Source organism: Culex quinquefasciatus, chromosome 2, assembly GCF_015732765.1.
Source record: "Culex quinquefasciatus strain JHB chromosome 2, VPISU_Cqui_1.0_pri_paternal, whole genome shotgun sequence".
NCBI classification, from domain to species: Eukaryota; Metazoa; Arthropoda; class Insecta; order Diptera; family Culicidae; genus Culex; species Culex quinquefasciatus.
In genome coordinates, this window is record NC_051862.1 from 16,143,876 (window position 1) to 16,215,964 (window position 72,089).

Sequence of the window (72,089 nt, forward strand, 5' to 3'; positions counted from 1 at the left end):
ACGTCGATATATCAATTTACCAAATTGGTATGTAAATTGATAGAAACAAACTGATGATGCAAAATAGTTTCTTTGGGCATACGGAACCCAAAAACTTCAAACCAGACTTTAAAAAATAGACAAAAAATCAAAGAATTGCTCAATAACAGAGTTGCACTCGATCTAAAGAACCACTGCATCCAAAACAAACGCATCTTCCTTGCCCACCACCACAAGCACAAGCACACTCACATTCGGCCCCGCGAACTGGACAGGATGGAATTGAAAACCTGGACGCGGACTTGCCTTATAATTAAGTAACAGAGAGAACTCGTTTTTACGGCCGCAAGGAATGGTCAGAATATTTCGAGTGGATGCGTGTGTGTGTGTGAGCGTTAACAAGGTTTCGCCTATCTTCTCGAGTCGTTGTTGAGTTCAGCAGCCATCAACTTCTTCTTCGTCTCCGTTTTCTGTGTGTGCTGGAGATGATCCTCACACGAGAGATGGATGCATTGTTGAAGGGGTGAATTTGGACACGGCTTTCAGCGGGTCGTCTGCTGTGGTGATATCTTTGGGTTTGACTGTTGGATGGGGTGATGAAAACCGAAGATCTGACAGACGAAGGTCGAGCATTGGAGATTATTTGATTCGTTTACCAATTTCTACTCTATATTCACTCTACAGATATGTGTAAGTAATAAATCAGCGGGATCCACAATCTTGTACGATCACGATCGGCAATTATCGAGCCGATCCCAATAAAGATCTTTGCGGTTCCGAAAGCATCAACTCATCCCGCTCGCCGATCAATCACTCTCCCGGTGAGCTCGCATCATAGTTCGCTCATAAATCTCAATTTCCCACCGCAATGTGACACCTTTATTGCGAATTAACCGCGATCGGCTCGCGATCCTCTCCTTAAGGCTGCTCAGTGTGCTCGATCAATATCCATCCAATAAATTACACTCGGAACTTGGGTCCGAGATCGCTCTAGCTCATCATTATCAGCGTAGGCTCGCGAGCGCTCACTCTTCAAAACTTGCGTTGATCGCGATGCTTTTGATTGATTTTTACAACGCGGTGAGTGGACAAACATGCCCATAAAGATCGCGATATATGTTAATAAAAATGATGACATTTTCATCCGTCATGGCGGAGGGACAATCAATTAAAACGTGCGTCTGGCTTGAGTTGATCACTTGGGATCACTGCTGATCAACGAGGAGCTGCTCCTGGTAGTTGGACTGGCAGTCAAAGAGGCTTGTACAGAGTTGATGATGATCGGCTTTGACGACTACCGTCCGACAGCTGAGTTGATCGGAATACAATGGAAGGACAAGTGAAATCAGGAATCGATTTTAATCACCTGGTGTGTTTTCAGTTTGTCACAGATCAGCAGTTCTTGACGTTTTCCAGAAACAAAGAAAATTTTAACACTTATTTCATGCTTCTCATGAATCATCCAGTTCAGACTGCACCGTCCGACGATCGCCATTCATTAAAAATTCCTTCCTGTCTGTCCCGCGCAAGTCTATTAAAATAATTCAAAAAATGTGCCGAAAATTTGATGACCATTAACAATCCCCTCGACCAGTCGGCGACCAGGGACGCAAAATGACCATCATTATTACCGGCGCGCGATCCCTTCTTCCTGGCGATCGGAAGCTCTCGAAACTAAGAACTTGCCGCCACCTCGAGATGATGGTGGCGATGACTTGGACTCCAGACTCCTTGATGACCGCCAGAATGATGAACTCATTAACATAAAATGAAAATATCGAATATCATCGCTCGCGCTCGCCAACCGAGGAAAAAAATCGAACCAGACAAGACCCCAAACGACGAGCTAACAACTTGATTTCAATAATGAAATTATAGCTGGCGGTTAATAAATTCTAAGCTCCCAGAGAGAAACCCCGAACAAGGCTTGTTCTATCTTGGAAAAGAAGAAGAAGGATGGTGATTATTTTTTGGAGCGCACGTTAGACGCTGGCCTGAAAGAGGTGAAAAAATGAAAGTCATTGACAGTCTTGTTATCGTCGGATGTACATTAAGAAGCGTGGAGTATTGTGATTATTTTAGTGTTGCGTGCGCCCCCGCCAAGAATCGGGGTGATAGCCGTGACTGGGTCTGCAGCTCGGTTGTTCGGGTTCTTTGTGGGCTTGTTATTTGCTTTTGGACTAGGGATGTGATTAGAGCAGAGGTGTAGTAAGGATTGTTGGAAGTTTTGTTGTTAAAACAATCATGTTAAACTAAGCTCAAGTTTAGTTTTTTAATTCAATTAAATGAAAGCCACTGAAGGAATTTAAATGTACTTTAAAATTTATATAATTTTGTCATTGAAGTATTCTAAACAACCTGCAGAAGGATTAAAAAAAATATATTGTCAGGGAAGCGAAATTTATATCATCGAACGAAAACTCATGGCAATAATGGAAGTCTTCACGTTAAAGGAAACGCCATAACCACAACATTCCATAAACAAAACCCTTTTTCTTAAGAGCTTCCTGTTACAATTTTACAGATGCATGCAATTCAAGGATCAGAGAATTTGTAAAAAAAATTAAATGACCCTTTAATTCAATTAATTTTAAATCAACTATGTTTTAATTTAAATTGACTTTTTTTCAAATCATCACGTTTTGCATTATGGTCATCACTTCTGAAAGTTTCTTCAAGTAATTGTATGATTTGAGCTAGCAAAATAGGCAATTCAAGTTTCATTTACTAGTATTTCTTTGTACATGAAAAACTGTAAAACTATTTCAATATATTTTTTTTATAAAAAACACACTGGACCCACTTTACAAGTATTCATTCCAAATATAGGCAATTTTTCAATCTGTTTTCATCAAATCGTCATCAAAAATATTTGAAAAATATAAACTACACAAAAAAATTGAATGTTTGAAAATTTGGTAGGTTGATTATAACTCTATTTTTGAATAGCTTTACTAAAAAAAAATGTAAATATGTGAAATTCAACAGAAATTGATGAAAAATTCATCAGTTTGAGATGTAAATTACACATTTTTTACACAAAATCTGTCACCCTTCCCAGTTCTTACGAAGTTTAAAAATTTGAGTGATTTACATGTATGTACTCCTAAAGAAACGTTAATCTTAATCTTTTGCAGCAAAATGATTTCAATTTCATTCATGTCCCATTTTGTGAACCAACTTTCTTAAAACCAGCTTTCCAAAATATTTTTAGTCATAAAATAGAACTACATTTTATTATCGTGAACATATTCATGAAGATTTTTTTTCACAACAAATTATAATTAATATGCAATAAATAATAAGCTTTGGACTTCTCAGAAAAAATAGTTTTTAAGTTTAAAAAATTACTCATTTTTTATTCGACTGTTCACACAAAATATGAAATAGCGTGGAATAACAATTTTTGAAAAATCTCATGTTTGAGAATGTGATAGATCACAAAAATAGCTTCTATGAGTTGGTCAAAATTTATTTGGCAGTACTGGCATACTTAAAAATAAAGTCAAACATAATTTTCAAGTTTTTTTTTCACCTTTTCAAAAATTATGATTTTTTTTTTGAAAAAAAAGCTCGAAAATTATGTTTGACTTTATTTTTTAGCATGAAATTAAATTTGTTATCAAAAAGCTCTTTAGATAAAATTTGATATCGTGCGCCGAGCTATAGCTATCTAAATTAATATTTTAGTTGAAAACAGGACCAAGCTTGACCACCTCAGAAAATATTTTTTTTTTTGTGAAAATATCTTAAAACTTCCTACAATTTGCTAAAAACACATTGAAGATAGGACTAATGGGTGCCTTTCAAAGAAAAGCAAACAGAAAAAATACATTTTAATGCATAACCGAAATAGCTTTTTATGATAATAACTTCAATATGCGTTGGATTTTCAGTGCCAAAAATTGAAACTATCATAAAATTTTCGAAAACCTGATTTAAAAAAAATCAAAGCAACCGTAAATTTGAAATGGTTCTAAAACACTTTTTTTTAACCTATCAAATGTTTGATCGAATGATTTTTAAATTTTAAAAATGTCAAATGGGTAATTCTCTACCAACTCACACGAAATCGGGAAAAGTTGCCCCGACCCCTCTTCGATTTGCGTGAAACTTTGTCCTAAGGGGTAACTTTTGTCCCTGATCACGAATCCGAGGTCCGTTTTTTGATATCTCGTGACGGAGGGCGGTACGACCCCTTCCATTTTTGAACATGCGAAAAAGAGGGTTTTTCAATAATTTGCAGCCTGAAACGGTGATGAGATAGAAATTTGGTGTCAAAGGGACTTTTATGTAAAATTAGACGCCCGATTTGATGGCGTACTCAAAATTCCGAAAAAACGTATTTTTCATCGAAAAAAACACTAAAAAAGTTTTAAAAATTCTCCCATTTTCCGTTACTCGACTTTAAAAATTTTTGGAACATGCCATTTTATGGGAAATTTAATGTACTTTTCGAATCTACATTGTCCCAGAAGGGTCATTTTTTCATTTAGAACAAAAATTTCAATTTTAAAATTTCGTGTTTTTTCTAACTTTGCAGGGTTATTTTTAAGAGTATAACAATGTTCTACAAAGTTGTAGAGCAGACAATTACAAAAATTTTGATATATAGACATAAGGGGTTTGCTTATAAACATCACGAGTTATCGTGATTTTACGAAAAAAAGTTTTGAAAAAGTTGGTCGTCATCGATCATGGCCATTCATGGTCACTCGCGACAGACACGGACGACGAAACAAAGAGAAACGCAAAAAAGTAACTTTTTCAAAATTTTTTTTCGTAAAATAGCGATAACTCGTGATGTTTATAAGCAAACCCCTTATGTCTATATATCAAAATTTTTGTAATTGTCTGCTCTACAACTTTGTAGAACATTGTTACACTCTTAAAAATAACCCTGCAAAGTTAGAAAAAACACGAAATTTTAAAATGAAAAATGTTGTTCTAAATGAAAAAATGACCCTTCTGGGACAATGTAGATTCGAAAAGTACATTAAATTTCCCATAAAATGACATGTTCCAAAAATTTTTACAGTCAAGTAACGGAAAATGGGAGAATTTTTAAAAATTTAGTGTTTTTCGATGAAAATACGTTTTTCGAAATTCTGAGTACGCCATCAAATCGGGCGTCTAATTTTACATAAAAGTCCCTTTGACACCAAATTTCTATCTCATCACCGTTTCAGGCTGCAAATTATTGAAAAACACCTCTTTTTCGCATGTTCAAAATGGAAACCGCCCTCCGTCACGAGATATCAAAAAACGGACCTCGGATTCGTGATCAGGGACAAAAGTTACCCCTTAGGACAAAGTTTCACGCAAATCGAAGAGGGGTCGGGGCAACTTTTCCCGATTTCGTGTGAGTTGGTAGAGAATTACCCTTATACATAACCAAAACAGCTTTCAAATGATGATAACTCCAATATGCGTTCGATTTTCAGTGTCAAAAATTTAAACTATTATAAAACTTTCAGTTTTTTAGAAAACATGTTGTAAAAATCAAATGATCAAATGATTTTATAATTTTGAAAATATCTTTTTCGAAGCAATGGAAAATTTCCAAAGATAAGTATAGAGAGTTTTATTCAAATTGAAAAAATATATTAAAAAAAATCTTCACTTTATATTAATTTTGAACATTTTGCACATATCCAAAACTGAGATTTTTCAAAAATGATTATTTTGCGCTATTTTTTTTTGTCTACAATGTAGAATTAGAAAAATGGGATACTATCTTAAGATTAAGAAAAAAAAATGAATACAAAGTTGCTGAATTTTTTTTATTAGTTTTTTTTCTGAAGTGGTTGCGTGTCAAATATTTTTTATTAGGTACATTTTTATATTAACAATGATTTATCTGCTGCAAGTAGTAATGATGCATTTTTCTAATACTGAAATATCAACAGTATATTTTTTAAGAGAATAAAAAAATACTTTTATTAGAAACGACATTCGAAAGACTTATCAAATTGAATGTTAACTATTTGAAAACAAATTATATATTTCAACGTTTATTAGTAAACAATTTTCTGAGATTTCGGTCATTCGATTTTTTTTTGTATTTTTTTATCCTTTTGAAACTTTTTTGGTGCCTTCGGTATGCCCAAAAAAGCCATTTTGCATCATTAGTTTGTCCATATAATTTTTCATATAAATTTGGCAGTCCATACAAAAATGATTTATGAAAATTAAAAAATCTGTATCTTTTGAAGGTTTTTTTTGGATCGATTTGGTGTCTTCGGCAAAGTTGAAGGTATGGATAAGGATTACACTGAAACAAATGATACACGGTAATTTTTCTTCTGTTTATTTTAAATTTCACTTTTTGTCACTAAAACTTGGCTTTTCAAAAATATTTTTTTCAGTTATGGGCAAACATAGGCAATAATTTTTAAAAAATGAATAACTGCGACTATTTTCAAAAAGTTACCTTAAAATGGCTATAACTTGAAAACGGTGCCTTTTATCATAATTTCACTTACAAACTTTTCGATTGAAAATTTGATTTTACATTGAAACATGGAGTTGAAAAAAATTGCGACCAATATTTCGATTTTTTATAAATCAGTATTGATTCGAAAATACATAACTCGGTCAAAGATTTTTTGCACACTCTGGAAATTTTTGAAGAGTTTGCATTTGATGTCCCTTAAAACATACAAAAATTTGCAAATTGCAAATCAAGTTTTAGTGGCAAAAAGTGAAATTAAAAATCACCAATTTTTTTACCGTGTATCATTTTTTCAGTGTGGTCCTTATCCATACCTACAACATTGTCGAAGACACCAAATTGATCAAACAATTCCTTCAAAAGATACAGATTTTTGAATTTTCTTGAATCATTTTTGTATGGACAGCTGCCAAATTTGTATGGAAAATAATGTATGTATGTATGTATGTATTTGAACCCCCGTCTTGGCAGGACTTGGCCATGACCACAGCATATTTCAACTGAGACGGTTCGGTTAGTAACCACCATATGTCTCAAGAACCTTTTTGATGCGAATACCATTCTCTGGCTAACGATTTCTTCTGAAATTGTACAGACATAGATCGGTAATGCAGATGACTCGGGCCAGGCAATCCACGACTCCCTCGTCCAGTTCAAGAGTATATGAGATGGCCCTGGGCTGTTTTGAGACGGTGTTAGTAGTTATATAATGGTTTGATATGTTATACCTTGTGCCATTATTTCACCACTACGGATCAATTCAATTATAGAGCATTAACTCCATGATGGTTGACTGGTTAGCGTCCTAGACCATCAATCCAAAGGTGTGAGTTCGAATCCCACCAGATTTTGACAGATTTTTTGTTCATATTCAAAGTTCAATTCCTGATTCCAAATTTCAAAGGGAACCGACCGGGATTTGATCCCTGAACCTTCTGCTTTCGAGGCAGAAGCCGTAACCATTAAGCCACGGAGCCGGTTCCCAAATTTGTATGGAAAATTATATGGACAAACTAATGATGCAAAATGGCTGCAAAATGGCATACCGAAGGCATCAAAAAAGTTTCAGCCGGATTAAAAGATACAAAAAATAAAATTAAAGAAAAAATACCTATTTCGTAGAGTATTGCTCAAGTATAAAATTCAAATTTTGACTTTTTGCTAAGGTCCTATGAACAAATGTAAACATTGAATGTATCCTTTTAACACTGTGGTCAATGCCGATCGGAGTAAGCAAGATACACTCAATGTTTACATTTCGTCACTTGTGTGCTATATTGTGACATATCCCATCTTTTTACAGCAGACGTCACAAGATAGCACACAAGCGACGATTTGTTTTTTGACCTTATCAAAAGTCAAGATAAAATACGTTATTATTTGCCATCTCAAATTGCTGCATATGAATAAAAAATAACTTGCTTCAATCTTGAAAAATTAAAAAGGTTATAAATTATCTCTAGGGACAAATAACAAAAAAAAAATTGCACAAAAAAGTTTTTTTTTATTTGCAGTTATTTGTGCATGCCTTTTTTTAATACGTCCCTGTCTTTTTTATAACAAACATCAGCATCACAAGGCCATCTCTACTCGATCGATTGCCTGACCATCGTGATTATCTATTTTTCTGGACCGCGTTTCGGCGTCTCTGAATAACACGCTCTCCTCTCCCCCTTCTCAGCCATCAGCTTAGCCTCTTTCAATATCTTCAACTTCGGGGCTTCCTCTGCTTACCGGATCGCTCTCACACATCATACTTACAAGGCTCGTTGTTCGATTATTTTGATATTGATGATGGGAGAGCATTAGAGCGTTGGATTAATGAATACAGAGGCCGAGGCGACGCTTTGGCCTAGAGGCTTTCGGTTCGTTAGTTCACCCGTCGGAACGGCGAGTGGCCCCCGCGGAACCTGTGCCAGAGATTGATTGTTTTTGTTTCTTTTGCTCTTTGATAGTTTTTGGCTCACTGTGAAGATCCGATTAACTTTCGTACAGAGGCTTTCTTTTTCCCTCTTCCATCGTGTTCTTTTTCTCCAGTTTAGTTAATTTGAAAGAAAGAAAAAAAAAGCATGAAGAGAAAAAAGAGGTCGCGGGCCTGTTTTCGGGAATTGGGGGAATCTGTTTGAAAAGATAATTAATTGAATGATTCGGGGCTTGCAAACGATTGATTTTCCTTTTCTCTTCTGGTGGAAAAGAATTAGGTTTGTTTGGCTAACGGTTTGGACTAGTTTTTGGCCGAATAGTTCGCATCTAGCGCGGCCAACACGGTGGCTCGGTTGGCTGCGCCATGGGAAGTTTGGGCTGGGTCGTGGTTGCCGCGAGGATTGTCTCAAATTTGAGGTCGGAATGAATTCAGTTTGATTCAGTTTCCAGAGTTGAGACTCTTCGATGGTCATGGCCTACGGAATAATTTGGGTGATAATCTTGAAAACAAACTTGTATTGAAATTGCGATGCAAATTGATGAAATTTCTGTTCCATTATATTATTGAATAGATTTTTTTGTTTAAATGATTGTCAGTTTTAATTTTTTTTATATATTTTTTAGTGGTATATTTAACAATATTTTATTCTGTTAAATAAAATTCTATTAAAACTACCAGTAACTAAACTAAATTTACGACGCAAATGTATCTTTAGTGGTGAGAGCTGATTTTCTGATAAATTTGCTGTCTGGGTCGAAGCTGTGTAACGCATCATATTTTTTTTTTAAATTTGTATGAACATTTTGTTACAGCATCACAATTTCGCCTTACAATATAATTCTAAAGTTCAAAATATATAAATAATTTTATTTAAATAAAAATGTCGATCAAATGGTCGTATCCCTAGTAACATTTTTAAACTTACAGGTTTTATCATGGTTCTGAAAACCCTCATACGGCCTAAATAAGCTTTTATGGCCTACTTAAAACCTAAAATGTTACTTGGGATAAATCGTATTTAGAAAGAAAGCCAAATTTGCAATAGAAAATGCCATTAAAGTCTAGACTCGATTATCCGAAGGCCTTGGCAAAATTTCACATCGGATAATCGAATTACAAAAAGAAGTAGTTTTTCCGTTGTCTTATCTTTTTTTTACTTTTGAGCTTATGTATAACCCTTAAACTACTCTAAAGTGATTTAGAATTTTAAAATACAAGATGGCGGCCAAAATGGCTGAAACGTTGAAAAAATTGCATTTTTTGAATTTGTAAGCAATCAACCATTCAAATTTGACTAAAATGGGATCGCAGAACTCGAATTTGATGTTAAAAATAAGAAAATAAAAAAACAACGATTTTTTTTATCATGATTCGACTAACCGAAGCATCATACAAACCTTCGGATAATCGAAATTCGGATAATCAAGGCTTCGGATAATCGAGTCTAGACTGTATTACTTTTTTGTGTGTTAAGTGCATTGTTTTTTAGTTAAATATATTTAAAATTATTTGTTTTCATAATGAAAAACGTCTGCAAAAAAACTCGAAAATCTTTTAAAGACAAATCAAACCAAATTTTCATTTTTATTTTGTTGATTTCTTAAATACAGCCCCTCAAAGCATTTTTTTATGTGAAAAAAATGTTTTTTTTTTCAGTGTCATCTAAAAAGCCTCATATACCCTCTATTTTCGAAAACTGTTAATTAATCAGATTTTTGCCAATTTGAAATACAAGGCTTGACATATAAATATTTTTTATTCAAAAGAGCAAGTTTGTTAATCGATAGAATTATCGCCGATAATATTATCGTCTAACGATAAATATGATGGTTATCATTATCGTCGGCATATTGAATTATCGTTATTACAATAATTCAATATGGGTATCAAACGAAGTGAAATTCCGTATGCTTTTTTCACTTTTGTAAGAATTCTCTCTGTTAAATTCTACAATTTTCACAAAATACCGTATTTGTTCGAAAGTACTTAAATTTTCTTAATTTGCAATAAGGGTATCAAACGATATGAAATTTTGCATGTATTTTAACTGTTTGAGAGTTTTTGGAATAAAATAATCAAACTTGCACAAAATACTGTACTTTTTTGAATGAACTCAAATTCTCATAATTTGCAATATGGGTATTACACGATTTGCAATTTTGCATACAGTAGCGAAAACTATTTTAGAGTTTTTTTCTCAGTTCTAGTATCTTGGAATTAAACGCTCTTGTATTCACAAAATTCCTTATTTTTTCGAAAATACTTTAATTTTCACAAAGTACCCTATTTAAAAAAAAAAACTCAAATTTTCATAATTTGCAACAAGGGTATCGAACGAAGCGAAATCATGTATAGTTTTCCACTTTTATTTGAGTTTTTTTTTTCAATAATTACTCATTTTTTACAATTTTACATTTTTTTCCGAAAATACTCAAATTTAAAAAATTTTCAGCATTAGTACCAAACATAGCGAAATTCTAAGATTTTTTTTTTATTTTTTTAGAACGCATGTTTTACTATAAAACCTCTTAAACTATGAAAATGCATACACAATTTCGCTTCGTTTTAAACCAATATTGCAAATAATAAAAATTTAAGTACTTTAAAAAAATACTGTATTTTTTGAAAATTTTAGTATTATATTCCAACACTCTCAAACACTGAAAATGCATGCAAATTTTCAAATCTTTTGATACCCATGATGCAAAATACAAAAATTTGAATACTTTAAAAAATACTGTTTTTTGTGAAAATTTTAGTATTTAACAAAAAAAACTCTAATAAAAATGGAAAGCAAACCAAATTTCACTTTGTTTGATACCCATTATGCCCATTATGCAGAATTTAAAAATTTGAGTATTTTCATAACGATAGATAATTTTTATTGTCCCGACGATAACAATTTCACAAAAGTTTCAATCCCTTCTCCTGATAACAATAACAAACAATAAAATTTTAAGCTATGTGAACTAAATTTAAAATATCTTGGGTAAGTTTCCAAAAGGACGCATTTGCCACCGTGAAATATTTAAGTTATAGAAAATTTAAGGTTTGGAAATTTGACTTCTTTATAGAACTTTGCCAATGATTTAAAAATATAATATATTTAGAGGTCAACTTTATTGACATTTTGTAAAATTTCAAGTAAAAAAAAGTACACTTGATTTGTTTTGTAATGCCCCAGACTATGGCTTTTCGCTTTCTTTTTAAAACTGTTTTAATAATAATAGTATTATTCTATAGCAGCAGTAATCGGAGAACCAAGCAAACATTTAAGAATAACAGAAAAAAATATGAAAAATAACTGAAAAGACATAAAATAATGATAGGAGGTTATTTATATCATAAAAAATACAAATTGAACAAAATAAATTCAAATTTATCTACTAAAAATAAAACAATTAAAAAAACAACATAAAACAAGAGAAGTAAAGTTTTTCGTTGAACATAAGTTGACCTCTTATACACGGGGAAAAAGGTCAATGAAAAAAGTGGCATTAGAGGGTTAAGTGCGTCCAAAATAATGTTCAACTTACTTTTCACAAAAGTTCAATAGTCATGCAAATCTGAAAAGATTTATTAGATCTTAAGATCCCATGAATTATTCAGTGTTGATAATTAACATGTCACATTCCCAGCAGGACTAAGCAAATATTATCTATTTCTCCAAAACTTTTTAATCTCCAAATTCTCCATTTCCGAAAATCCGACCAAAAACTAGTTTTCCCCTGCTAGCAGTCCCCCCTAAATATGACAAATTCGACTCCAAATTCGCCCGTGACCGATGACCGGTAGCCGTCCACACTAAATCAAAATTAGTGTTACAATGGTCCGAAGCAGAATCGATCCGCTGCGAGGTTGTGGCCAGCGTGGGATCCTCGCTGGCTAATGACGCGTTATGGCTTTCTCGTTAGGGTGTCGTAACCGACGGCGGAGCCGGAAGAAATTGCCTAATTTAAATTTCAAAACTTTCATCACCACAGCCCGTAACTTCATTAACCATCAATCACACAAATTTAAACGACAGTAAAAAATACGATCCCAAACTTAGACGACAACGTTCTCACTCTTGCTTTTCTTTTTTGGGGCGATAAAAATGGTCGCGGGGGCCGTCCATAAATGCCGAAGTCTCCCGTTCAATAGCCGCGTTAATGATGTAGTAAGGCAGATAGAGCCCGCGCGACCAACACGGATTGTTCTCACCGATTTGACGGAGGGGGGCTTAGAAAGATAGGTTTGATATCCGCTCGTGGTTCGGCTCGTAAAACGAATCAGGCGACCACCACGGGCCACGACGTGGTTCTCTATGGGTCCCAGACTTTTGGGGGACGACCGTCTATGCTATGGCTCTATGACGAACTATAATAAAAAAACAAACACGCATACTCAATGAACTATAATTTATCACCCCAAGTGGGCATAAATAATACAGTTTTATTAATTTTTTATTTATTTCCACTCCCCTGCGGGTTGCAAGGTCCCGTGGTCCCAAAACATCATCCGAAGAGAACCTAGAAACGTGGCTTGAGGGAAAGGATCAATTTCCAAAAACTAAGCCGAAAATCCAGTTGTAATCAATACGGATCGATGGCTTAGCCGGAGTTCAAGCCGGCGCAGAGCAGGGAAGAAGCTAGAAGTTGAAATTCCAAGTCTGCTGACTTGGCATGCGTGGTAGAACAAGGGGTCTTGAGATCACCTACCTTCTATCGGGGGGATTATTGACGGGTGGTTTGTTTTAGCGTTGGAATTCTTCACGGGAGGAGGTACTAGGAGAAGCGAAGTGTCTCGGAAGGTTAGATAATATTTCATGCGCGTTATTTATGGCGCTGGAGAGTGATTGGTTTATGGGAAATGATTTTTGAGATTTTATTAGAAGAGTCGATGGATTCTGAACATTTTGAAGAAACGGATTAGAAGTCGACGCCCCTTTGCCTTTCCAGAACAGAGACAATTATCGCCGCAACCAACAAAAACCGCACCATTCGAGACCACCGTTGCAGAACGCACCAGCTAGAACCTTAACAAGCAAAAAATGGTCACCTCAACCTTAACACGAGCTAGCGTTGAATTCTACAATTTTTTCCCCACTCCCCAACCTTTTACTATCGCCCCGGAGATAACATTGTTCTCCTTCAAGGCATCACTGAGCACGGCTTTTTTTTGCTAGACCTCAACCTGGCCAAGTGACATCTCTCGAGAACCTGTCCTGCCCCTTCCCTCTGTAGTAAAAACGGCAACACCACTTCTCACAGCGAATGACAACGACATGATTGGGTAAACAGTTTACAGCTTGTAACCGGTGGCAGCCGCGACCTTTGGAGGTATTTTTTTACGCACGCAGCGTTGTGCTCACTTTTCTTAATAACAATACTGCATTCTTGCGATTTCTGCGTCCTGCAACACCCCACCGGGAAAGGAGGTTGTTTTTTCGACGAACTCACGGCAAGGTGGACGCAGTCTGACTAGTAGTAGGTCAATAACCGGAGGATCTTTGTGTGCTGCAGAAGCTGGTGACCGTCAACGGGCAGGTTTCGGTGATCATGTTGGTGTAACGAGCAGCTGTGCTTATGGAGCAATTCGAGCATATTAATTTTCATAAGGTTTTGCTAAACATCTCGATGTCTTTTTTGTCTTTTTTTTCTTTTTTGTCGTTTTTGTCTTTTTTGTCTTTTTTGTCTTTTTTGTCTTTTTTGTCTTTTTTGTCTTTTTTGTCTTTTTTGTCTTTTTTGTCTTTTTTGTCTTTTTTGTCTTTTTTGTCTTTTTGTCTTTTTGTCTTTTTGTCTTTTTGTCTTTTTGTCTTTTTGTCTTTTTGTCTTTTTGTCTTTTTGTCTTTTTGTCTTTTTGTCTTTTTGTCTTTTTGTCTTTTCTGTCTTTTTGTCTTTTTGTCTTTTTGTCTTTTTGTCTTTTTGTCTTTTTGACTTTTTGTCTTTTTGTCTTTTTGTCTTTTTGTCTTTTTGTCTTTTTGTCTTTTTGTCTTTTTGTCTTTTTGTCTTTTTGTCTTTTTGTCTTTTTGTCTTTTTGTCTTTTTGTCTTTTTGTCTTTTTGTCTTTTTGTCTTTTTGTCTTTTTGTCTTTTTGTCTTTTTGTCTTTTTGTCTTTTTTGTCTTTTTTGTCTTTTTTGTCTTTTTTGTCTTTTTTGTCTTTTTTGTCTTTTTTGTCTTTTTTGTCTTTTTTGTCTTTTTTGTCTTTTTTGTCTTTTTTGTCGTTTTTGTCTTTTTTGTCTTTTTTGTCTTTTTTGTCTTTTAGGTTTTAACATTTTATCATTTCCAGAGTTTTTTTTTTTTTTTGAAAAGGACCAATAAACTATTGCCTTTCATATGTTTATAGGACCTTATCAAAAAAAACTCTTGATTTTAACATTTTAACATTTTAACATTTTAACATTTTAACATTTTAACATTTTAACATTTTAACATTTTAACATTTTAACATTTTAACATTTTAACATTTTAACATTTTAACATTTTAACATTTTAACATTTTAACATTTTAACATTTTAACATTTTAACATTTTAACATTTTAACATTTTAACATTTTAACATTTTAACATTTTAACATTTTAACATTTTAACATTTTAACATTTTAACATTTTAACATTTTAACATTTTAACATTTTAACATTTTAACATTTTAACATTTTAACATTTTAACATTTTAACATTTTAACATTTTAACATTTTAACATTTTAACATTTTAACATTTTAACATTTTAACATTTTAACATTTTAACATTTTAACATTTTAACATTTTAACATTTTAAAATGTTAAAATGTTAAAATGTTAAAATTTTAAATTTTAAATTTTAACATTTTAACATTTTAACATTTTAACATTTTAACATTTTAACATTTTAACATTTTAACATTTTAACATTTTAACATTTTAACATTTTAACATTTTAACATTTTAAAATGTTAAAATGTTAAAATGTTAAAATGTTAAAATGTTAAAATGTTAAAATGTTAAAATGTTAAAATGTTAAAATGTTAAAATGTTAAAATGTTAAAATGTTAAAATGTTAAAATGTTAAAAAAAATGTTAAAATGTTAAAATGTTAAAATGTTAAAATGTTAAAATGTTAAAATGTTAAAATGTTAAAATGTTAAAATGTTAAAATGTTAAAATGTTAAAATGTTAAAATGTTAAAATGTTAAAATGTTAAAATGTTAAAATGTTAAAATGTTAAAATGTTAAAATGTTAAAATGTTAAAATGTTAAAATGTTAAAATGTTAAAATGTTAAAATGTTAAAATGTTAAAATGTTAAAATGTTAAAATGTTAAAATGTTAAAATGTTAAAATGTTAAAATGTTAAAATGTTAAAATGTTAAAATGTTAAAATGTTAAAATGTTAAAATGTTAAAATGTTAAAATGTTAAAATGTTAAAATGTTAAAATGTTAAAATGTTAAAATGTTAAAATGTTAAAATGTTAAAATGTTAAAATGTTAAAATGTTAAAATGTTAAAATGTTAAAATGTTAAAATGTTAAAATGTTAAAATGTTAAAATGTTAAAATGTTAAAATGTTAAAATGTTAAAATGTTAAAATGTTAAAATGTTAAAATGTTAAAATGTTTGTTAAAATGTTAAAATGCAAAATTTTGTTTTTTGCTTTTGCTTTTGCTTTTGCTTTTGCTTTTGCTTTTGCTTTTTGCTTTTTTTTGCTTTTGCTTTTGCTTTTTGCTTTTGCTTTTGCTTTTTGCTTTTGCTTTTTGCTTTTGCTTTTGCTTTTTGCTTTTGCTTTTGCTTTTGCTTTTGCTTTTGCTTTTGCTTTTTGCTTTTTGCTTTTGCTTTTTGCTTTTGCTTTTTGCTTTTTGCTTTTGCTTTTTGCTTTTGCTTTTTGCTTTTGCTTTTTGCTTTTGCTTTTGCTTTTGCTTTTTGCTTTTTGCTTTTTGCTTTTTGCTTTTTGCTTTTTGCTTTTTGCTTTTTGCTTTTTGCTTTTTGCTTTTTGCTTTTTGCTTTTTGCTCTTTGCTTTTTGCTTTTTGCTTTTTGCTTTTTGCTTTTTGCTTTTTGCTGTTAACCTTCAAAAAGTGTCTTCACCCAAAGTGTCTGCATAGACGGAATTCCTGCACTGCAAGAGTCCGCGCCGTTTCCAGCGCCTTCACCAACAGTTAGCCCGTAATTCGAAGAACATCGCTCGGCAACCAGCACCGTTGCGTGCTTCCTAGAATTCTGGCTCCGGTGAGAATTGGCCTCCAACCCGAACAAAACAAGAACCCAGAGGGACATAAAAACAGTGACAGTCATTCGATAAAAAAACATTTCGATTTTTACCCAATTCCAGGACACTTCTTTTTGTAACTCTTATTCTGGTAGTCCCACGAAAAAGTCCGTCCCAAATCGGTTCTATTCTTCCTTTAATTTAGCCTTTTATGTGCCTGTTAGTGAGCTCATTTCTACCCGGTCCTCCTCCCATGACGAAGATGAGCAGCAGCGCCCTGTGGTACCTGTTTCACCCGAAAAATTTATGTTCCAATCTAAACGAGATCTGCCATAACTCTTCACTCTTCGAGAGGTTCGTCGCCTGAAGTCACCTCACCCTGGTTGAAGTCTCCTCTCTCTCTGCTTTCTGTCTTCCCTTCGTTCTGTTTTGATTCCTGTGGGCTCATTTTCGACTGCTCGTTATTGTTCTGGACTTTTTTTCTCTGACTTTTTCTCGTGGTCCCAAATTCGTGAACGTGATGGCATTAGAAGATCATAAAAATAAATAACTCTTATCGGCGCTATATCATTGTGTGTGATGTTTTTACCTTCGGAAATGTTACTCCTTTTTTTTTCAAACTTTCGACAAGGTCCCAAATCTCAGTGGTGGACAAGTGTATGGAGTTTTTTTTATTGGTTTCCTTGGAAGATAAGGGACCGAGTTTGGGATGGAAGCAGGAGTGGACATGACATGGTGAGGGAAATTTATGGGAATTTGACTCCGCTGGGGTCCTGCGTGAAACGGTAAGTGTGTAGTTTTGGAGTTTGTGGGTAAGACTCTCACCTAAATCTAACTTGAATTTGATTTAAAAGTCCTAATGAGCACAGTGCAAGTGTCCAAACCCAACCATGTAAAAAGTGACTTTACTTTTATGGCACAAATAATTGTGTTTCCCGAAACACATAAACAAGGCAAAATTGCTTAGCTCCATGTTCCACAGTTGGCGGAAGAAAAAAAAATCATGTGCTAAATAGTTCCAGTATCACTGCTCCGGCAATGTTGCCATAAAATAACATAAAACAGCAAAATTATACCTCAACAAACAGATTGCATTACATAAACGTTTCTTATACACTCGCTCGACCCGCTCCAGAACCCTAAACCAGAACAACCAGAACACGATGCAGTCACTGCTGACTGTCAGAGGTGTATCAATAGTCTGGACGAGTGGGGGGGCATGAACCGCGCATGGGGACGGAACGGCTAACAAATGTAACCGTTTTTGCCCCGCTATGAGAAATATCTCCTGGTAGAACAAGAACCAACCAACTTGGCGAGAACTCGCGCGGACTATTAGACGGAGTTGTAGTTTGTTGGCTGGAGAGCTGGAGAAAAAAAATCGAAAGCAAAAATCCCATAACAAGAAGGCAGAAATTTTATACTCGCACATTCAATAGCTATAGAATTTGTAGCTGGCACCGCCTCCCCCCATGGCTGAGCGTCCCATAGGCCATGTTTGAGTTTGTACGAAATCGGGAAAAATAATAATATTGGAATTTAATTCTAAAATTGATCGTTGCAATTATTTTTCAAAGATACTGCGCCACCCCTTCTAAATAAGCCCGAAAAGCCAGGCGATAAAAAATTTGTTTTAAAAATCTACAAAATTTACATGACAATAGAAATCCAAGAACTTCACAAACAATTTGTTATGCATTTTCCTGCGTTCATAACCATATTCAGCTTTTTTGGGCTTGTTTCAATATATTTAGATATTTTCTTGAAACTCGAATGTTGCAACCGTGACCTATAGTTTGAGTTTTAGTATTCTTTTATTGTTGTGTTTTCCCTTGACTTTGGTCGGAGTCGAGGGATATAAACTTCAAAAAATATTTGTTATGGCTTTATTTTGTGTTGTATTTAAATTGGTAATGCACCTTGGCCAATGCTAATTTCGTTTGAAGTTTTTGTTCTTAAACCTCTAATGCCCAAATTTTTCTACCATTATTTTTTCTGTGTTGAGGAAGTAATTTTGAGAAACTTTTGCTCTAATGCCCAAATTTTTCAACCATTATTTTTTCTGTGTTGAGGAAGTAATTTTGAGAAACTTTTGCTCTAAAAAAACTTCACTTCTCTTATTTTATGTTTTTTTTTAACCATTTTTAGTATTTTTGTATGCATTTAACTTGTTTGGTGTATATTTGTTTTTGATAGTATTTGGCTTATCCTACCACCTATTGCCTTTTTAGTTTTTTCATGCTACTTTTTAATTTTTTTGCACGTTGTTCCTATGTTTTCCTCTATGAATGATACCATTGTCATTTACATTGCAAAAACTACTGCACATTTATTTTCACATAAAACATATGAAATTTTAGTGAAAAGCACAGTCAAAGTTGACTCCAGATAAACTGACACTTTCAAAAAGATTGGCAAAGTAAAATAAAATAAGTTGAACTACCAAGCCTGATATTTTCTAAAATTATTAGATTTCTCAACCAATCGGTTAAAAAATGATTTTTGGCGAATTTTCAGGTCGAAGCCCACTTAGAGTAGGAGTTGGGTTGTAGAGGGTTAAAATTTAAAAATCTCAAAAAAAAAATAGTTACGGCCAAAACAACATTTTCATTTGAAAAAAAAATTGCTTTTAATTTTTTTGCAACACATTGTAAAAATATATAATTTACATTATTATTGAAATAAGGTTTCTTGTCCATTACAAACAAAAACCCAAAATTTTATATATTTTATATAATATTCGACTAAAAATCATTTATTATGCAAGTTTACCACTTTTTCATAACACTTTTTACTAATATAAAAAAATTATTGTTATTTGATCCATAATTAGTAGGGTCATGGTCAGGATGAAAACCCGTGAAATTTATCTATTTTCTCAAATCATTGTTTAAAAATAACAACGTAATAAATATTTCATCCATAAAAACTTTTTAAGCAAATTTTATTTGTTTTCAAATGAGAAACGTGATATGAATTCATCTGAAGAATTGTTAGCAAAACATACCTTAACATAAAATTGCTACAAAACTTTTTTCTAATACTTAAATGATGTTATTCTCGGAATTATCAAGTTATCACAAGAATGATACCATCAACCATTCGATTTCAGATTTTTATCACACCGAAAAGTTTTATTTTTTGCTAAATTTGGATAATTTTGCCGAAACAAGTCAAAATTTACTAAAGAAGTTTTTATTATATTTATTAAATTGATTAATTTTTAGAAATCAATTTTAAAAGCAAACATTCATGCAATGAGAACAATCAGTTGAAACCTTAATCATTCCTTAAGACAATGTTTTAATTGACCGGAGGAGTAAGCAATAATAATTGAATGAAATAATAAATTCTATGAAAAAAGAGAAAAATGTCAGAAAATAGATTGCTATTAAGAATATTAACAATAATTTATCAATTTTTCTTAGGAAACTATCTATATTTAGTAATATTTTCATTCGTGGTAATAACAATTTGAAAGTTTCAAAGGTAAAATTTTAAATGAAAAAAAAAAGAATATTTATGCTTGATTTATTCAAGACTAAATTGATTGTTTTTTTTGGAATATGTATGCTTGATTTATTCAAGACAAAATTGATTGGTTCTTAGATCTTTAAAATCACCTTTAAAACACATTTCAGATTAATGCTGAGTTCCGATAAATTTTCACGATGTTTTATTATTTTGATGAATGATTCATAATTTGTAGATTTCACTGCAGAATTAATTATTTTTTTTTTCAAACAAAATTTTAACTGGTCAAAATATCGCAGAAAATTCATGTGGAATCATTTTGGCTGGCCAAAATTGTTAAATCTTGCTTTGATATAAAATTTAATTAATTGTAAAAAGATAAAAAGATTCAAATCATCGAAAACGTTTTAGCAATATTAGTCGAATATTTAAAAAAAAACAGTTCAGTAAATGAAAATCCGCATGTCAAACATATTTTTTTTGAAAAAATTAATTAGAGCCCATCCATAAAACATTTTGGAAATTGAGAAAAAAAATGTGCCACATTTGAATAGAGTGATTTTTTTCAGCTTATTGAAAAATAATATAAAATCAAGCATAAAAATTAGTTCTCAGTTTTAATATGATACACCAAATTTGACGGAAATTTAGCGAAACGTGAAAAATATTGGAATAATCCTGAACTTTAAATTTTTTCACGTTCCACACAGCAAAAAATCCGATGGTAAAATCGCATGCAAAAGCATGCACATCACCTTCGTCAAAATAAACACTTAATATTACACACTACATGTACATTTTTTGCAAACACAAAAAAAAAAGTTGCAACCGACGGGATTCAAACCCAGCACCAATAGTAAGGACTGGCGCCTTAGCCCACTCGGCCATCAGACCGATGAAAAGCTGTAAGGATAAACGCATATATGAGCTTGACATTTCGGTCAAGTAGGTTTCCCATACTGATGGGCTACATATTTCAGGGTGTAAAATCACATAAAATTGCATAAAATAATGCAATATTTATTTTACACCCAGGTCTTTTACACGCAGCTGGATTACTACTTTTTTAGCTGTGCACTAAATTTCCGTGAAATTTTATGTTTCGTGTTGTCCCTAACCAGACTGCTGCCCCGATTCACCCCAGTTAAAGAAACTGAATTATTAACAATTTATGATAATAAAACGCAAATCAAGATGTGGACTTGCAAAGACCGAAAATTAAGAACATTTTAAATTATTAACCTTTTAAGTTTTTTTTTTTATTTACTAGATCTTGTAAACAATTGATTCGCTTATCAATTTTCAAATAATAGGCCTCCGGAAAAAAATGTTTGAAGCACAAACTAAAACATTAATTAAAACATTTATTTACACAGAATTTTTATACGAGATTTGTGTATTTTATTGCAGTTGCAATTCATAAAAAGCACTGCCTGAGTGAATTCCATTTAGAACATTCATATTAAATCTGTTTAAAGCGGAGTTTATTTTCAATACAATTTAGAAATATTTGTCAAAGTTAAATTCTCACGTTCAAAACAGCCCCGAAAAAAATCTCATTTGAATAGAGTAATGAACTGAAAAAGTGCGTTTTCCTGTGTCGAAAATTATGCAATATATTTGATTTCAGTTTTTGTAAATTTTCGATGTACTGTACCTAAAAAACATTTATTTTTTCGCAAAAAAAAATTACTTATCGCAAAACATCATTTTTTTGTAAAAAGCATATAAAAAAACACCTCCCCCCTCGACTTAAGTCAGAATCAACAGACAAAAACTTTAATAAAAAAAATGTATTGGTCTTAACAATCACTACATATTCAAATCAATCATTCCATTTTATTTTATAATTATTTTTTTGTTGGTAACCGGACAGCTCCTGCAAAAACAATTTAAAAAATATCAGGCTTTAATAAAAAAAAACATTAAAATTCAATAAAACATGAAAGGGATTATGTTTTGACCATTTTATTTGCAAAATTCAGAAAAAAAAATCTTGTGTAATTTTGTCAATTTCTTCAACTTATATATAGTCAAATAAAGTATGCAGTTATTTAGCACCCAAGGTGCTCAAAAAAAAGCAGGTCAAAAAAAAAAATCGAAAAAATGTCTTGGAAAGTAAAAATTCAATAGCAAATAGGCAAAAAAAGGATTCACAATGTTTAAATAAGCATTATTCCACAAATAATACCAAAGCAAATAAAAAATACCGAAAATATAAAAAAGGAAAAGTTTTTTTGCAAAAACTAAAATTGCACAAAATGTCGCTATAAATATGGGCATAATAAAAAAAACATTTTTTTTTGCGCCCTAAAATTCAAATCTTATAAAATGAATAAATAATCATGTTTTCTTGAAAAAATATGGATCGGCTTTAAAACGACAAAATATCCATAAAATTATGACTCAACCATAACTTCACTGATTTCGTCGAGAACTGCCTCCCCTGGTCTTGGACGAAAAATTTCGCAATAAAAACCAGCCCCGGCACAAATATGACTCGCCGGGTTGCTGCTGCCGAAGCTTGGTTGCTGCAATGTGCATATATGAAAATGCACGCGAAAAAGTCAATACCATAAATTTTGCATCGGCATGAAGTCCAGGGGGTTGAAAGGGGGTGCGGGCTCTGGAATTGGCCGACGGACAAAGGCCGTCCGTCCGTCAGCAGATTCTGAGAGATGCAGCAGTCCTTTGGGCCGGTCGTCGTGGCTGGAAGGTGAAAACTAGCGAAAAACCTGTTGCTACCTTTTCGACTTGGAATTCCTCGACCTGGACCGTCGTCGTCGTCGTCTTCGGCTTTGGCCATGAAAACAAGCCCCAAAGAAATTACGGCGATAAAAGAGCAATTGTTCCGAAATGGTTTCAAGTTGAAGCAGAGAAACGAATTGGGGAGAGAAGGAAGGCGCAGTGAATAAAAATTATGATTTTATTGAACTGGCGCGGCTGGCAATAATAATTAGGTGTAACAAACGAGCGCGCGAATGCCGGACTCTAACGAGGGAGCCAGGGTTGCGGGGTGGGGTTGTGGCCAGATTGGGAATTATTATGCATTCAGCAGAGCACGGCAGTGTTGGGGTTTTGGATAACGTGCAAGAGAAGGAAGAGGGGAAGTGGCTTGGGAAACGACGAAAGGGGGAGGAATTTTCAGCAAATTGTAGCCCCGGACAACAAAAGCCTCTCGAAATATGAAAGTAAACAATGAAATGTTAATGCATTACAATTTGTTTGAGGAGGTTTGAGATGGATTATTTGGCACAGTTTAGGATTTATTTATTCAGTAGCGCGAGGTGATGAACAACATGATCCATGATTAATGCAACCCACTTTTTAAGGTATTTGTTTAACACTGGAACGATCAAGATAAATCTTAAAAAAATACTCAAAAAATCCAATGTTCTACCAATTCAGTTCGTCAATAAGTGTAGTCAGAATAAATTATCTAGTTTTCAAAACATGGTTGTATGATTGTTTCATATCACGTTTGAAAATGATACTTGCAAGGAAAACTATGCAGCGTATTGACATCCCTTATGCTTTAAGTAAGTCGATTTTCGTGTAATGCCCTTTACTATTTCCCTACAATTTTACTAAACTTGACTGAAACAACCATTTTATTCCACTTACTAAACTGATTGTACCTGTAGTGAATCTGTTGATTAGGATGTTCTTCGTTTTGGAGATATGTTATCAAATTGATTTTCTAAAATCTAACTATGAGCGATTCTTTACGAAATCGGTCTTTTTTCTTCAATTTTAATTTTGTATTTTTTATTCCGGCTGAAACTTTTTTGGTGCCTTCGATATGCCCAAAGAAGCCATTTTGCATCATTAGTTTGTCCATATAATTTTCCATACAAATTTGACAGCTGTCCATACAAAAATGATATATGAAAATTCAAAAATCTGTATCTTTTGATGGATTTTTTGATCGATTTGGTGTCTTCGGCAAAGTTGTAGTATGGACACGGAATACACTGGAAAAAAATGATACACGTTAAAAACAATTTTGGTAATTTTTTATTTAACTTTTTGTCACTAAAACTTGATTTGCAAAAAAAAATTGCATTGTAAATCGAACCATTAGTTGCTGAGATATCGACGTTAGAGATGGTGGGTTGTTTGGGTGAGACTTAGAAAACATCAATTTTCATGTTTTTAAACCTTTGCATGGCAATATCCCAGCAACTAAGGGTCGTATCAACAAAGTTCAAAAAGCAAAATATTGAGAATTTTCACAGCTCTTCAAAAATATTTTTTTCAAAAGTGGGCAACCATGTGAACTAATAATAAAAAATGAAAAACTGCGACTATTTTCAAAAAAGTTACTTAAAAATGACTATAACTTGAAAGTGGAGCACTTTATCAAAATTTTAATAGAGTACTTTTTGATTGCAAATTTGATTTTGCATCGAAAAATGAAGCTGAAAAAATTTTGCGACCAATATTTCGATTTTTTGAAGAAAAAAAACAGTATTGATTCAAAAAATTAAAACTCAGTCAATGATTTTTTGCCCATTCTAAAAATTTATGAAAAGTTGGCATTTGATGTCTCCTAGAACATTTCAGAAAATAAAAAAATAAAAATAGTGTTTTTTTGCAAATCAAGTTTTAGTGACAAAAAATTAAATAAAAAAATCACCAAAACTTTTTTAACGTGTATCATTTTTTTACAGTGTAGTCCGTATCCATACTACAACTTTGCTGAAGACACCAAATCGATCAAAAAAATCCTTCTAAAGATACAGTTTTTTGAATTTTCATACATCATTTTTGTATGGACAGCTGCCAAATTTGTATGGAAAATTATATGGACAAACTAATGATGCAAAATGGCTTCTTTGGGAATACCGAAGGCACCAAAAAAGTTTCAGCCGGTTTAAAAAATACAAAAAAAAATCGAATGACCGAAATCTGAGAGATCTGCTCTATAATAACAATACCTGGATCGTTCTTTCAGCTGATGAAAATTCTACAATTTTTTTCCAATTAAATTTGGCCAAATTGAATTTGTAATTTGTTTGCTTTGAATATTTTGTATCAAAGGGTTAAACTATGTACTTTGTATTCCTGCTGACTTTTTCAGTAACTTTTTTGACCACAAATATGCTAAAATAACAATTTTTGGCGTTCGTTTTAAAATACCGAGAAATTGTCGTGAAATTTCAATGTATTGTAATTTGTAGGGTTAATGAATTTTCACGATTTCGCGGACAGCGTGAAATTCCACAATTTCCGCGAAATCCCGTGAAATTCCTGGATTTTCGGAAATCAATGCACTCTTATAGTTGATAGGAACCCATTTATTGAAATAGAGTTGTTAAAACATTTAATAAGAAATGAAAGCATTGAATACCTAATCGAAGTAAAAATTATTTTAATTGTAGTATAAAAACATACTTTACATTCGGAATCGTCAAAGAAAGTAAGATTGCAGTTAGCCTAATGCATTTTTTTAATGTTTTTGTCTCCTACCAGCCTGCAAAAATGTCCTCAAAAATTAGTGGGGGATCAAAGAAAAGCATACTAAAGGTATACATTTTCTTTGAAATAAAAATGAGTACAACGATTGCAAACATTTTATTTTTTACCGTTTTCAATTTAATTTGTAAAACTACAGATTGGATATTCTAATAGCACATCGCGACTTTCTATGGCTTTGTTGATAATTTGTATTTTTTGTACAATTTTCATGGACAAAATAATGTTTTCTAAATTTTTCGAAATGTCTAGTTAAAATAAAAGTGCAATTGACTGGAAAATTTTTTTTCCTGCATTCATTGTCACTTTCAACACGATTGGGTTCGATGAAAATCATTTTGAATATCAGTAAAATTTCAATGTACAGTTCAGCTAAGAGTTTTTCGAGTAATTTTTTTTTGTGAATACTATTTTTTCGAAATCTAATAATAGTGCCTAATATGCTTAGTAAATTCCGTGTAATATAATGTGTTTGCCATTTCATTTTAACGGTTGAATTCCAAAAGAAAAAGGAAGATTCGAATTCGGATTAAACAAGAATGGATGACTTGGGCTTAATAATATTATGTTAATCTTAAAAATCAGCCCTTTTCTGGTATTTTTTAGTTATCTTTTTTCTTTTTTTTCTTTATGGTTCCCGTGAAAACTGAAAGTTTTATATATAATTAAAATTTTAAAATCTTTTCAGTAATTTAACATAAGATTTTATAAGTAATTTAAGCATTTTTCACGCTCCGTGAAATTCCGTGAAATTGTGGTCCCCGTGAAAATGGCATATTTTTAGCGTGAAAAATCACTATGCCTAGTAATTAGCATGCCATGAAATTTCATACTTTTTGCCGTGGATAATCACTAGCCTTAATCATAATTATACTTTTGAAAGGTAACATAAAAAATGACAATTTTTTGTTAAACATTTTTCTGAGAAGCGAAATCTTCAACTTTTCTCACCCCACCAAATCGATCAGAAAATTCGTGCTCAAGATACAGATTTTAGAATATTTTCAAAGCTTTACGTATGGACAGCTGCCAAATTGTATGGAGACACGTAAGCAGTGTTGCCAGGTTGCCAGAATGTCAGCCAGAAAAACACATTTATCGTAATTTGTGCCTGATTTTTATCAATTTCAACAGATTTTACAATTTCTGACAATTTCTGAAATTGGAAGTCAGAAATAAGTAAATATTTATTTCATAGAAATGTTAATTTAATCTTTTTGAGGCTGAAATTCAATAAAAGCATCAGAATTTTACAAGTTTTTTTTTTATTAATTCATATCCTCCAGATTATTTTAATGTTTCCTGGCATGTATGGACAAAAAGTTTTTTCTATGGTCGTAGTAAAAATATTCAAGAATCCAGCTGAATCTAAGATACAAATAAAATAGTTGTTCAAATGATTGCAAAATAATAATAAAAAAAAATGTTTTTAGTTTATTGTTTTGATAAATTTTGTCATGTGTTCAAAATTATATTTTATATTTTTTGTTAGGAGAAGAGTAACTTCAACAGAAGTCCCTAAATATTTCCATTTCCCTAATTGTGTCCCAAGGTTGCCCCCTCTGCTACCGTATCCCATCATCAGCAGTACCCTACCATCATAAATTCCATCACGCCAAAAGTGGAGGGAACAACCTTTACCCAAAAAAACGAGGTCTCCACAACTTCAACCTGGCAATAAACCCGATTATACCACCACAGAACTGTCTTTAAATTTATTTTGAAGAAGCACCCTCATCAGCATTCCAATTCATCCAAAAGAAAGAAAAAATGTGAACTTCCAACCAAAAGACCCTAAACGGCTGCGACGACCACCACGAGTAGCCGGCGAGTGTCAAAAATTCTATTAAAGATGGTTCATAATTTTAAATTTGAAAACAATCGACAATGTTTCATTCCGGTTTCCTCTCATCGGACTACTTTTTTTGTTGTTGTTCGTGTTCCGAAGAAGACCTCTCTCAGTGCTTTCCTAATAAATTATTCGCCAAATTCGTCGTCGTCGTCGTTTGTTGGCCTCCAGGGTCGGGTTTGACTCTAACCAGCCAGCGAACGAGGCCAAAATTTATTTATTTACATTTTTGGAAGTTCTAAGCGGCGATGGGGCGGTTCAGTCTTGGAAGTCTTGGCCTGGAGGGGGATCTTGCTGCCGCGATCGTGCGCAAGTTTAGAAATAAAATTTATTTCTTCTTTTGCGGGTTCGTCGCTTGTTGCGAAAATATAAAAAAAGAGCAGAAACAGGTTGGTTGGCGGCAGTGGCCACAAGTAAGATGATGGCCGCCTCTGGTTTGATTGGGCTTGCAAAAGTTGAGAAAATTTAAATTAATTTGAAATTTTAATGTTATGCGAAATAAAAATTGTTTCTTATGCCTTCGGGCGGCTAGGCGCATTCCCTCGGAATGATGCGCGAACTGCTTGGTTTGTGTTGGGTAGATCTGTTTGGAGAGTTCATTCAGCTTTGTAGAGAGTTAGTTTGTGTTCTTTGATGAAATAAACTATAATGATTGTCATCACAATACGAAATTTTCAATTTAATAAATTGTATTTTTATAGATTATCTTTTGTAATATATGAATATATGGAATAAATTATATAAAAAATACCATAACCTACAAGTTTGCCGAATACATTCAATCGTTCAGAAAATGTAATCTACTAAAAAAAACTGCGTGCCATCATCTGGACAAAGTAGTAAAACTTTATTTAAATTTCAAATTTCTCAATCACAATCACAGAAATTCACCCACTTTCAATCATATCATCCCGGCCCGGAATTCCATCAGTCACTCAAAAACGACCGCGGACTCGAACGCTAACAAGATTAAACGACAATCAACTCGGACTCGGGGGCCTGAGCTTCACCTTAATCCGCGCGCGATCCACGTCCCGGCAGTGTCGCCTGTCAACCTGTTCTGCCAGCATCAGTATCACATCGCAGACCGTATCAAACGTGGCTGATGCTTACGCACAGGACTGGTGACTTGGAAAAACTGGTTCCCCGCAGCAGAGATGCAGCGCTTCGTCTATTGTGGAGTGGTGTCTCGACTGTCCGTCAAGGGCAGCTGCTGTGGTCTCAATTTCAACTTTTTTTTATGACACACACCGATCATCGTGGACAGATGAAGCGGCGGCGGCAGCGGCGGGATAACTTTTCTGACAAATTCACGGAAGATTTATGTATGACAATTTTATTAATGAGATTAAAAATATGTGAACCGAAATCGTCGAGGCTGACGATTGAACGAGAAATGAGATTTAACGGACGGGCGAGCTGATGCGCTTATCGAGAGTTACATCTTAATTTGAGCTTGTTGATGATATGAGCAAGTTTCTAAGAAAAAATATCATATCAGTATTTTACGAAAAAGTCACCCATTTGAGTCTGGCACTATTATGTGTTAAACAATCACTTTGCATCTATTTTATACTTCAATTGGGAACAAAAGGAAAAGCAGTCCAAGCCATTTGAATGATTTGTTATCTTACAAATATTTTTAATTTGTTTTATTATTGCTGGAAAAATACGCAAGGTTCAAACATAACAACAGGAGATTGTTTTATTATCTGATATATTTATAATTCAATTTTTCATATTTTTTTAATTTGTATTGTTTCTTCGATTCGAGTTCTGCGACCCAATTTTTTGACTATTAAACTACAAAATGCTTTTTTGAATATTTCATCACCGCCGTTTTGGTCACCATCTTGGATTTTAAAATTCTAGATCACGGGTAGACCGTCCAATTTCCCGGGAAACGGGAAATCCCGGGAATTCCCGGGAAATTTGAAATTTAACGAAAATTATTCTGATCCTGTATCTAATTAATATTTTGCAACAGAATTGTATAGAACAGCAACTTCAATGTTCAAAATGAATGTAAGGATCATTTAATGGCTTGTATGCTTGTAAGAAATCATGCATCTTTGAGAAAATATTATAAATTTTCTAATTTTTTATGCTGTATTTCAAATCGTACCAAATAAAAAAAAATCGTATTTTTTGTTGAGAAGTATTTTTTAAATCAAAGTTTTTTCTGCCGATATCCTGTGGAGAAGGTGGTGGTCGCGGAAAAGGCGTCCTGACGGTGGTTTCCAGCGTGACTTCAGGAGCACATCTTTCTGGATTTTCCGAGCCTTTTGCAAAAAATTGAGCTGCTTTCCGGATTTCAACGTCAACGTTTCCTGGTAGCAACTCATCGGCGGATGGTGATCTTCATCCGGTGCGTTTCCTCGGACAACCATTGGGTCCGTCGGCGACGTTTTCAAGCTCGGCGAAAATTCATATCATCAACCATCTGGCTGTTTCAAGTTTGTCGACGGATCTCAAGTTAAACAAATCGGACCACTCCAGATTCTGAAGATGAAGCTGGTATTGAAGTTGCATAACTTGGTGAGCCCGTTCTTGTTATAATACAAAAAAAAACTTTCACTTATACGCTAACATTCACTCATTCCACTCAAGACTAACTACGCCAATTTCCACTAAATACGCGGTAGGGTGTTTCCTTGGTCGTTCGCTGTGAGTTGTGGATTGCCTGCTTCTCTAATGAAGGTTCGACTGGGGGGGCATGCTTATTAATTTCTCGTCGCTCCATACCCTCAGTGACGTGATGGGAGCAAGGGCGTCTATGCAAAGTGTCCCTACACCCGCTACAAATTTCCGGCGCTTGGGGAGGGAAGAGGGAAACCATTTTGTTCTAAAACGAAAACGAAACTATTGGCACTACGCCCCCCGGGGCATGGCCTTCCTCTAACGTGGGATTTCTGCTCCAGCGCCTCTGACGAGACAGGAGAAACCGGGACCGACGTTTTACTTCACCATCCGATAGAAGCTCAGTGGATAAGGCGGGAATCGAACCCGCGTCTCATAGCATCATCGGGATCGGCAGCCGAAGCCGCTACCCCTGCGCCACGAGACCCACCATTTTGTTCTATGCGCCGGTATTTGTAGCATTAAAATTCGTGCAAAAAAAACTTATGCACGTGGGTGTACAGATTACGGAGTAAAAGATGATCGAATTGTTCACCTAGCGCTCACATGTGTTCCAGGACCAAGTTGCCTGCGGGTATGGGGATCATACATACATACATACATAGAAGTATTTTTTAAATCAAAGTGTTTGGACAGTGAAAATCTATGCTCCACAACAATATAGTCGCTAGTGTTTTTAACTTGTAACACTAATTCACAAATCACAACTCAAAGTTGTTCAATATTTGAAGCGAGTTTTTGAAATATGGTTGCATTCTTTAGGTAAATTTAATATGATACGAAGTTGTTTTTTAAATGATTTTCCATGGTTCCAATTATGGTACGATCGAAGGTTATTTTTGCAATTTTTTTCCTTCTCTGTCCAATTCGTTCTCCTTAGTACCAGTGAACCCTCTTCCCATTTCGAACAAATCAGCTGTTGAAAGGCAGTCCATATCTCAGCTCAGGATAACAACTGCACCAATGTAATTGTTATAGCAACCTGTCAAAAAGATGAACCTCGTTGGATAAATGTACGACTCGTGCTGAAAAAATCCTCTTTTTGCAACTTGTTGCATAAACTACTATTATGATGAAGTATTTTGAAAAAATGTTCTTCCAGGGTTTAGCACCAATAGGACAACAAGACAAGATGATTTGAATTATACTGCTCATACTGAAAAATAAACCGGTAGCTCTCTTCTTGTCCACAATCAATTGTTTTTATTTTTAATTTAGAATATTGCTGATTTTTTTTTTTCAATTTACAGCCAAATCCACATAATTTTAATTTACTTTCTTCCAAAGTTGACCAGCAATCGTCCGATATAATTATGCCCCGAGCTCATTAGAAAAATAAAAAATCAGTCAAAAAAACTCAGAAGTTCCGATCTTGAGAATCGAGCCAGGAACCTTTAACAGACCATCTCAATGACTTAACTGTCTCGGCCACCACAGCTTGGTGACTAGATTGTGGTCAGAAGTCGATGCATTACACTTGTTTTGTTTTGATGGTGTGATGGAAAATCAGTTTGCCAACTGTGATGAAAATTATTCCGCAGCACTCTACTGCGGTGCAAAGTGCGCACAGTTGACAGTTCTCAATCCTGCAAAGCAGTGTGATGATAAAATCTAGGCCTAGCACGATTGACACAAAACTCTAGAAATTGCTGCAAGGCGCAATAATTTTCATAGTATAAAAGTTGTTGGAATTAAACGATATATTTTTTCATATTTAAAATTTATAACATCAAACAGTTATTTCTCGAATAATTTGAAACAATTTTTTCTCGAACAACCCTTTTTGAAAAATTGAATTATATCAATTCAATAATCATCCCATTTGGTCAAGGTAAACAAAAATGGTGAATATCTTATTTTCAAATGAAATAAAAATAAAAACTTTAAAATAGGTTGTCGAAAATAAAATAGATAATATTCATTCCATAATAGCGTAATTTATGTTGTCCAATATATAAACAAGCAACATTCATAGTTATGAATGCTTCAGAAACAAATATTATCTGAATTAAACCAAGACATGAAATTTACAGACAAGCTGATTAGTTCAATATGAACAGTAGATTGAAATGAATAAAATCAAATAAGGTTCTCTAATTATTATTTTTTGTATGATCTCAAAACATTATTGCCAAAAACGTAGGAAAATTTATACTTCCGCTTGTATTTCGGGAATTCCTGGGAAATTTACAAATTTCTTGGGAAACGGGAAATATTTTTTTTCCGGGAAATCCCGGAAATTCCCGGGAAATTATTTCCCGGAACGGGAAATTGGACGCTCTATCCAGGGGCCATACATAAGCTCGGCAATCAAAAATAAGACAACGAAAAAACTTTTTTTTTCGTGATTCGTCTGGACTATATTAAAATTTTCGAAATGCACAGGGCCAAATATTAAATATTTTTATTGATTTTGTCACCTTCTTCAAATACTTTCACTTTCTTTAATACTTCTTTAAATATTTTGTTTTGAGAGATCACAAAATTTCACAAATGCTTGTATTGTATCTTCAAATGCAATGATTAAAACTGATTTTTTAGATTAAAAGCAAACTTTATGTGGTTATTGTTTTGTTTTGCAAATTTGATTTTACAATTTAACCTTATGTATAAAAATTAGCATTTTTTTTCAAAAATGAAACATTGAAAACAATCATAACTAGGGGGCAAAATTTGTAACCCGTGTTCTCCATGGCTTAAAAGTTGCAAAAAATACGGATTTTGTTTTTTTTTGTAAAAATAATTAACTTAAAATTCGGAAAAAAAAATCCGTGTATCTATTTTTTTCTGACACTCCTCACCAATTCCTACCACTTCACCAAAAAAGCCAATTCTTTGAATAAAAATCCTCAAAAAAATACAGATTTTAAATTATTTACGTAACAGTTTTGTATGGAAAGCTGCTAAATTTGTATGGAAAACCCAATTACACAAAATGGTTTATTGCTCCCACAAGGTTTTAACCAAATAATTTTGTTGGTACTTTCAGAGGTATTCGCTAAAAAACTGAAATACAACAAATATTCATCAATTTGGTTTTTAAACCAAGCAAATCTTTAACGATTTAACTTTTTTTTATTATTGAAAAAACATTTTCAAAAGATTCATCAATAATAAAATAAACTCAATTCTGAAATTTTTCATTTCTAAGAATAGCATTCATTGTGAAAAGTCGTTTCGATGCAAAATTTATGACCTTGTCGATTTTGGTCAAAAATTTTCCATAGTTCTAGTTAAATTGGATATTTTTATTAAATTTACAATAATATCAACAATACTTGTTCGATAGTTTTAATTAAAATTTGTTTTGATTTTTTCGGAAAATGTTGAGTTTTAACTAATTATCAAAATTTAAATCAAAATAACAGAATAAAATGTGAAGAGCACAGTTTCCAACTAAAATACATATTGTGACTAAACTTAAAAAAATGAATAACATTTCACTAAGGAAAAGCACACTTGGAAACAGCCTCTCAAAGAGTAAATGTGGTAATAAAAAAAGATTTTAAAATTAACTCTTTCTTTTTAAACAGGCTTTATATTATTTATGTCAAATGATTTGAAATTTTTTTTTTTTTGAAATTAAATATATCTTTATTGAACTTTCTTATAATAATTACATTTCTTTTACATGCTAAGTGGTATGGCCTAATGCTCTTCATCTTTGTTGTATTTTTCGTTTTATTATTAACTGATAACATTTATTTTATTTACTTCAAATTGTTTTACATTATTGCATTTAATCGAATACATTTGGGTAAAAAAGAAAAAAAATCACTTTAACAACTAATCCTAACTTAAAACTAAAAAAATAAATTCATTGAAATATTCAAAATCATTAGAACGAGTAAACTACGAACTGTATTTTAAGATAAATGCTCCAAGCGTTCTCACTTGTTCCTGGCGAGTTTTGCAACCACGCAGTGTTGTTGTCATCTCGATGAAAATGTTCAGAAGTTCTTGTGGTGAAAACAGGTCACTACTGCCTTCACTCGTTGATGCTGGTTGGTTTTCCCTCGGTTGCTGACTGAAGCCTGGAGGTGTTGTGTTCTCTGCAACTTTTTGCCGCTGATTCAACGGCAATGGCTGCAGATTTGGAACCACTCGAACAGATCCCGCTCCCGCAGGTGACGCCAAAGCAGGAAAATCCACGTCCGTGAAAGTTGGTGGTGTTTTGCGACGATTTGGTTGGTGCCTCGTCGTCGCTTGCTGCCGAATTTTTACAAACTCAGCTCGTTTTGGGCAGCTTCGATTCTTGGTCGAATGGTCGCCGCCGCAATTGAAGCATTTCGCTTCGATGTTCTCGTTGATTGTTTCGCAAGCTTGAGTTTTGTGCTCACCTCCGCAGGTTGCACAACGACTCTTGATGAAACAGTTCCTCGCACCATGTCCAAACTGCAAGCAGTTCGAACACTGTGTCACGTCACGGTGCACTGGACGATAACGTTCCCAAGTCACGATGATGTTGAAAATTGCCCGAACTGCTTTCAGCTCAGAAGGCGTTGTCGATCCTTTCTCGAGATGAACCAGGTACAGTTGATCACGATACTTGATGTCCTTGTTGTGTCTCGTCATCTTGAAAACTTCGATCACGTTCAACTTAAGAGTTTTGAGCTCTTCTTTCAGTACACTCACATCCATGTCGTACAGGCCTCGGAGGACCTGTTTCATGGGGCGTTTACCTGGATCGTCATGGCTGTAGTATTCAATCTTGGTGTTGTTCAGGAAATCCCGAACGTAGTTGTAATCCTTTCTGGTAGGTAGCAGAATTTTGAGTCCATCAGCACACAAGCGAATGGAAGCTCGTAAAGCACCAGATTTGATAAACCCGGTCAGCCACTTTCGCACCGAATCCGATGACGATGTTTTCACAAAAATGGGTGGCAACTTTTCCCGTCGTTCAAATTCTTCCTTCTCGCTCACGTCCACAGGGAGGGTAGCGAACTGATTTCCAGACAATTTTTGAGCGTCCTTGCTCAAACTGCCTGGCTTTGCAGGTAGCGCTTCGGCATTTTTTAGCTTCTTCAAATCTGCCGATCCTGCTGGTGAGGACCGCCTCTTTTTCTTGCCGTGGGGCATTTTTTGCACTTTTAAAGCACTTTTCAGGAGCTAATATCCAGGAGTACCTCACTGATCGGTGGTCCACAAGGGAGTCGTCAAATGATTTGAATGTTATGTTGGACATAAAGAAACTCGTTTATTAAAAAGTTCCAAATAGCAATCTTTAAGCAACTTTTTTTTCGCAGAAAAAATATTTCCCGACATTCTAAAGGTTTTATTTTTTTAATTTGTTGATATGTTTTAGGGAACAAAAAACCGCAAATTTTGAACCATGCAAAAGTATAGACAAAAAAAATCCGCAGAGTTCTGATTTGTTTTCAATATAAAATCAAATTTGCAATCGAAAAGTACGCTACAGATTTTTCGATAAAGTGATATAGTTTGAAGTATATTTTTTACTGAAAAATTTCAGTTCTTCGACACAACTATGATTGTACATTTTGATTTTTTTTTCGAAAAGTAGAGAATTTTTTCCAATAGAATGGCTTGAGCGACATTGAAGACCTCTGGTTGCTGATAAAAGCAAATAAAAGAAAAGAAACAGGAAAATTTAAGTTTTTTTTAAATATTGCTGAAACTAACGGTCCTATTTTCAATGTTCAAAAAATAATAATTTGTATGATTTTCTGATCTTATAGAAACAAATACTTCTAAAATTTTGGAATCAACCTAACATTTCAAATGGTTGCAATATGGAATATTTTAATTTAAAAAAATATTTAAAATCTAGAAAAGAATGCTTAATTTCAGATTTACTCGTATTTTAAAAAAAATTAAAGAATCTAATGAGAATCTTGACATTTTAGAAATTTGTATTTAGTATTGTAAATTTTTTTTCGAAAAAGGATTTTTTTTGCGCAATAATCTGTAATTTATATCAGAGTTGTGATGTGGGGTAGCTGATTTGTAGATTTTGGCTTTGTTTCTTACTGACCCAAAATTCAGTTCTCAAAATTGACGCGACTTCACCGACTGTGATGAAATCATCCGAATGAAATAATCGAAATTTTCACGTAATCCTTTATTTATTTATTTTTTCGTTTTCAAATGGGTTTGGTATTTTCGAAAATATTGAACAAAATAAAATAAAAACTCATGGTTTGTTGTGTTTGTCAATTAGGAACTTTGAAAATCTTTAACAAATTTATTAATCAGTCTGTAACGCTGGCAGGCCTCTCAACGGACCTCCCCTCAATCTCAACAACAGGACAGAAATAGTGGCTTCGAGAACATGGAAAGTGTTTGCTTGCTGCTGCGGACTTTGGCCGGAAGGGCCTTGGTGCTGGTTTCCGACGACTCCACCGGCGGCGGTGCCTTAGTGGTGCTGGTCGATGTTGGCGTAGCTTTCACCGTGGGGATGATGAGCATGTCCGACACGCTTAACATGGGCCTGAAACCCATTGTGGTGGTCCGACTTGTACTCGACCTCGCGGTGCGTACCGTCGGCCTCGTCCAGCGTGTATCCGCCCTTGACGACGTCACCGTCGCGGGCCTCCCACTGGCTCTTGTGGTCACCGGTGTGGCCGTCCTTGACGCCGTACTCGTACTTGTACTTGGGGTGATCGTGGTGGTAGTCCTCGTGGTGCTCTTTGTGTTCCACCACGGTGTGCAGGTGCTCATGGCCGTACCATTCGGCGGAGGCCACGGCGATGGTCACACAGGCAACCAGGGCGATGATCTGGAAGGGATCAGGTTAGGATCTTCAAGTATACACCTCCCCATTCAATCAAACTCACCTTGAACATCTTGGATCTCCTGAGGCTTTTGAGGGGGGACTGTACGGAAAAGCTGCTGCTAGTAGACTGATGACTTTTCCACCCCAAACCATCGCTTTTATACCGACTGAAGTTCTGCCCAGCTCAAAACTCCAATTTCCTTCAAGGAAAAACGCGCGCGCGCGCCTCACACACGCCCATTTGGTCAGCACATGCAATTAATTGAAAAGTCATACCCAAAGCTTCTGCTCGGCTGCTGACTGCTACTTTTTGGGCAATTCTCGCGCGTAGGCCTCACGCGCACACGTGCTTTATTAATAGCACACGTGGCCTTGGCAAGCAAACCATCCAACGGTCAGGTGTTCACGTTGTTAGAGGAGAGTAAGAAAGACCGTGCCAAATCCATTTCGTGTGAGCATTTTTATTTTTTTGATGATGTTGCGTGCGAGCTGTCTTTACGAGAGATGGTTCTTTAAGGTTGAAGTGATGTTGCCTAAGCTATAATTCGCATTTAAGCACCGAATAGGTACTGTTGAGCAGAGTCGTCTGCAGTTTGAAAGGGTGATTGGTGTTGGGAAATGTGTGACAATGAAATAACTTATAAAAAAGTATTAAAAAAAAATAAAAATAATCTTCATGAAAACAACAAATATAACATCTCAACTAGTCAATCTTGTTCCAAAAGAGGAAGCTGTCCGCAATAAAAAAAAACTGCTTTCGGAAACAATCAGTTAAACCGATCACTTAATTTCTTCTATCCAAACCGTCATCCGTCATACTGGTTCAACCTGTTGCTTCTGTCCACCAAAATAAAAAAAACACACACACAAAGATGTCCTGATTGTTCCGTCAATTTTAGTACCCTGGGCCAATAACGGTGTTCCGGCCCCCAGTTCGAAAGCTTCGACCCACAATCTGATCACCCCAAACAACTCGCTGGTTCTATTTCGCTTTTTTTCCTAATTGGTGGTCCTGTTTTTCTTTATCTAAGACCCCCACCACAAAACTCCAAACATAGTCAGCGAGAGCTAGTCGAGCGCGCGCACACAGCTCAATTTTATGACCCTCATTAGAGCCGTTGTTTTGCATCCGAAATTAATATCCGAAACTATCTCGGAACGAGCGGTCAATAATAGAGCAGCAAGCAAAAAGCTTCGAACGCGAAGAAATGGCCAAAAATCGCTCGTAAATCGGTATCAGCAGCAGTTTCCCGCTTGGAAGCTTTTTTATTTTTTAAGATGTGCAAGTAATTCAGTAGCCAAACCGGCTAAATAGAATATATAGAAAGGCAATATAAAAATAATCCTTTAACGACGCACCTCTCCAAAAACGACCTGGGGACACTATCCGGCGGCCGCGATCTTCATCGAAGCGTTTGGACAAAAACAAGATCAGTGTCGACGCGATTGAGCTTTGAAGCCCACGGAGCAGTCTTTTTTTTGGCCAATAATTTAAATTTTATTGAATTATAAATATGTAAAACCACGAGTATAAAAGTAAAATATTTGACCAGAAAGTGATAAATAAAAGTCGCCATCGGCTCAAGTCACGTCGGTCGCTGCGTCGGCTTGGTCAACACCGCTTGTCACACCTGGGAAAGCCTCTGTGAAATTTGGAGTTCTTCAAGTTCGAAGGCGAATGTCTGTCTTTAGTTTGTTACTACATATTTCATTTTGATCTTTTTGCCTTCCTCACTGAGGTAAGGCTTTTATCCGGTTCTAAAAATCAACTTTTCATTAAAACTTACCTCCATAAGTACATATCGACTCAAAATCGAAAACAAAATTGAGGCCCATAAAAACTATTGAGTTGTTTGATGTTTCGATGAATTTCGTTTTCTCATACGGAGAAATCAACTCAAAATCAGTAATATTATCGATTCAAAGTCATTTCGAAAAATGTGATCTGGCAACCCTGGCTCAAGTTATGATCACTTAAGTGATATTGACATACTTTTTGAAACATAATTTAGTTGGGCCAAATTTCATACCAGAAGTTTGGTGCCACTTGGTTTCCAAAGAGTTGTTTCTAAATATTTTGTGTGATCCATTTCTGGTCAGGAGTGAGGAAGGCACCAACCACATAGGTGGATTTTGTTAGCCTTCTTAAAAAAAATATCTGTTCAGAAACGACCATTATATTCCAACAATATTCTGGAATTTGTGAACGGGGCAGTTCTATATTTTAATAATTAAAAATTTTAACTAAAGTTAAATGAAACTTGATTGAAAAAATTTCATCAAAACTTTTATCTCAATTATCTGAAAACTTTGAATTTTAAATTTTGACAAACATCTTTAAATAGCGCTATTATAATATGAAAACGTCTCAAACAATCTGCATCTCGATGCCTCTGTGCTCTCTTGTACTAAGCGTGAGAGAGCACAGGGGCATCGATTTGTCAAAAACACTTAAATATCGGAAATCATTGGAAAAGATATAATCATTGGAAAAGATACAAACAACATAAACACTTTTTTTTTTTTTTTTTTTATGTAGTTGTTGATTTTTGCATCCTCCTTTTGAAGTCTTCTTAGCTACTTCAAATGTTAGTAAGAAAAAAGGGAGAGCAATCTTTTTTTTTTCATTTTCAACACAAAAAAAAATATTTAAAAAACAAATCCTAATACTAAAATTTGCCATTGGTTGGGCTGAGTCAGCTAAGAAAAAAAAATGTTTACTTTAAAAAACGACCTTAGCTTTAAACAAACAACAAATGTTTGACAGAATAAAATAGTTTAACAAAATAATTTCTTGATTAATTTCAAGCCATTTTGTTGTAAAAGGTTTGAAAGAATGTAAAAGCATAAAAAATTCAGTTTAAACTAAAAGCTTTTATTTGGAAGAATGTTTAAAATTTGAAAAAATAATTTGCATAAAAAAGCAAAAAAAAAATAAATATAAATAATTTGTTTTTTATTTATATATCATAAGGTAATATCATAAAGATTAAAGAAACTGCAATTATTTTCCCATCGTTGAAAATATATTTTTAAAATAAGGCCTGACAGATTGGTAATGTTTTTAAGAACACGGAAACTATGTTGAATTTTTGAATGTGCAAAATTTTAAAGATTTATTTTTTTATAATCTTTGTGGGTAAAAAATTATGAAATTTTACATTAGGAACAGGTATTATTTAATTGGTTTCTAATAAGATTTTAATTTTTAAAACAGAGGAAATCACATAAAACAGAGGAAATCTTCAATCATCAAATATTCTTCCATTTTCTTAATTTCATAAGGTTTACTGTGAATGCTGCTACAATGTAAAAGACTCAAAAAAATGTTTTCTGAACGATTATTTTAAACATTTTCCAGTTTTTTCTCTGAATTTTACTTAGTTTTGTCGTTATGTTTTCTTTTTATCGTTTTGATGATTTTAAATTAATTTGAGTAAAAGTTCATTGGCTGTGACAATTTTTATATTTTTTTTGCAGATCTACAGATTATGAAAAAAAAGTTTTGCTTGACTGAATTCAAAATTATTTGAAGGTACACAGTAAAAAACATATCTGGGAATGTTGACAGATTTTTTGTCAGATGTTTAGTTTTACTTATTCCACATTAATTGATGTAATATTACATCGAAAAAAGAGGAAGGGTTTACTTTCTTACTGTGTAAAATTTAGTAAAAACTTAATACTACAACAATTTCCAGAAAAATAGTTTTCATAAAAGGTTACCAAATGCTCCTGAAAACTCTCAAGCTGTTCAAAAAATAGATAAATCATCAAATTTGAAACTTATTGCTTGAATAACTACATTTTAAAATAAAAAATGCTGTTTTTAATGAAAAAAATATCCTTCTGGGTTATTGTAGATTCAGAAAGTACATTTATTTTTTTATAAAATGACACGCCAAAAAAAATTACAGTTTAGTTACGAAAAATGGCAGAAGTTTTGGAACTATCTTTGTGTTTTTTTGGGAATTCTGAGTTCTGCAAAACGGGGTGGCTTTGGTAGACTTTGGTAGCTTTGAAGAGTACAAATTAAAAACGTACGGAATGGTATGGAATCATACTGATCGTGGTAGAGAAGTGCTCAAAATACCTCAAAAAAGTTTAAAAAGTTAGTTAACTATTATTAAAAAATGTTGATGGATAGCGTTATTTTAATCTTCTCAAAGTGTCATGATTTTATCAATGAACATGATTTTGAATCGGAAAACGGAATGCATATTTGTATTCGTCGGACATTAAGTTAGCAAATAACAAATATTTTGTATGTTTGAAACACACATTTTCAGTAGAACATATTTCATATTGAATGTGAAATTTTTTTATTTGCGCTTTGAATTTAATCAAAAATGCAAACTAAATCGTTAATTTTATGAAAAAAACTAGTTTTAACGAATTATAGGCAAAATTCTGACTTTTTAAAAAATTTACCTAAAATTTGTAAAAAAAAAACTACATTAGCAACCACTAGATGGTACATTTGACGTAAAAATTAAGTTTGAACACCTTAAATCTGATTAAGATAAACTATGAATATCAAAGTCACCCCGGAATTCAAACTAAGAATTTTTAACGTTACAATTTTTTAAACGTAATTGAAAAAAACTATATTTCAGAAAAGTGCAAGGACTTTGTGTGACCTACCCTAGTACATGTTTTAAACATTAAAAATCTTGAGAAAAACCTTACAAGTTGGAAAATATTCCAAAAATAAATTGAAATCCTATTAATGCCACCCCGGTTTACGGTACTCCATCAAATCAGTCGTCCAATTTCACATAAAACTCCCTTTGACACCAAATTTCCAAACCATCACCATTAGAGACTGCAAATTATTGCAAAACGCAACTTTTTTCGAATGATCAAAAATTTAAGGGGTCGTACCGACCCTTCGTCACGAGACATCGAAAAATGGAGTTCGGATTCGTGATCAGGAGCAAAAATTACCCCTTAAGACAAAGTTTCTCGCAAATCTAAGACGAAGATCTTTTTTGAAAAATCTTTAGTTGAATATCATTATTTTTAATTTAAAATCAACTAGCACTAAACTACACAATTTTCCAGAGAATTTCTCTCACAGCACTTTCCAGCGATGTCCACATATCTTGATCCCAACGGCCGCCATCCGTGGCAGATCCTCCGAGGGCGATAACGAGAATTGGTCCATGGCCTTCTGGACTTTCCTCCTCACGACAGCTTCTGGTATTTCTTTTCTTCGGGGCCACTTTCTCATCCACTCTGGCCGCCGTCGGTGAGCGTAATTAAAAGAATTTATTAATTTCGTAAATTTATTAAACCTGGAGCGGGGTTTTCATGTTTACCGAACCCTCGAAAGCGATCGTCGTCCTGGTGAAGAGAAGGAACGGACAAAAAGGTTTTGTTGGAATAAAATGGATCAGGCTGCTGCTATCGGTGCGTGGTTGATTTGAAATATTTTTATTTGACTTTGACCATCGTTAACCCTGGAGTCTGTGGCCACCACGCCGCATCTTCATCTTCAACTCCCGGGTCGAGGAGTTAACAAGATCAGAAAACCGAATCGAAAAAATGACTACCGAAAGAGGAGTCCGGCCGAATGTCGCGCGAGGCAGCGTATAATTTTCATATTAACAACAGTTTTAAAATGCGATTAAAATGAAGCATTAAAGATGAGCGGACTGATTAGGGGAGGCGTCTTTGAAAACTGAACTGGAAGTGGGTTTTTTGGGTTGACGAAACGATTTTAAGGGGGGAAGGGGAGGGGGTGTAGGGGACCGTGATTGGGAATAAATTTGAACCAATAATTTAGCCAAATGTGACGGAGCGATGGGGCAAGTTTTTGGAACTGGTAAAATGAGAACGAAGCGGAAATTATGATGACGGTTGGAAGTGATTTTACAACTGTTTTAACGAAGCTGTGACATGAGGTCATTGCTTTTTTTAGTTAGAATATTTGAATTCTGATTATTTATAACGTTTTAACGAATTATTCAAAAAACATAAATTTAATTGAAGTTTCAATAAAATGACTTGAATTTTGCGACAAATTATACAATTCAACAAAAAAAGAGGTCATCTTCAGCACCGTTTTTGTCGGCAAATCCGCCTTTGTTCCTGCGGACCAATCTGCCATCCCAAAAACAGCCGATGAATGAAGGCAAAATTACAGCATATTTGTTTACCTGTTTGCAGGCCCAAATATCTCATTGATTCAATCCTTTTCATGAAAGTTTACCACCGAAATAAAAAAAAAAAACGCAGTCAAGAACAAACCGAACAAATTCTTCGATTTGTCTCGCTCGATTGCAGTGGCGGCGGCGTTGGCGGTGACTTTCTTCCCCAGATAATTTGCTTATTGAAACAAATTTCTCTCGCTATTCATCGATCGAACTGATGAGCAACGGTTGTTCTGAATTTTGGTTGGTCGCCAGGGAACCTCCGTGGTGATGGCGGCGGGGGCGTTGGAAAGTAACCATTCGTGTAGAAGATCCAATTAGAGTGTCAATGATAAATAACGACTACAACACGTGGTTGGATCAGGGGAATTGCTTTTGAAGATGTTCTTTCGAAAGGATGATAAAAGCAAATGTGAGTAAAAATGTACTCTTGATATTCGTTTTTTTTTATTTGCTGATCCTTTTTTACAAAAAGCATTCGACTGGTTCGACTAGCTGGTTAGGTAATAAAATATTTGAAATTAATTAAACCAATTACTTCAAATGAAACAGTTTAAATCGTCTTTGGAAACTTAGCGGGGACATCGGGGTTCGTCGGACTCATGTAAAGAAATATGCGAACTTTCAAACTGACAAATGCTAAGAAAATATAAGGACACGATGATTTTATGTTCAAGATTTCAAATATTTTGTATACAATTTTAAAAAATGACAAAATTCGGGTTAACATTTATTTTAGCAATTCAAGTTTTAACTATGTTTTGATAAAAACAAAATAATGTTAACTAATAAGAAGTATTCAAAATGTTTTAAAATCTCTTCAATAATGACTCGAAAAATCATTATATAAAAAACATTATTTATAAAAAAAACATCAAACTTTTAGTAGATTAGTAATTTTGGAACAAAATAAAATTTTCAAAATATTAAAAATCTGGAAAATTTGCAAAAATCTGGAAAAGTCTGTCAAATCTGGAACAGAGTATCTGTATTCGTCCAGACACTTATATAATCTAGCATTCTCAGATGTAACCTACAAAGTAATTATATTATTTGATAGAAATTAGATAACAGTTTTAGAAGCTTTTCTTCAAAAACAATCTTTTTTGTATCCTGAATAAAAGTTTTGATAATTTTTAATACTCAAGAATAAAATGATATAACATGTTTATCTATTTGTTTTGTAAATAAGCTTTTAATTACGAGTATTTTTTGAAGAAATTTGCTCATTTCAAAGTGAAAGACAACCAATATTATAAATGTAAATCATATAATAAATGAATCAATCTAAATGAAATTAATGACCCAAAAATCAAAATTTGTGTAAAAAGTTAGTTTCATTTATAGATAATGATGCCAAATGAACCCTAAAAAGAATCAAAAGTCATTTTGTTATATTTTTGAAAAAAGACAAAAAAAAAAACACAATAAGTGGATTGAGTTTTATTGAATATTTGGCCCTTTTTAAATGTTAGTCTTGATTAAAAAAATTAAAATATTGTTTTCAAAAATATCAGAAAATTTCACGGATGATTCATCATTTAAATTCGAACGATTAGTTGATGAGATATCAACATTAGAAAATGGTGGGTTGTTTGGTTGAGACTTGGAAATCATCAATTTTCATGTTTTTAAACCTTTGCATGGCAATATTTCAGCAACTAAGGGTCGTATCAACAAAGTTCGAAAAAGCAAAATATAGATAATTTTCTCAGTTTTTCAAAAATATTTTTTTCAAAAGTAAGCAAACAAAAATAAAAAACTGCAACTACTTTCAAAAAAGTTACCTAAAAATGGCTTTAACTTGAAAACGGTACACTTTATCAAAATTTCACTAGTGTACTTTTCGGTTGAAAATTTAATTTTACATCGAATAATGGAGTTGAAAGTTTGTTGCGATCAATATTTCGATGTTTTGAAAAAATCAGTATTTATTCAAAATATCATAACTCTGTCAAAGATTTTTGCCCGTTCTGGAAATTTCTGAAAAGTTGGCATTTGATTTCCTCTAAAACATATCAGAAAATAAAAAAAAATCAAAAAAGTGTTTTTTTGGCAAATCAAGTAGCAGTGAAAAAAATAGAAATTGAAAATAACAAAAAAAAATTACCGTGCATTATTTTGTTTTAAGTTTATTTTATATCCATACCTACAACTTTGACGGAGACACCAAATCGATTAAAAAAATCCTCCAAAAGATACAAATTTTAGAATTTTCAAATATCATTTTTGTATGGACAGCTGCCAAATTTGTATGGAAAATAATATGGACAAACTAATGATGCAAAATGGCTTCTTTGGGCATACCGAAGGCACCAAAAAATTTCAGCCAGATTAAAAAATACAAAAAATCGAATGACTGAAATCTCTGACAAATGCTCTCATTTGAAAAAAAATCTCAAGGCGTTTAGATTTTTAAGTAGAGAAATTTCGTTTCAAAACATTTTTTGGTAAAATTCTGATTTTGAAAAAAAAACTAAAACTTTCGTACCACATAATCGATTTTTGATATTAATTTATTAACAAAATTCCTCAAAAATTTTGGAAACATTTAAATCGATATTAACAAGGTCAATAATTTTATAGCAAAATGACTTTCTAGAACCAAAGTTAAAATGTTTTACTGCGGTACATCAAATATGGTGTTTAAGTAATGTATTCTTTTTTATTTCTTTTTTTGGCGAAATTATGAAAAACATTTGTCACTGTTATTTGCCTAAGTAATACATAATTTGAATTGTCGGCAAATTTTCCCCTACTAAGATAAGCGAAACTTTTTTAAATATTTTCAAAATGATGTTTAATGTTCAATATTTTTCTTTTAACCTTCAAGGCCCACTCTTCCCAAGTTCGCAAAAAATGTCCCATATGCAAAAACAACAAGCTGAAAAAAACGCATTTGAAGTTTGTCCCACGTGTTAAGTTTTCTCGAAAAAACTGGATTTTCTCCTGATTTCTAGAACAAAGTGCTGGATGTTATAGGCTCTTTTGAAAGAGCACATGATTTTGAACCAAACTGTATCAATAATTCAAAATCGATGAAAATGCATATGGGACATTTTTGCGATCAGGAGCAGCACAGTTCCTTAAGATTTGTTTTCATATAAACTATTTATTATCAAAACAAAATAACTGAGCAATTCTCTTAAGAATGAGTAAATTTGAAAATTTTTGGTTCGTCGATTCAAAAAAGGTATTACAATATTTAAAAATATGTTTTTTGAGAACGGATTTTCTGATCGAGTTTTGATTTCCGTAAAAATGAACACATCAAATTCTGAGGTTCGTTTTCATTGTTAATATTTTTACTGAAAACGGAAGTACTGAAATTTTCAGTGTTCTAGCAGAATTTCAGTTAAAATTTATATGGATCAGTCCATTTATAAAAAAAATCAGTAGTGCAAATTTCTGTAAATTTAACTGACTACAGTAATACGAGGTATTTATTAGAACTTTTCAGAATATAATATTAACAATCAAAACAATTATTCTTTGTTTTTTAATGGACATTACACACAAAAAAATAGTAGCGCAAAATATCCGTTTTTAAAAAATCCCAATTTTGGTGACAAAAATGCCTTCTTTTGAGCCACGGCTCAAATTGGTTAAAGTACAGTTGGCATTGTTGACATTTTTTCCAAAAATATTTTCTTTTTGAAAATCGTTCAAAATAGTCGCAAATGTGTTTATACTTAATTTTCATATTCACAATTAAATTTGAAAATCGAAAAGAACTTGTATAGTTTCGATCGAAATTTCACTGCATTGAACATAATTTTAAACATTTTTTTTCTTTTTTAAACAAATTTTTGCTAACAGTGCTCACTTGCATTGTCGTTAAAATATTTTTATTCTTTTCATTTTAAATGCAGATTTTTTAAACTAATAATTTCAAGACAGTTGTTCAAATAAACTTCGTTTACCATAATTTCTATAAAAATAAATATCTAGTCAACTCCTCTTGACCCCTATCTCTCCAAAAGCAAACGCAATGGCCCCAAAAAAATGCGGCAAAGTGCATTGAAGCTTGTTGGCCTTTTAGGCAGCACCAGCAACAGCAGCAGTCAGTTGCAGTGTAATGCGCGCTCATCCAACCCAAACAAAGCACGTTGCAAGTTACTAACAGTAAAAAAAACAGAGTGCAACGAATTCGCGAGGCATCCTCTGGGCAAATACTGAAACACCGAAATTCACTCGCCCCCTTGCAGAAGAGAACTCCGAAAAGGAGGAGCGTGTGGAAAAATTAAACAAATAAACAATAAAAATAAGGGTTAAAAGGAGCTGCGCCGAAATTTGTGTACAAAAGGTATGCAACGTTTTTTTTTTTTTTTTTTTTTTTGTTGCAGCACCATGTGAATGAAAAAGAACGCGAACGAGAGCAATTTCGCCGAGTCCCGAAAATTAAAGAAGCAAACCAACGAACGAAAATTGCTCCGAGGCATCATCGGCTGAGTTCGCGCGTTTCGGCTGCTGCGCGCAGAGAAGGATTCGCGAAAAGGGCAACGAGCGAACGACCAAGCAACAAAAAAAAAAACTTGATCCGGAATTTGCCGCTTCTTGACTGCGGCTTCTGCGGCTCCGAAGATCGACTCCAAACCGGCAAGCAATCTTTCATGCTCGGCAAAAAGCGCGACGAGAAAAATCTCATTTCCAAAAATGAATTTTACACGATCCGATGGGGCCCCCTCTCCCTCTCTCACTCTCTCTCGCTCTTCACCGAGGGGAACAATTTTTCATCGGATCGATTTTTGGACGGCGATCGGGACTCTTCCATTTGTCGCTGGCGATTCGGTTCTGCTGGCTCTCCCACTCTCGTTGTCTCTCGCCTCTGCTGGTCGATAGCTCGCGCTCGCGTCAAGTCGATTGTGTTGCGCCACGAGATATGGCATTTTTTCCCAGCCTCTGTCAGAGATGAGGACCAAAAATGGGCCAGGGTTGAATCCATGGATCTTTTGATTATTTTCAATTTGTTCTTTTGTTTTTTGGAAGCAGGTTACTTGAACCATACTTGATCATTCGTCAGCTAAATTTGTGGTACCGTAAACCGGGGTGACTTTGATAGAATTTCAATTTGCTTTTGGAATATTTTCCAACAGTTAAGGTGTTTCTCAAGATAATTATTTTTAAAACATGTACTGGGGTAGGCCACACAAAGTCTATGCACTATTTGGAAAACAAGTTTTTTCAATAGTGTTTAGAACAATAGTTACGTTAAAAATTCTTAGTTTAAATTCCCGGGTGACTTTGATAGTCATAGATTTTCTTGTTAAAATCATATTTTAGATGTTCAAACATTATTTGTACGTTAAATGTACCATCACTAAAATAGCTGATATAGTTTTAAAGAAAAAAAAATCAATGTTTATATTTAGTTAACTAAGTTTATAACCCGGGCGGAAACTTGGTGGCGATAACTTCGAACTATCTTGGCTTGTTTATTCGCATCTTGCTGTAAACTCCTCGAGTTATGACGACTTTTGAAACCGACTGCGTATCATGGAAAGTATATTCCATGATCATACTGCATTATCAACAGTTGATCTTGAGCTGTTAGTGGTAGTTTTTTTAGATTTAGCAAAAATTTCGAAAATTTTATTTTTTCCATAATTTTACCCGAACATCATGAAATGATTATTTTGACTTTATTTCAAATTTATGCTGGACTTAGAAAAATTAGCAGTCACTGACATAATTTTCAATTCCCGACACTTAGAATAATGTTCATGAGCTGATATTTTAAAGTTTGATTTTATTTATGCTGGACTTTGAAATTTTTGCGTATATTTTTCAATTCTTTACTTTTATAGAAAAAGCTTTTTTTTGGGACTTAGAAAATTTTTGGGAGTTTGGAAACATGATAAATTATTTTGATGTTTATTTTTGCTTTGAACCAAAATTTCGGAAAAATCGACGAAATTACAGGAAATTTTTGTCCGATTTTTACAAAAACATCAGTTTGTTCCTAAAATAATGTCCCTAACAAAACGTCTTCATTGAAATTTTGAAATTCGAAAGTTGGTTTTTAATAATTATTGATATACCCCCTACAAAAATCGTTCCGGCACGTAGAAAATTTACGGGATCCGTATCACGACAAGATTTTTGGTAGAATTTATTTGTTTTTTTGGACTTAGCAAAATTTTGGCTTTCGGCTAGTAAAATATTTTCAACACTTAGAATTTTTGAGATGAGGAAACCGAAAAAAAATTGGGATTTAGAAAATTTTTGGGAATTTGGAAACATGATTAAATATTTTGATGTTTATTTTTGCTTTAAACCAAAATTTTGGAAAATTCGTCGAAATTACAGGAAATTTTCGTCCGATTTTTGCAAAAACATCAGTTTGTTCCTAAAATAATGTCCCTAACAAAACGTCTTCATTGAAATTTTGAAATTCGAAAGTCGGTTTTTAATAATTATTGATATACCCCCTACAAAAATCGTTCCGGCACTTAGAAAATTTACGGGATCACGACAAGATTTTGGTAGAATTTATTAGATTTTCAGGACTTTGCCAAATTTTTGCTCTCAGCCAGTTGAATATTTTTCAACATTTTGAAAAATTATTTGATAAGAAACATTACCAGGCTTTTTGAAATTTTTTTGTGGATTTTTGGACTTATGCAATTTTAGGAATATTTTCATAAACTTTTATTTTTAATAAAAAAAAATGGAATAGGGTATAGTAGTCATCAATGAGACACGGGGAACAATGATAAAATGGCTCTCACAAGTCGTAGTTTCAACCGATCAGGCTCATATTTGGAGGAAAGGTGTGTCTACTGGATACACGTCTGCTATAATAGTGGCTTTGGTTAAGGACGCTCCCTTGAATGGTTATTCATAAATGTTTGAATCTGGGGTGTAAAAGTAAATCATGGACAAAAAATACTTTTTCGTTCGTAGGCTGCCATTTACACCAAAACTAATATTTCTTCAAATTTCTTTCGACGTTCCATAGGGATTGAGTTGGGCTACAATGTCCTTTCATTAGGTTTGACCTTAATTTAGAATATACCCAGAATCCAGGGCTGTCTCATTGTTCCCCATTCATTTTAGCTCATGGGTAACAATGGGACACTTTGATTTTTCTTCAATAAACGTTTCAAAATCGATGGAAATCTTTCAAAACATGAATTAAAATTGATTTTTGGCATATTTATAGACTTTAAACTTCATTTAATAAAAAATACAAAGTTATTTGGTATTAATATATGGATTTTACAAAATTTAAATACTTTTTAGTATAACTTTTGTTAATAAAAGTTTCATTTTTAGAAAAATTACGCTAAAATGTTCAAGGCAAGTCACCTGCAATGGAACAATACAAAAACATGATGTTTTACTAGAAAAATGTTGATTTTCGTAGAGTGTCTCATTGTTCCCCAGCTGTCTCATTGTTCCTGCCAAGTGCGTCTACAATGAGACAGTTGAATAACTCTGGCTGTAGATGTCGGATCGATCTCATATTTTGGTCATTGTTAGAACACACTGAAAGAAAGAAAATGCAATAAAAAGCTCATTAAAACATGCTGATGAAAAAATTAGAAAAATCGTTGAAAGTTGAAAACCAAAAGTGTCTCATTGATGACTACCCTACCCTATAGAGACTTTGCATTTTTCGTGATTTGGAAAATTATTGTGACATTTTGGCAATTTAACGCTTTTTCCACAATTTTTTAATGAGTTTTTAAAGTAAAATAATTTTTCAACTTTGAAAAATCTTGTTTTGATGTTAGTGCGTATATTCCTGCAATATTAGTCATATTTGTGAAGAGGAAGAAAGGGGGGGGGGGGGGTCTGAATTGTGGCGGGGTGCAATAAAAACCAATAAAATAATTTTTTGGATCAAAATCTACTTTATGAACTTGATATGACTTTTGGAAGATTTCAGTTGTTTGCTACTATAAACTCAACTTGATGTGGCATTGTTGGTCAAATAAACTCAACAAGATTTTTCGAAGATACGCCTCGAACAATTTATGTTCGTGGCCATGTTCGGTTATCTCTTAACCATACCCTGGGGTGACAGTTTACGTCTGACAGCCGGAGACAGCGGTTGTTTTTTCTGCTGTTTTCGTGGCGCGGCACAGTGCTTACGGATGGAGGTGGAAGAATCCTCCGACGGGGACGAGTTTCGTTCCGTAAATGGAACGGGGAAGCGGAGGAAGACCAGCAACGGAGCCGTTGTCGGGGATGGCTCAGAGGAGAATCTTCTCAACAACAACAAGTTCAGCCCGCTGGCGAAACAACAACAACAACAATAACAATGGTATCCCAGCCGGGAAAGGAAGCGTCCCACCGGTTCCAGTGGTTCCAGTGGCCAAGAAACCACCACCTCTGGTGGTAAAGAATACGAGCTACGCCAAGCTGAGGACTGTAATGTCGCCGTGCACAACCAAGCCAAGTTACAAGCTAACTCCGTTTGGGATCAAATTGTTGTGTTCCTCCGAGGAGCGTTTTGAGACCGCGCGGGCCCACTTGATTGCGAACAAAGTGGAGTTCTACACCCACGAGAAACGAAGCGAGCGGCAACTCCGCGTCGTCGTCCGAGGACTTCCGTCGGCTTCACCTGAATTCGTCAAGAAGACCCTCAAGGAATCGCAAAACCTGGATGCTGTGGAGGTGCACGCCATCAAGAGAAAGGGAGAGTTCGCCTCGTCAGAGGAAACCCCGTACATTGTTACGTTCCCAAAGGGTACACCAGCCTCAAGCAGCTGAGTGAAATCAAGCGCTTGAGAAGATTTCACATCCGGTGGGAGGCCTACCGGAACAAGCGACCGAACGTGACCCAGTGCAGGAACTGCTTGCAGCTGGGTCATGGAACCAGGAACTGTCACCTCAAGGGAGGTGCAACAGCTGTGGGGTCCCCACAAGACGGACGAGTGCGAAGTCCAGGAAGCCCAGCCAAAGCGGTGTGCCAACTGCTCTGGTGCCCACGAAGCTACGGACCGCAGCTGCCCCAAGCGTGCGGATTTCATCCAGCGGCGACAGCAGGCGTCGAAACCAAAACCGCCGGCAAGGAAGGCGGAGAAGCAGAGTCCAGCAGTTCCGGCGTTCACGCCGGCGGAGTTCCCTCCGCTGCCGGGCGCAGTTCCGGACGGAAAATTGAAGGATCGCCCTCGACCCGCAGGAAGCAGCCAAGGTGGCCCCGAGACGGTGGAGCCACGGAGAAGGAAGCCGGGGAGGTACTCTACAGTTCGGCTGAGCTGTGGGGGATTTTCTCCGAGTACATCGGCAGGTTCAAGACCTGCAAGACCCGCTTGGACCAAGTAACCCTCGTCAGTTACATGATCTCCAAGTATGGAATTTAAGGAGTTTTGTTTTGTTATCATATATTGTATAACTGATCCTCGGTCCCAACCTGGTCACAGCACCTAAAAGGACCTAATAAAAATAAGTTAAGAAAAAAAAAAATACCCTGGGGTGAACTTGACTTGTTCGTGTTTTTACGAACATGGGTAGATTTTTCCAAGATGCAACTTTCTGCCCGGGAAGCTTTTTAAAATAATAAATATAAATTTTAGGTAATCACGACCTTGATAAAATTAATTCTATTTTGCGGGAAGGAGTAAAATTTTCTTTCCGTAAAAAAGGAAAAAAAACCGCTAAGTAATAACAAAATACCCTGTGAATTAAATGGGATAGAACTCAAGGTGACAGTGAGCATAAAATAATACTAAAGTTCATAAAATTATTCAAACTTAATTCCATAACCAATTGTTCGCAATGCCTTAAAAAAGGGTAATATTGACGATTTTTTCAGACAATTGAAGATTTTTTATAACTTATTTTTTGTAAGATATCTCTTATTTGTGGACGTAAAAATTCCTCAATCTCAAACAAAAACCAGAATAAATTTTATTTTTATTTTTTCAAAAAAAAATGATTTTCGAGATTTTTTTATACGTTTTAGGGGACAAAAACCCACAACTTTTGTGCCATAGAGAAGTATGGAAAAAAGTGATTTTTGGAATAAAATTAAAATTATAACTTAAAATTTTTTGATCACATTTTTTATGACAATTTGCAATAATCAAAAATTTCGATGAAGTGCCTCGTTTTTAAGATATATCCACCGAAATTTTGATTTCAATGAAATATTTTTAGCTTTTTTTTATTTTTAAAAATAGTGACCATTATTGACCAGATTTTTTGAAAAATTATGAAAAAATCATAACTCAGCTGAAATTGTTTTGATCATACTTCTCTATGGCTCAAAAGTTGCTGGATTTGATTCCGAAAAACTCATAAATAAAACAAAAATGGATTTTGGGAAATTGAGTTTTTGTTAAGAAAAGATAATTTAAAAATTAGCAACATTTTTTTTCGTGTACCGAAAATTTTCTGAACATTACTCATAAACACTCATGATCAGAAAATTCCTTCAAAAGCTCTTGATTTTTGAATATTTACGTACCATTTTTGTATAACAGCTGCCGAAATTGTATGAAGACTTGTATGGGTGAATCGATGCACCAAATGGCGTCTTTGTTCAAAGTTTGAGCCAAATAAAAAATTCAAAAAAAAATTGGTCGAAATCAGCCGATTTCGTAGAGAATTAGGCATAACAATTTTAGGCCAAATAACGAGAATAATTGATATTTTGTGTTTGAATAATTCTTATTGTTGTATGTTGTATTGTAAGTTTATATTATTTCTGCAGTTTTTCCGTAATTTGCTATTATTTTTTCTTATTAATTCTTATTTCAATAACAATATTTTCATTTGTGATTTTCATATTCAAATTTTAATAGACTGGTTCTACGGTTTCAGAATATTACAGAAAACTCGAATCACATTTTTTGCGTTTTTAAGAATCAAAAAGTACAATTCTAGAGTTATTTTTAAAAAGGTCTTATAAACAAATGAAACACAATAAATTGAAGATTCTTAAAAAAACAATAGAATTTATGGGCTTTGACCCAGAAAGAGCAAAAAATATTTCGCAATGTTGGCATTCAAATCTAGGTCTCGAAATACCGTCGAAAAAAATATTTACTTTAGCTTTTTTTTTATAGATATTTCCTTTTCTTCCAATTATGCCCAAAGTTGCTCAAATCTAAATGTATTCTTTTTCAAAAAGTTTTAAAATTTTATTGATATCAAATTTGTCTTAGAAAACCTTAGCTTAGCCTGGCCCAAACAGTAAATACCAAATAATCGATTGTTAAAGTGACCCTTACTTTATTCAATTAGAATGTGCTTAAAGTGCTTAAAGCATTCCACAAGATTTAAACCAGGCATTTTTGAGGCAGTTGAAAAATTATTAGGCAATTTTAAAATTTATTTGTAACATTTGTATAACACTGGACCAATTTTTAATTTCTAAAAAAATGCGAACGATCGTTTTTTAAAACCTCAGTGAAAGAAGACGCAAAGCTTTTTGTGCAATATTATTATCTTTGTAAAATTTACTAATAGGAAAATTGAAAACGGGATATTTTGTTAAAAATGGTCTTTTTAACTTACTTTTAATTACAATACATGCAGAAAGAATTTGTTTATGCTTTTTGGATGTTATATCATTTTCTTGAATCATCATTAAAAAAATGCTCCAGCTGTGAATGGGACTATCCATAAACCACGTGGACACTTGGGGGGGGGTGGGGGGTAGGCTTAGGTCGGGCAATTGTTCGCGCTCCATATAAAAAAGTTTTTTTTGTATGGACAATTGTCACGATGGGCGGGGTTGAGATTTCCAAGAAAAAGTGTCCACGTGTTTTGTGGATGGTCCCAATGTAATTTTGGTCCTTTTTTAAAATTCCTCCATTTGGGTTTTGCGAAAATATTTTTATTTCATTTATTTTACTGGTTGTATTTCTGGTGAATGTGTCGTTTAGGATTGTTATCTTATAAAGCATTATTTAAAAAAAATAGTTCTTTTTTTGCGCCAATTCATATTTTGTGTTAAAAAGTGAAAAAAGGAATTTGTATAGAGTCTATTTATATTTTTCCATTCCCATGCTACAATTTTACCGAAGAAACTATTTTTTTTAATATTTCGTTTTCAAGATTCATACTATAGGATATTTCGCAAAATTGCTTCTGAGCTCACAGGTAAGCTCCTTACAAAGTTTAAAGATATTTCGAAAAAAATATTTTTAATCTAAATTTAAGTTTTTTTTTCTTCACTTGATACAAGTTAAGGAAAAAAAAACTATTTTAGAAAGATCCAACCCCCAAACACCAACCGAGAACGTAAAAATGTTTTTATCAGTTGACACAAAAAGCGGCACATTCGCGACCAGACGCGGAACGCGATTTGGGCAAATATGTCCGAGAGGTGCGGCCCGCAAATCCCCCCGTCATCCGGCTGCCGCCACGTACAAAATGATGCAATGCGTTACATGGTGAGATAAGGAAGATTCTTCTTGCTTTTTTAAGGGGAACGGCGGTCAAGTCCAGGACGGGAAACGACGCTGCAGATGACAACCGTTTGAACTGGTGGAATTTTTGCGAAACCTGAAAGGTGAGGGTTTTTTTGTGAGTTTTTCGCAATTAATTTTCGAGTTTCTGGAGACAAGAAGGCAGTCCTAACGAGTTATGAATTTATGATGAAGAATTTGGTTGCTTTTGATGGGCCGTTTTCCCCCGAGGTAAAACGAGAAGTGCTGCCAACTTTCGCACGGCTCGCGTGTGTCCTACACGCTAACTCTCTATGACGATCTCTTGACCCAGAAACCTTGTGGCACTTCCCTGTAGACCAACCTTTTGCTTGCAAATGCTACCGCTTCAACTCCACCGTCGTACATCGTCGTCGAGGGCTTTATGAATAGCAAATCAAATTCATTTTCACGCGCTCCAGTAACACAATAATTCTATTATCGATTTCCTTGAACTCACAGCAACTTTAGGTCTCTCCGCCACACATCGCATCGCGCGGTCGTGAAGTTCATGAAGAGTAGGAGTGAAGTGGAATCGCACCCTCCCGGCAGCATCACGGAACACCTTCATGGTCCATTAGGAACGGGTGCATGTTGGCGGGGGGCACAGTGAGAAAGATTTAAAAAAGACAAAAAGACAAAAAAGACAAAAAAGACAAAAAAGACAAAAAAGACAAAAATGACAAAAATGACAAAAAAGGGACCATCCACAAACCACGTGGACACTTTTTGGGAAATCTCAACCCCCCCCCCCCCATCGTGGACAATTTCCATACAAATTAAATCTTTTTTGTATGGAGCGTGGACAAACGCCATACCCCCCCCCCCTAAGTTGTCCACGTGGTTTATGGATGGTCCCAAAGACAAAAAAGACAAAAAAGACAAAAAAGACAAAAAAGACAAAAAAGACAAAAAAGACAAAAAAGACAAAAAAGACAAAAAGACAAAAAAGACAAAAAAGACAAAAAAGACAAAAAAGACAAAAAAGACAAAAAAGACAACAAAGACAAAAAAGGGACCATCCACAAACCACGTGGACACTTTTTGGGAAATCTCAACCCCCCCCCCCCCATCGTGGACAATTTCCATACAAATTAAATCTTTTTTGTATGGAGCGTGGACAAACGCCATACCCCCCCCCCCTAAGTTGTCCACGTGGTTTATGGATGGTCCCAAAGACAAAAAAGACAAAAAAGACAAAAAAGACAAAAAAGACAAAAATGACAAAAATGACAAAAAAGGGACCATCCACAAACCACGTGGACACTTTTTGGGAAATCTCAACCCCCCCCCCCCCATCGTGGACAATTTCCATACAAATTAAATCTTTTTGTATGGAGCGTGGACAAACATACATCCCCCTAAGTTGTCCACGTGGTTTATGGATGGTCCCAAAGACAAAAAAGACAAAAAAGACAAAAAAGACAAAAAAGACAAAAAAGACAAAAAAGACAAAAAAGACAAAAAAGACAAAAAGACAAAAAAGACAAAAAAGACAAAAAAGACAAAAAAGACAAAAAAGACAAAAAAGACAAAAAAGACAAAAAAGACAAAAAAGACAAAAAGACAAAAAGACAAAAAAGACAAAAAAGACAAAAAGACAAAAAGACAAAAAAGACAAAAAAGACAAAAAAGACTAAAAAGACAAAAAAGACAAAAAAGACAAAAAAGACAAAAAAGACAAAAAAGACAAAAAAGACAAAAAAGACAAAAAAGACAAAAAAAGACAAAAAAACAAAAAGACAAAAAAGACAAAAAAGACAAAAAAGACAAAAAAGACAAAAATGACAAAAATACAAAAATACAAAAAGACAAAAAGACAAAAAGACAAAAAGACAAAAAGACAAAAAGACAACAAAAAGACAAAAAGACAAAAAGACAAAAAGACAAAAAGACAAAAAGACAAAAAAAAAACAAAAAAAAGACAAAAAGACAAAAAGACAAAAAGACAAAAAGACAAAAAGACAAAAAGACAAAAAGACAAAAAGACAAAAAAGACAAAAAGACAAAAAGACAAAAAGAGACAAAAAGACAAAAAGACAAAAAGACAAAAAAACAAAAAGAAGACAAAAAAAAAAGACAAAAAGACAAAAAGACAAAAAGACAAAAAGACAAAAAAGACAAAAAAGACAAAAAAGACAAAAAAGACAAAAAAGACAAAAAAGACAAAAAAGACAAAAAAGACAAAAAAGACAAAAAAGACAAAAAGACAAAAAAGCCAAAAAAGACAAAAAAAAAAGACAAAAAATCAACAAAGACAAAAAAAAAACAAAAAAAAATCCAGACTGACCAAAATGACTGAAATGACCTAAATGACCAAAATGACCAAAATTACCAAATTGACCAAATTGACCAAAATTACCAAAATGACCAAAATGACTTAAATGACCAAAATGACCAAAATGACCAAAATGACCTAAATGACCGAAATTACCAAAATTACCAAAATTACCAAAATTACCAAAATTACCAAAATGACCAAAATGTCCAAAATGACCAAAATGATCAAAATGACCAAAATTGCAAAAATGACCAAAATTACCAAAATGACCAAAATGTCCAAAATGACAAAAATGACCATAATGACCAAAATGACCAAAATGACCAAAATGACCAAAATGTCCAAAATGACCAAAATGACCAAAATGACCGAAATGACCAAAATGACCAAAATGACCAAAATGACCGAAATTACCAAAATGACATAAATGACCAAAATGACCAAAATGACCAAAATGACCAAAATGACCAAAATTACCAAAATGACCAAAATGACCAAAATGACCAAAATGACCAAAATGACCAAAATGACCAAAATGACCAAAATGACCAAAATGACCAAAATGACCAAAATGACCAAATTGATAAAATTACCAAAATTACCAAAATTACCAAAATTACCAAAATGCCAAAATGCCAAAATGCCAAAATTACCAAAATTACAAAATTACCAAAATGCCAAATTACCAAAATGCCAAAATTACCATAAGACCAAAATGCCAAATTACCAAAATTACCAAAATTACAAAATGCAAAACAAAATACCAAATTACCAAAATTACCAAAATACCAAAATACCAAAATACCAAAATACAAAATGCCAAAATTACCAAAATTACAAAATACAAAATACCAAAATACAAATTGCAAATTACCAAAATTACCAAAATTACCAAAATTACCAAAATTACCAAAATTAAAATGACAAAAATGACAAAATGACAAAATGACAAAAATGACAAAATGACCAAAATGACAAAATTACCAAAATTACCAAAATTACCAAAATTACCAAAATTACAAAATTACCAAAATTACCAAAATTACCAAATTACAAAGTACCAAGTACAAAATTACCAAAGGTACCAAAATTACCAAAATTACAAAATTACCAAAATTACCAAATTACCAAAATTACCAAAATTACCAAAATTACCAAAATTACCAAAATTACCAAATTACCAAAATTACCAAAATTACCAAAATTACCAAAATTACCAAAATTACCAAAATTACCAAATTACAAATTACCAAAATTACCAAAATTACCAAAATTACCAAAGTACCAAAATTACCAGGTGCAAAATTACCAAGGTGCAAAGGTGCAAAATTGCAAAATTACCAAAATGCAAAATTACCAAAATTGCCAAGGTGCCAAAATTACCAAAATTACCAAAATTACCAAAATTACCAAAATTACCAAAATTACCAAAATGCCAAAATTACCAAATTACCAAAATTACCAAAATTACCAAAATTACCAAAATGACCAAAATGACTTAATGAGAAATGACCAAATTGATCAAATGACCAAAAAGACCAAAATGACCAAAATGACCAAAATGACCGAAATGACCAAAATTACCAAAATGACCAAAATGACCAAAATGACCAAAATTACCAAAATTACCAAAATGACCAAATTACCAATGAGTGCAAAATTACCAAAATTACCAAAATGCAAAATTACCAAAATTACAAAATTACCAAAATGCAAAATTACCAAAATTACCAAAATTACCAAAATTACCAAATTACCAAAATTACCAAAATTACAAAATGACCAAAATGACAAAAATGACAAAATGACCCAAATGACCAAATGACCAAAATGACCAAAATTACAAAATACCAAAGTACAAAATTACAAAATACCAAAGTACAAAATTACAAAATTACAAATTACAAAATGCAAAATTACCAAAATTACAAAATACCAAAATACAAAATACCAAAGTACAAAATTACCAAAATACCAAAATTACCAAAATACCAAATTACAAAATTACCAAGGTACCAAAATTACCAAAATTACCAAAATGACCAAAATGACAAAATGATAAATGACCAAAATTACCAAAATTACCAAAATGACCAAAATGCAAAATTACAAAATTACCAAAATTACCAATTACCAAAGTGCAAAATTACCAAAATTACCAAGGTACCAAAATTACCAAAATTACCAAAATTACCAAAATTACCAAAATTACCAAAATTACCAAAATTGCAAAATTACCAAGGTGCCAAAATTACCAAAATGCCAAAATGCAAGTACCAAATTACCAAAATTACCAAAATTACCAAAATTACCAAAATTACCAAAATTACCAAAATTACCAAAATTACCAAAATTACCAAAATTACCAAAATTACCAAAATTACCAAAATTACCAAAATTACCAAAATTACCAAAATGACCAAAATGACTTAAATGACCGAAATGACCAAATTGATCCAAATGACCAAAAAGACCAAAATGACCAAAATGACCAAAATGACCGAAATGACCAAAATTACCAAAATGACCAAAATGACCAAAATGACCAAAATGACCAAAATGACCAAAATTACCAAAATTACCAAAATGACCAAAATGACCAAAATGACCAAAATGACCAAAATGACCAAAATGACCAAAATTACCAAAATGACAAAATGCCAAAAATGACCTAAATGACCGAAATTACCGAAATTAGCGAAATTATAGAAATTAGCGAAATTATAGAAATTACCGAAATAACCGAAATTACCGAAATTACCGAAATTACCGAAATTACCGAAATTACCGAAATTACCGAAATTACTGGAATTACCGAATGACCGAAACTACCGAATGACCAAGATGAACAAAATGACCACAATGACCTTGAATGACCTTGAATGACCTAAATGACCTTAATGACCAAAATTACCAAAATAACCAAAATGACCAATAACACAAGGACAAAATGGTTGATTTGTACAAATGAACAACAAGATCATTAGGAAAAAGACAACATTGTTTCAAATATAAATTACGAATTTTCCCACAGTGCATTCCGACTGTTGCCAACATGCGAAAGTCAATCTTGAACAGCCGTCGCCGTTCGGGGATAAATATTAGACTTCCTCTTGTACGAGAGTGAGCGTGTCTCAAGACGCGCGCGAGGCGCAAAATTCCAAACCCCAAACGCTCTTTCTCAGCCTCCTCGAATCATCATCGCGCGCCACAGTTGCCCATTAAATATGGAAATTTATTCGATATGCAAAAATAACAACAATCTGGAAAGAAAACACACAAAGTTGGCGCAAACAAAAAAAAACTACGAGAAGCGGAACGCAGTAGTGGGTCAAGATCGGAAAAGGGAAGGAGCTTTTGTGTGGTTGGAAATCGAAAGGTTTCACGCTGAATCACAACAACAACAACTCCCTAAACAACACTATTCTCTTCTCGTCGGATTGAAATGACATCGCACACTCTTAGTTGGAACTTTGGTTTGGTGGGGGGTGGGGGTGAGCATAAATCTCGAAATTGTATCTAATGTTTGGGTCATGTTGGCACGTCCAAGTGGTGGAATTGATTGGGCCATTGTTTGCTGTTGATTGGACAATGTTGGATGCCTTCAGTTTCTAGGGCAGTGTAACACATTGTTAACGGTCTAATTATTGAAAATATGGTTCGATACCTGTACGAAAACAAATGAGGGTTTAAATGGAAGAATTTTTCGAACAATTTTGTTTTCCTTCAAGAAATCTCCTGTGAACAGTGGAAGATAATTGAACTTCTCATAGCGCGAAAAACCTTTTAAGGAAACATGCAGTTGAAGTTGCGGTATTTGCCAGCGGGCATCCCATTGCAACCGTTGAACTCATGAACTTTTCGGATTCCCCCCGTCCCTTTGATGGTAAAGAAGGTGCAAATATGCAGCACCACAGCTCTAAATAAATACCCTTATCTTGGAATTACGTGCCCGACCAGACCAGATGAACCCCGTCGGTTCGCCCTAATGGACTCCTTAAAAGAGGCCCCCACCCAACAACCCTTCAAAATCAAACATGCCCTTGGTCAGCCTGGAGCTCATTTGAAATTCCATCTTCGATGCAGAACATCGACCACAACCCGGACCAGGCCCGGACCGGCAATGTTTTCATCCTTTTTGTTAAATCAAAATCTTGGCTGCTGCCCGGAAGGCACCAAACAAAACACTTTATCCGAGTTGGGGTGGCGCACGTGGTGCTAGGCTGGTCCTATGGGCGATTTCCAGTCGATGCGGAGTCCGACTTGAAGGACTACCCCGACGGAAGGCCTCCCGAAGGACGTAGAGATTTAGTTGTTTGGCGGTGGCGTTTGTTGTCTGGCAGAGCAGCAGCAGCAGCAGCAACAACAACCCCGAGAACAATACACTACTTATTAATAAAGCAACATTATAATTGCATTAAAATAAATTATATCCTCACTCGGAGCAGTGAGGCTGCGAAGATGGCTATAATCCAGAGGCTGTGCGAGGTGTGTTGCGCTGGCATGGAACTGCTGGCAACTGTTGGATAACGATGAAGATCTGCAGGAGTTGGTGGATCGGGATTGGTTGGGAACCTTCCGAAGAAGGTGCGGGAACACGAAATGCAATTCGATGCGGAGGTAATTGAACTCAGGAAGGCTCACTTAATGAGATTCTATTGTGTTAAAGTCGTCAGATTCAAGCATTCTTCAGAAGCATTAGATTAAAGCATCACATTATTTCAAACACCTAATTTATTTACGTTTTTGCTCAAGTTAGCAGATTTGCTGATTTAGGTGAGCCATACAGTATGTAAAAAAAGTATTTACACCCCTTGGGCACTATGCACATTTTGTGATGAAAGATGTAAAAAATGTAAAGTTTGACAGGAACCTAGTACTACGTTTTGTTCAGAAACTCATGCCAAACATTTTGCTACAAAAAGCTCATGAAAAGATGATTTCTATAAAAAGTTATATAACAAATACTATTACGAAAATAAAAAAGGTGCAAAAAAAGTTTGTACACCTTTCGAAAAATTAACATAAATAATGTTATTTGTTGACAAATCACCATAAATCCAGTCTCCCAACTCCAAATAGGCATCCTTGACTGATTAAAAAAATAATTTGGATTGAATATAAAGTTTACTAACTACTTAGTATAAAAGTTTATATAACTCTGGAAATTCTATATAAAACTTATCTAAACTTAATTTTGCAAACTTTTAATTCAAATAAATGTCAATATATTACCATAGAATTGCTAAATAAACATTTTGGAGTGGTTATAACACCGTTTTGGGGGTATTTGTATCGATAGAATAGATTTTTCGTTGGAATTTCGTACCAACCCGGAATTACGTCGTCGGAAAATCCGCCGGCATCTGAACCGGTCCTCAATTCACAAGTCAACCTATGCGGCATCAGAAAGGGCATAAAATTTCCGATCTTTTGATACCCATACAACTAGGTTTTCTATAAAACCCACGTTTTTAAATACCTAGGCAAAAACGTTGTTATGGTTTCGTTTGAGCAACCTGCCAAAAATGTATGGAATTTCGTAATTTTTGTTCTCGTGGATCACACTTACTTTTTGCCCAGGTATTTAAAAACGTAGGTTTTAAAGAAAACCTAGATGTATGGTTATCAAAAGATCGGAAATTTTATGCCCTTTCCGATTCCACATAGGTTGACTTGTGAATCGTGGACCGGTTCGGATGCCGGCGGATTTTCCTACGACGTAATTCCGGGTTGGTACGAAATTCCAACGAAAAATCTATTCTATCGATCCAAATACCCCCAAAACGGTGTTATACCCACTCCAAAATGTTTATTTAGCAATTCTATGGTAATATATTGACATTTAGTTGAATTAAAAGTTTGCAAAATTAAGTTTAGATAAGTTTTATATAGAATTTCCAGAGTTATATAAACTTTTATACTAAGTAGTTAGTAAACTTTATATTCAATCCAAATTATTTTAATCAGTCAAGGATGCCTATTTGGAGTTGGGAGACTGGATTTATGGCGATTTGTCAACAAATAACATTATTTATGTAAATTTTTCGAAAGGTGTACAAACTTTTTTTGCACCTTTTTTATTTTCGTAATAGTATTTGTTATATAACTTTTTATAGAAATCATCTTTTCATGAGCTTTTTGTAGCAAAATGTTTGGCATGAGTTTCTGAACAAAACGTAGTACTAGGTTCCTGTCAAACTTTACATTTTTTACATCTTTCATCACAAAATGTGCATAGTGCCCAAGGGGTGTAAATACTTTTTTTACATACTGTATGTTTTGGATAATATCAAAGTTGTGAAACATTCATCTCTTATGAATTCATCAATTGCAATTAATACCCATTTTATTCACAAACTTATTTTTTTTGCAAATTATATTTTATGTAATTTTTTATAGGATAAAACTTTTTGAGTACTTTTTTAATGACCAAAGAAGACATTTTTCATCATTAATTCGTCCATATAAGCCCCCTCAGAATGTTTTCAACCGTTCATACAAAAAAAACTATTGAAATATTCTATGATATATAACCTGAGAACGGATTTTCTGAACAATTTGGTGTCTTCAGCAAAGTTGCTTAGGACTGCTAAGAAAAGAAAATAGTTCCACTAAAAAAAATCTTTTTTAATTCAACTCTTCACACAAAATGGCACAAGTTGATCAAATTCATTTGGCAAGACTGACGATGTTTCAAGAATAATAAATCAATTCTTGACAAAATTTAATTTTTACCCTATCTGAGATTCCTTTTCAAGGTGATTAGAAAATTCTCAGCAATTTTTCTTAAAAGACATTGAAGATTGGACCAATGGAACAATTAAATGGTAAAAATAACATCACCACAACAGCATCGATATTCAAAAAGAAGATAATTAAGCAAATATTCGCTCAATTTCAATGTTTCAAAATGATACTTCTTTACAATTTCCCGCCGTTAAAAAAATATATATGTATAAAACGCTCATTGAACAGTGACCAATTAAAAAAATGTAAAATTAATCGTTGTCCGAAGTGTCAAGGAATCGCTCAACTACCGCAGACTCAACTTTTCTTTTTTTTAGGTCCGTAAATTACAGTCAATGCATATAATTTTATCAGAGTTTTTGATTTTTTTTTAAGGCCAGTCAAAATTGGCCCCAAAAATCAGTAAGCAAATTTTTTAGTTTCAATAAACATAAAAAAATGGATTTTTAATTTCAATCAACTAAAAAATCAGCAAATTAAAAAACATTTCCGCTTTGAATACCTAAACCAGCATAATCGTTTAAAAATATGCTGAATATCAGTAAAATTCAAAGTACAGAGTAAAATTTTATGTTCTCACTCAACCTCCCTTAGACTTTGGTCAGAGTCGAGGAATTGAAAATTATTTGCATTGACCTTACTTGATCCCTTTGCATAATAGAATACAGAAGAAATCAAATGAACCTGAATTTAAAATGTAAGGCTATTATAAAATTTATTTTCTTTCTTCGATAACATTTATTGTATTGTCAAAATAAAAAAGGGTAGACTCAAATTTTTAAATTTTGAAACAAAAAATCAAACAAAATGTTTCATAAATTATTTAATTTTACTGTTGAAACTTTTTGAAAGAATTTTCCGGAATTAGGTCTCAAAATGTAAAATTTATCTGAAAAAGCCTTTTATTGCCCCATTTGATATCAATAAAATAACGTTAAGGGTGCACAGCAACGAAGGAAGTTGTTGTCTTCTTATTCCAAAATAGTCAAACTTACGAACCCAATCCTACAATAACGGGATAGTAAATTTAATCAAACTTTGTTGTTAATTTCTGTGTGGACAGTACTTTAGAAAATGAATAAAAAAATATTTCGATAGTACTCGTAGTTTAGAAGATACTAAAATGTCTGTAACAAAAATCTGGGTGCAAAAGCTCTGGTTGATGTGCGCCGTTAAACAATAAGTTCTAACAGTTAACTATCGATACAAAAAAATAAAAAAAAAAAACAAAAAAAAATAAAATAGGCATTAGCAAAAAACCGTTTCTTAAGCTTAAAGTGCCAGGAAGACCGAATAAAAACAGGTGGTTATGTTACACATGACCAAAATGACAAAGAACTTTGTGTAAAGCTTTCAAAATTAAATATATTCCTTTTAATTTTAATCACTTTATTTCCTACATTTAAAGTTTCTCTAAAAAACCGGAGAAAAAAAATATTAGTTTTTTCAAAAAGTTGAAAAAGAAGTTGTTTTAGCACGAGTCGTACATTTATCCAACAGATTACCGAAAAACGAATTTTGAATGTAATTTTATGTCAAATATTCATGTGTTGAGTAAATTCACCGTGCAAAACAAAAAAAATATTGGAAAATAATTGATACCAATGCTGGAAAATTCAGTATTTAAAGGTATTAATTTTCCATTCTGTAATTTTGGTAGAGAAAAGTGGGCTGTTTCGTCAAGAATGACTGGAGTAAGTATTTTCACAATGGAATTTCACAATGTAAAAATAAAATAAATCTATTGTTAACTCTTTAATTTTCAGCGATTTTGCGTCAAACAAGAAAATTCAAATCAAAAGTGCTCTGATTTGATTCCAATTTGGCATGGGAGATCCTTGGCCAAAATAATAAAACCCATTTTTTTTTGTTTGATGATTAGGGTGCTCTTATCCGAAATAGGGTGATAAAAAAAATGTCGATTTTCTTCGATTTTCACAAAAATCTTTTTTTTTCAAAAATATCTCCGGAACGATTGAACCAGTTTTAAAGTTCCACTTTCCAAAGGAAAGGTTATTAGTTGAGCTTTTATGAAAAAAAAATATGTTGAGGTCCGAATAAACTAGCTGAAGATTTGAAAAGGTCATATAGAAATTTAATTTTCTGAAGACCTTCAACTTGGGACCAAAGAGCTCAAGTCTGAAAATAACGTAAAAGCGAAGTATTAATTTATTTTCGTGGATTCTATGATATTTTGCAATTTTTTTAACATTAGCAAAACTACGAATGTCTACAAATTTTGAAAACTAGGCTTTAAATTGATAAATGTTTATTAATCCTCCCCTCAACCTCAACTAAACCTCAAATTAAATATGAAAAATATACTAAAACCAACTAATCAACAGTCACAATGAATAAAAATTAGCAAAACAATTTAAAATTTTCCTACAAATAATTATGCGTTGAAAATTCTTTGAAAAATGTCAACAGGTATCGTACTGTTAAATGTTTTATAGTGTGCTTTAGAATGTATGAAAAAACAAATCAATGTCTTTGAAAGAAAATTTCAAAAACAAATTTCTAAAAAAAAATACAAAGTGTTCAAATTATATCGCAAGTAAGTAAAAGTCGATGGCTTTTTTAATGAAATACCAAGATTATTATTGATACATTTTTTTTAAACTTATCAAGCTTTAAACATAATTTACATATGACTCTAACCCTCTGCATAATGAATTGTTATCAATAAGACAGTTTAAAAAATATTATTTTTATAAATCCTAAATTTCTGGCTTGGCCGTTCTACTTTATCTTTAGTTCCTGCAGCCTAATTTGCGGAGGCGTCCTGTCGTATATTTTAGCAGCAGCAGTCAAAATACCATTCAAACTGATCGATCCAAAAAGGGAGGGGAGACTTCAAAGAAGAATCACCGAAAATTATTGCCCTGTGCGATTGATTTTTGGGCATCGTCAAAACCAGCTGGAAGTATATTCGCTTTTTTATTGGAAACCAATGAGGATCACACGGCGGAGAATAGTTTTATTGATGGCAGCCTCATAATTGGCACACAACAGGTGAAATAAACAAGTTATATCTATTGGGAAGGTCGAACGAAACTCAAGTTGTGTAGGCGTTTAGAAATTCCTAATTCGTTGGTGATCATCAGTGCTGAGTTGGAATGAGGATTTACTTATCTTCTTAGTGACCGGCAATAAAATGAGTAAGTTTAACAAATATGCAGTTCCACAAATACAAAGCATGACTCATTCCGAAACTTCCCTTTTCCCATGAAATACCTCCCACATCGCCAGCTGGCAGTTTTGTTCGCCATTCTCACCTCAATCTCCGGCGCAAAAAGAAGAACACATGGCAAAAATTATGCCCGGCAAAGATAAAAATTAAACAGAATAAACTTTCCGTACACAATCATAATTTAGCGATAAATAATTCATAAGATGAGATTGAGATTATGTGCTGCCGGCTTCGACCGTGGGGCCTCCTTGACATCCTTCCGACGACGATGCAGTCAGCAACACGATACCCGACCCAGACGACTTGGCTGGACCACACCATATCTTCCCGTTGATGTCTGGACCAAGATATACGCCGCGGCCATGCAGAAGCTCCAGTTCCTCAACTCAAATATCCCTCTTTTTTGCTGGAGAGTGTCTCTTTCCCCCAGAGGAACCTATAATTTACCCCCTTCCCAAGTCCTGCTCTCCATCTCCGTTCAGCAGTGGCGGCAGTAGAGGGCCCTTTTGCTATCGCAACTCCATAGATCATCTCGGTAGTGCACTCAATTTCAGTGCCGATTTCGCTTTCTTTCTCCCCTGGACACACTGGTCATATTGGAAGTGGAAGGTCGCCCCCTCGCTTCGATTCGATTCGGAAGAACTTCGAGTTATGGTCAATTTTGCAGACTTCCTTCTGGAAGAATTCGAATAACCCTCAAATTTCCTTGTTTTTTATTGGTCATTTGGCATTGGTCATTGGTCATTGGACCATTGGTCATTGGACCATTGGTCATTGGACCATTGGTCTTTGGACCATTGGTCATTGGACCATTGGTCATTGGACCATTGGTCATTGGACCATTGGTCATTGGACCATTGGTCATTGGACCATTGGTCATTGGACCATTGGTCATTGGACCATTGGTCATTGGACCATTGGTCATTGGACCATTGGTCATTGGACCATTTGTCATTGGACCATTGGTCATTGGTCATTGGTCATTGGTCATTGGACGATAGATAATTTTTCAAAGCTTATATTTCTCTGAAATGTTGTTTTCTTTTTTTCATGCTTGAATTGTCAATCCAAAATATTTTACAACAAAATTTTGATGAGGGTTAAAAAATCCCAAAAGAATCCCCACCTTCTGCTCCCGAGCAAGAATAAGATTATCGCCAGCACAGAGTGTGAGGGCAAATTGTTAATTTATGTGCAAATGAGAGATAAAATCAGGAGAAATGTTGCCATCAGGCAGTTGTTTCGTACGGGATCTTTACGGGACACTTCTTGAAGTTTGTTGTTTGTTTTTCTCAAAAAGATCTTCTTATTTGTTTTGAGCTTCGATTTCTGCGCAGGGCATGTTCTCGTGTTTGGGGTTTGCTCGTTTGAATAAATTAATGTCAATTTTTTGATTGCTTCATAAATATCGGCTGCATTTTGTGCAAGAGTGTGGCTCACTTCCCCCACCAGCGTCAGGAATGCGTCGGGTATGTTTTGCTGTTTTTGTCAATGGGAAATTGATAAATAAAATAAATTGAAGGGTCTTTTTTGTTTGTTGGATGGTTCGGAAATAACGAACTTTTTGAAATAATATTTTTGGGTGCAAACCGAAATAAGTTTTATTTGTTGATATGTTTTCAGACAAAATATTTTAATTTGTTAACTTGTTAATTTGTTAATTTGTTAATTTGTTAATTTGTTAATTTGTTAATTTGTTAATTTGTTAATTTGTTAATTTGTTAATTTGTTAATTTGTTAATTTGTTAATTTGTTAATTTGTTAATTTGTTAATTTGTTAATTTGTTAATTTGTTAATTTGTTAATTTGTTAATTTGTTAATTTGTTAATTTGTTAATTTGTTAATTTGTTAATTTGTTAATTTGTTAATTTGTTAATTTGTTAATTTGTTAATTTGTTAATTTGTTAATTTGTTAATTTGTTAATTTGTTAATTTGTTAATTTGTTAATTTGTTAATTTGTTAATTTGTTAATTTGTTAATTTGTTAATTTGTTAATTTGTTAATTTGTTAATTTGTTAATTTGTTAATTTGTTAATTTGTTAATTTGTTAATTTGTTAATTTGTTAATTTGTTAATTTGTTAATTTGTTAATTTGTTAATTTGTTAATTTGTTAATTTGTTAATTTGTTAATTTGTTAATTTGTTAATTTGTTAATTTGTTAATTTGTTAATTTGTTAATTTGTTAATTTGTTAATTTGTTAATTTGTTAATTTGTTAATTTGTTAATTTGTTAATTTGTTAATTTGTTAATTTGTTAATTTGTTAATTTGTTAATTTGTTAATTTGTTAATTTGTTAATTTGTTAATTTGTTAATTTGTTAATTTGTTAATTTGTTAATTTGTTAATTTGTTAATTTGTTAATTTGTTAATTTGTTAATTTGTTAATTTGTTAATTTGTTAATTTGTTAATTTGTTAATTTGTTAATTTGTTAATTTGTTAATTTGTTAATTTGTTAATTTGTTAATTTGTTAATTTGTTAATTTGTTAATTTGTTAATTTGTTAATTTGTTAATTTGTTAATTTGTTAATTTGTTAATTTGTTAATTTGTTAATTTGATAATTTGTTAATTTGTTAATTTGTTAATTTGTTAATTTGTTAATTTGTTAATTTGTTAATTTGTTAATTTGTTAATTTGTTAATTTGTTAATTTGTTAATTTGTTAATTTGTTAATTTGTTAATTTGTTAATTTGTTAATTTGTTATTTGTTAATTTGTTAATTTGTTAATTTGTTAATTTGTTAATTTGTTAATTTGTTAATTTGTTAATTTGTTAATTTGTTAATTTGTTAATTTGTTAATTTGTTAATTTGTTAATTTGTTAATTTGTTAATTTGTTAATTTGTTAATTTGTTAATTTGTTAATTTGTTAATTTGTTAATTTGTTAATTTGTTAATTTGTTAATTTGTTAATTTGTTAATTTGTTAATTTGTTAATTTGTTAATTTGTTAATTTGTTAATTTGTTAATTTGTTAATTTGTTAATTTGTTAATTTGTTAATTTGTTAATTTGTTAATTTGTTAATTTGTTAATTTGTTAATTTGTTAATTTGTTAATTTGTTAATTTGTTAATTTGTTAATTTGTTCATTTTCACGATACTAAGTTTGTTGTTAGAGTCGAACTTTTTGTGAAAAATTACTTTTTGGAGCAGATTAACCTCAGTTTTTTTTGCACCAAAATGATTATACACGTATCAAAATTTCAATTTATGTAGGGAAACCCCCATTTGAAGTGTGCTCCAACGAATGATAAGAAAACGATAACTGGCGTGAATAGTTTGTTTGTTAAGCAATGCACTCTTTATGGACTTTCGTTATCAGTATTATTTTGACCGCCAGTTGAGGCAGCTCGTGATACTTTTGCATTCTTGTTGAAGCCGCAGAAATTATGTCAAAAAATAGTTTGCGTGAGATTTATTAAACATATTTTTTGTCAAATAATATGAATTTGTTATTCTAGATAAATAGCAGTCAATCATTTGCTTAAATTATGAAGGTCAATTCATTCTTCACCGTTATCACAACACTCATTCTGGAAGGGACATCAAACGCCATCACCGATCAAACTCTTCCCGGAATGATGGTGCGGGAGATTAAAAGTACTATTGATTTGGTCCGGCTGCCGTGCAACATTTCAGAAGCAGACTCCTATCAGTGGAGCAGGTTCTTCGCAGCGCTGCAGTCGAATGGATTCGAGAGCAAGAACCACTCACTCGTCATAGATCAGGTGTCGTACAAGGACAGTGGGCTGTACGGCTGCACGGGATGCAAAGGTAGCAGCTGTGAAAGTTTCAATGTGACGCTTGAAGTTCTGCACACAATCAGTGAGGAATCAATGCTGAATAAGACGGTGCTGGTTGATGGAGAGGTTGAGTTTGATTGTAGTTTGAAAGTTGAACCAAGATTTTCTTATAAAGCTGAATTTTACAAATTTCTCGTTTTCGATAGACATGATTTGAAGTTTTTGTCAAATTTAACGATGCTGAATACGAATGGTAAAAGGTCATTAAAATTGGAAAATGTTAAGTTTGAACATAGTGGCTGGTACACTTGTGTCATTAATCATATGGAGTTCTTCAATTTTGATAACTCAGAAGTGTTTTATAAAATTAATAATTACGTTGCCTTCAAGAGTGCTTATCTTCAAGTTCTGGAAAGACCTAATCTGTATGAAATGAATCAGCAACAGTCAATTACCACTCCCGCAGTTATTGGAATCATACTTGGAGTTTTCATATTTTTAGTATTAATAGCAGCACTCACATACAAACAAATTAAACAAAAGAAAAAATACTACCAACGTTGATTCAAAACTGTAACCGAATCAAGATCACCCATTGACACAGTTTCTGAGACGTTTCGAATGCCATCTTTAGGCACCTTAGACCCTAAAGATCATCTGTAATTAATAAGAAAAATGTGATTACGAAAACCGACTTGGTCCTGACTAGGCCCCAGCACTTAAAAGGACCCTAATAAAAATAAGATCACCGATTTCGGACCTTCGGGAAGTTGCTCATTCGCTGGAGGAACGAATGTTTAACTTAGAGCAGCTTACCCAAGTAACATTTTTTTCCCAAGAGTTCTACTAGAGCTCTTCAAGATAGCTACAGCATAGCA

The 72,089-nt window shown here is 33.4% G+C and overlaps 1 protein-coding gene across 1 annotated transcript; it reads right to left on the reverse strand.

Moving 5' to 3' along the window:
• Window positions 1-36,141: 36,141 nt before the first annotated feature.
• LOC6051896 (zinc transporter SLC39A7) lies at window positions 36,142-41,867 on the reverse strand. The gene is made up of 3 exons (XM_001868217.2): window positions 41,779-41,867; window positions 36,762-36,867; window positions 36,142-36,703 (listed from the first exon to the last, which is right to left on the reverse strand). The coding sequence occupies exons 1-3, from the start codon at window positions 41,865-41,867 to the stop codon at window positions 36,341-36,343; spliced, it is 558 nt and encodes a 185-aa protein (XP_001868252.2). The 3' UTR covers window positions 36,142-36,340.
• Between the last annotated feature and the right edge of the window lie 30,222 nt (window positions 41,868-72,089).

Bases quoted from the DNA above. Each gene is read 5' to 3' on its own strand.
- LOC6051896 (XM_001868217.2), bottom strand. From the start codon at position 41,867: ATGGACCAATTCTCGTTATCGCCCTCGGAGGATCTGCCACGGATGGCG. The intron at 36,868-41,778 runs GTGAGAGAAATT...GCAGAACTTCAG, and splicing joins GGACATCGCTGGAAAGTGCT to TCGGTATAAAAGCGATGGTT. The intron at 36,704-36,761 runs GTGAGTTTGATT...GATCCCTTCCAG, and splicing joins GGAGATCCAAGATGTTCAAG to ATCATCGCCCTGGTTGCCTG.